Below are 72,089 nucleotides of genomic sequence, written 5' to 3'. Positions count from 1 at the left end.
TGGTTAGAGCTTTGTGCACTTTCCCAGCCCCAGATAGTCCCTGGCCACTACTGCCACGTCGATTCAGCACTGTGATAGCCCCACATCTGCACCTGCCCAGCACCGCAGCATGGGGAGACCCAGCCTGCAGCAATACCCAGCAGAGCCTCACTGCCTCCCCACCTCCTGTTAAGGCACCAAATTAGGACATCGAGGGATGGGGAAAGTTCAGCATGCTCCACAATGACATCCTGCAATCTTTTAAAAAATCTTTCTTCCGTGTGATTGGCTAAAATAATTATCTGAGTTCAACGCCTCTACTATAAAATAAGCAATTTCAGTTTCTTACATGTTTTACTCTTAAAATATATTTAAAATGTTTCTTTAAGAGGTAGCTAATTTCATTCATTCAGAAAATATTTAAATAAAATGTTCAGACATTATTTTCCAGTTCCATTTTGCTGTTTTCAAATTATTTGAAGAATTTGACCTGAATTTTCAAATGTCTCTACATGTCCCAGCATGACATTTCCTGACAAAGATATTATTTGTCTGAAATTTTTTACCCCGTTGCACTGCAAATACCTTGTGTGACTGTAAAACCCTGGCAGAAAATGGATGTTGAAAGAAGAGACCGATTAATTCTTCACATAAGGAATCTCCACCAAGAAATTCTGCTAAGAAAAGTGCAATTGTTAATGCAAAGTCTTTCACTGGGAGAAGTTCATGATAGAATGAAAGTGATAAATCAGTGACTTAAATCAAAACTAGAAGTCCATAAATTCCTTTTTCAGCAGTAGGTTAAACTGTCAGGTTTAACAAAAGCTTACAACGCTCGCCTGCTCTCTGGTTCTGATTCTGCGAGTGCTATTGCTACCAGGTGTCACGCTCGCTGCTGAGACCTGCCACACGGCGGAAACAGCCTGTTCGGGGCTAGCTGGGACCTTGCTTAGCTGGGGCAATGCGTCAAACGTGTTATTCATATGTAGGTTTCCAGTGCTGCCACGCAAGCCCCTTGATAATAATACTAAGCCTGACAAATTTTCCATGATCATGTGTGATAGACTTACTAAAAGGAGACTCATTCTGTGACTACCATTCCCGTGTTGTTTTTTTCTTTTTTTTTTTTTTTTTTTTTTTTCTGAATGATCAGACTAAAAAGTCCCATAATTATAAAATTCTCGGTATTTCATTTGGTTTTGGTTTAAAACCAGCTTGTCAAAATGTTCAGTGCTGAAATATGTTTTTGCTTCTCAAGTGAATTGTTTTATTTCTTCAAACAATCTTTCAGTCCCACTTTTATCACACCAGCTCCTTCTGTGCTGGTTACCAGTCTCTCAGCATACCTTCTACAAATCTTCTTTGGGGGTTTTTATAGTTCAGTCTTCAAGTTAAATCTGGGGCATTACTGTTTCTCGGGATAGAAGTGACTGCAGAAAGCATGCTGACAAACCAGCTGCTCCTTGAAAAAGACAAGAAAGTTCATAGGGGTGGTGGGGGACTTGTGAACTTCATCGAAGTGTGTTTGTGTGAAGTATAGAAGGACCCAAAACTGACTGTTGGTGAAAAGTCAGAGCAGGTCAGAGAGGACTTACAAAGTTTGTAACTCTTCCGAGTCTGTTTTAATGCATCCACAACACCTTGCTGGCAGCTCTTTCACGGGCTGGCACCTCATGTTTTAAGTGAGTTGCCCCTTAAGCTCTGCCTGTTATTCTTACTGCCTGTGGCAACTGCTGAGTGCAGCGCATGTTCTGAAGACTGCCATCAAGGGAAAGCAAGAAAGATAACCCAAATAACATCAGCAGCAGAACTGAAAGCTGGACTGAGTTTTATGGTCTTCTCAGACCCTCAAAAAGGAATGTTAAGTTAATTTTAAGTATTGCAAATGCCTTCTGCGGGGCATCTGCTGTGCAGAAATTTCCTCCTCAAAGTCTGGTTTAGACAGGTTAATAAATCTATGCCTCTCTTCAGCTGCATAGGGTTGGCATTTTATAGCTGGAGAAGGTGAAGAAGAGAAAGTTACATCTAGTACAAAAAGATAATCCTAGGGCAGCACCAAAGAAGTACACAGACTTCTTCACTCCTAGTGCTCTCTGCTAAGTAGCTGAGCGTGATGTTTTAATGAAAAACAAAGGCTCAGAGTGTGGAAAGACTAAGAAATGAGAAGGCAGAGTGGACAGAGAGGAAACAGATTTGTTTGCAGAGGAGGCAGGGGAGATGTAAGGAAATCTGTATGCGTGTACATGATTTGTGGTTGTCACTGAAGCTACAGAGTGGCCTAAATCAGATTCTGCAAACTGTAATTTATATCATGGACAAATACTTTTAAATAGTATTTATTCAAGATATTTTCTGACTTTTTAAATTGTAAGTTGTTGTGTACTCAGCTTGAAATTCTCAACAAATTTATAAAACTGTACAATCAAGTTTATATACTTCTAAGTTGTGATTAATTTGATTTACAGAAGACAAAGTCTAAAAAGAATGGGAACATTCATAACTCAGTGATTTAGTGTAACACATAAAATTACTGGCAAAATAATAAAGTTATGTGTTTAAAAATGTAAGAAATAAGTTCCAGTGATGCCATAAATTCCAGGAAAATATTTTAGCAACTACAGCATAGAAATTTATTATGGCTTGGCTGCAATAATGATTTCTCCTTGGCCAACAAAACACTTCACAGCTTTAAATCTGTGAATGGGTATCAAAGCCATTTTTATCAGAGGGGCATCTTTTAGATCTACATGTTATTCTACAATTAAAATACTAAAATAACAGCTAAAACCAGGTCAAATTGTTATTTTATCATTAAAATGTAATAATTTAAATTCAAAATATAAAGTTTTATAATTTGTATGACACTTGAAAGGTCCTCTTTTCTCCATCCATGAGACGACATTGAGAGCGCCGTGTAAGCAGGGCACTGTTTGGATCTCCATGCAGAGCTGTGGGGATTGGTACAGCTTTGACAGTCACCACCTTGCCTGATAGTTCAGAGGCTCACAATTCAAGGAGCACACTTCTCTGAGCAACAAAGCCATGCACACAAAGTTAGCGCTATCTCTGGTTTCTGTATGCTGGCACAGAGGGCTTACACTGTTACATCCTCTGCTCACGTGGTTCCTTCGGCTGAAAAGAACCTCATTCAAAATGTCTGAGGCCCATGGCTGGGCCTTTACTCATCTTATGATCACTTTTGGCTGAGGAATCTTTATAGCCTTCTAAATGCATACACTTGAGTTCTGCCATTATAAAAGCCTCCTGTCCTCTGTGTTTTGGTGCGTTGTTGGCCTATGAAGTGCTGAGCCTGGGTTACCTCACCAAGGAGCGGTTCCTCCCTGTGCAATCACTGTGGAGCCCAGGGGAGCTGGGGGGATGAATCTCTGAGTCTTCTAGGTCCGTTTCCTACCTGGCCCCCCATCTTGGGCTTTTTATTTGCTGGCAGGTGTGACCTTGGTGCCTGGGTTCTATTAATATGGCCGAGTTTTGACTCTGGTGAACCTTTAATTCATCTGAGCCATGGCCAGAAATCCTAATGTTCAAAGGCAGAGTGCTGCAGCACTGAGATCCTCACACTAATCATTTCTGTAGTGATCCAAAAGAAAGGGGTGGAGGTTTAAGCGACTGCCAGATTAATAAAAACTTGATGTTCCTGCCCTAAGGATTTTACTGTCCAAAGTTCAGCTGTACATTATGACCCAGATTCAAGGACTTTTGAAATCAATTAAAATGCTTCCATTCATGTCACTCTTGCTGAAAAACTTCTGAGCTGTGCAGAGCCATCACTGAGAGTGTGCCAGGGAGAGGCAGAGATGATGTTCACTCCTTCATCCTCCAGGCTGATGACACCTCAATGCACCCGGGTTAGTTAATTTTAAAGGCAGCTCCAGATGCTCTGTAGCTCACCCCCTTCTTGGCTGAAGTCTGGTGTTCTGCATGAATTTGTGAGGCTATTCAGTGCAGATATTTCATATCTGCATGGATCTGTGAGACCCTGCTTCTCTCTGCCTTCTTTGTGGTGACATAGAGGGATATAGACTGCATGCAGCATAGATATCCATTCTGCCATTAAACTGCCCGACCTGTGTTGGAGTTTCTGTTCCACTGGATCAGCACAGAGCTCTGGGCAAATGAAGAATCTGCTCAAGGAGAGGACTAAGTGTCTGAGTTGTGACCCTCCAGATACAGCCAGTTCTGCTTGACATTTTTACCAGAGATCTGGCTTCAGGAGTTGCATGCATCCTTAACAAGATTGTTGATGATACTAAACTGGGAGGTGCTGTTGGCTGCCTCAAGGCATAAAAGGATTTAGGTAGATTGGGCAAGTGTCTATGGCATAAAGTTAAAAAAAGTGGATGCTGGATGCTCTACACCTGGAATGGAGTAATGCTGGACACAGGTACAGAGTAGGAGATGAATGGCTGGAGAGCAGCTTTGCAGAAAGGGATCTGGGAGTGCTGGTCAACAGCAGGATGGCTCAACATGAGCCTGCATCATGTCCTGGCAGCCTGGTGCCTGGCAATGCGATGCACAGGAACAGCAGGGTCAGACTGGGTGTGAGGAAAAGTTTCTTTACCATGAGGGTGGGTGGACAGTGGCACAGGCTTCCTTGCAAGGTGGTTGATGCCCCATGCCTGGTCAAGAGGTGTTTGGATAATGCTCTCACTAATATGCATTATTTTTTTTATTTTTTATTTTATTTTTAGCCCAGTTGAACTATTATAGTTCTGTTCTATTCTATTCTAAATGCTAACAGTACTCTGTCCAACCATGTTATAAGTAGGTATGTCTGCACTGGACATCTCAGGCACAGCAGCCACTTGAAGCTGTGTACAGCTATTGCTAAGGATTATGCAGGTAGCTGCGTCTGTAGTACAGTACACAACCGGCAGGACTTGCAAACTAGAACAGAAAAGCGTACGGGCTGGCTGCCTTCTTGTTTAATGTTGCTTTCTTATAGGATTATTCACATTGGAGAGGACCTCTAGATTTAAAAGATTTATCTTCTTTGTATTGAAAATTCTCATCTGGGACCAGCTTTTATCTGTCCAGCATCTCCTCTCTTCAACAGGGGTTGTGCATATGTGACCAGTGACCAAAGGGGTTTCACTGTGACTGTGTGAGAAAGGAAAGATAAATCAAAGGACTTGTTTTTGGAGGGAGCAGCCTATTCTCTTGTAAGAGGTCTTCTCTTTCATGTAGAGAATCATCCCAGAGTTCTGGCAAAAGAAGTGAGTTTTTTTCTGGGTTATTTGCTGGGAAAATGCCAATAATGCAATTTAAAACCTCACAGAGCCCAAATCTTGATTTTTTTCCTAAATTTCCCAAATGTGCTGTTTTTTGTATTCATATCACTTAATAATTCAGTCCTGATCTTCCAGTCTGTCTTCTTTTTCTGTCCCATTTTGGGGTTTCGAATACACTCCCTTTTCCCCAAACATTCTGTCACATACCAGAGGTGTAATCATATCCACAGTCTTAACTCCAGGTGGCTGGAAGCTGATTCTGCATAAATTAGAGAGAAAAGCTACATTCTTCTCTTCCTTCCCAGAAAATTGCCCTAAATTAAACTTATAGACCATAAATCTAGTCAGAATAAAGCTGTATCCACCTCTAGTTCAGCAGTGCTCCATACTGACCAGTCAAACAACATTTGCTTCCAACCACTGTTGAATCTTATTCCTTTGCCTTCCTCTGTAGTCCACAAAGCTCAGTGGCTGTGCCTAGATGCTGGCATAACCCATACACATGAGAGGAGTGGACAACCCCACACTTACTTTTAACTGTCAAAAAAGAAATGCGGTGGAGTTTGATTATAGAAATAGAACCTAAGAGTAGGTCAGACTTTATTCCCACTTCCAGATGAAAATTAATCTGGGGTCATGTAACACAAATACATGAAGAAAACGAACACATTAAATCCATTTTTTTTTTCCTAACATATGCTTGAAGATGTCTGGAACTATTGCAGTGGAGACAATTGCTGCAGAATCTAGATGGTCATTCTGCACATGGGTAAGGTTGTTGAGGATGGAGGATTCATTGGCATGACAGCTGCTGAACACTTTGATTAGCACTAAATGTTAATCAGCATCATTTGATTAACATCAGTGGCACGTTGAGGTTCTGTCTCCTTACTTTTTCAATGAAAATGTATGGTTAGAGATAAGACCAAACTCACAGAAGCCCAGACTTCTACATATCCAAAGTTTCTAAAACAAAAACAAAAACAAAAAACCCACAACAACAACAACAATAACAAAACTCACAAAATCCCTTATGGACAAAAGCAGGATATTTTATAGATTCAGTTGACAGGAGCTGACGTGTATTTTGTACTTTCAGCTGTTTTTGGCTCTAGATAGAAATGTAGTGAGATCAGATCTCACAGATGACTGCTATCATTAGTCTTGAGACGTTCCTCCAATTTGGTACTGAAAGTTTTCAAAATTGTTAGTTAGAAATTTGCAGCTCTGAATCATGAATTATAGATTAAACCAGTTTCACCATCAGACTTTTAGTCTGAAATCAGTGCCTTCTGAACTCATGTGAAGCAGCTGTAAAAGAGGTCCATACCTCTTTTTCTGTTTCTAGCCAGAAAAACTACCTGCTTTCTGTTCATACTCATATGTTATTCATGTAGCTATGAAGACACATTTTTGTAAGGAAAAATAACACTGGATGAGTATTTCCAATGTATCTGGTTCTGGGATACAGAAACCAAATAAAGTGAAAGGGTTGGCTGTGGCCAAGGCTCTAAATAATCACATAATAATTTTGGGAAAAAAAAAAAAAAAAATGAAATTCCACCATTCCACCTTATCTATGGGTTGATGTGAGAAAACTACAGCAGTCATCATCAATGTAGAATACTGCTGTCATTAAATATACCAGGACATACACCTACCCTCAGATTTTCTTAGTGGAATAGAATAAGAATAAGTGCTTATTATAACTAGAATAAGTGCTTATTCTTTGCTATGAAATCAGCACTGCTAAATGAATCCAGCACAACTTCTTTAAAACTAAGTGACAACTTTCTGGATTTCTATTTTTCTCCATGGCAAGTCCAGATAGTCATTGATTTAATAAGGGTATCTATCATTAGCTAAAAAGAAAAGGTTTGTAGGAGTATTGTCCTGACACTTTATTATTTTCAGAAAATGCATTACAAGCTTGATATCTACTGTCAGGAATGAGATAAACAAAAAATGAGTGCAGTATGCTCTGGCCCTGGGTGAGCTTGCTGCAATACCGGTCAATTATAAGACCTTTTCATGGCTCCTACACTCCTTTCTGAAATGTTAAAGGTCTCACTAATCTTATCAGGTTGTTGATTACCACCTGCTGAGCACAACAAAGAGACAAGGAATGTGTAGTTGCATCGCATTCAATACATATTGGTTTATTTTTACTCTTTCCCCAACTCCAAAACTATTCTGTTTCTTTAAGTGAGGTGAATATTGAAATTGCTTTGCTCAAAATGTATGTCACATGCATCTTCTAACCAGCATTTGTTTCAGCATCAACCCAGGTGATCCAGCACACTGTAATATCGTTGCAACAATGGGATTTTTGGTGCCAGGGATGCGGCTTTCACCCACACTGACTACAATGGCCAGCAAAGGGGAAGTTTCCATGGAGCTTCATCCCTTTCCCTTAGCTCTCAGGCTCGGGAAACAAAGCCATAAAGGGGCTGTTTGTTGCTGGGAAGGATGTGGAAAAGTTTTACCTCTGCAGTGGAGTCAGTAGTAGCACAGAAGATTCCCTCATTAATATAATAAATGAGGTGAGAATTAGGAAGAGAAAAGATGCTGTTTTCCAGTGCTGAAAATTGAACCGTGTGAGACACTCCGGAAGCTCCGAGTATAAATCTTCTTTATACAGACATCAAAGCAGCAGCATTGGAGGAAGCCCCAAGGGTTTTGTGGAGCTGAGTTTTGACTAAAAATGGGTATAACCAACATGGGTCAAAGCTTGCATTCAGTGGATAAGAATTCAAAGTCTGTCAGCTTATTCCTTTCTACTGGGCTGCCAGAATTTGGCAGGAGATATCAAGAAGATAATCTTTATTAGGCAGTTTTTAGAATTTCCTGCTTTGGTTCAGCCTAGAAATGCTTCAAGATCTGTGGTGTTTTGTTTTGTTTTGTTTATATATATACTTTGTTGTTGTTGTTGTTGTTGTTATTTGTACTTGGGCATTCCTCTTACACTAGCTGAAGCCTGAACTAAAACCTTTGTATATGACAAGGCAAGACGAGGCTAGCTGAATTGGATACTGAGATTAGAGAAGAGCTTGATGAGTGGAAATTAAAGGAATTTGTTGCTATTATCAGGGTGGCATCAGCTGAATAAATGGAACTCGAATGGTTTCACAGCCAGCAGCAAAATCTGAGAGAAAAGTGTAACCCAGGCATAAGCTTGTGTATCCATCAGTGATGGAGAAATAACTGTGTGGTCTTCCTTAGTGGCTGAATGTCTCTGAGTATCTCTGCACTTGAATCACTGGAGATTATTTGTTTCAGCTTCATATATGGCTCTTCTTAGGTACCCTTTAAACACCCTCATATCTGCCGCCCAGTGCTCTGTGATGATATTCACCAACATGCTCTGCAGCTCCTGCCAGCTAAAACAACCTTCCCAGATCAGTCCACCTCCCTGATGTTCCATTTCTCTTCAAATGTTGTTTGAAAACATCTCCTTTCCCACCAGCTTGCGCCCCTGAAATTCTCTTTTGCTTTTCCTATGGTTAATATAGATTGCTCTCTACTGCACCCCTTCTGCAACTGGCTTTTGCTCTATTTTGGCTTGGACATGGACGTTGGCTGGGTCTGTGCCGTATGCAGTAAAGCATTGTTGGGCTCATTGTCTGCATCTTATGCGATACAGATTAAAAGTTGGGCTGAAATCACACAAGCTAAAGTACTGCTATAAGGCAGTTTTCCTCCAGGACTGGCCTCCTGTGCCAAGGATTCCAGCCCTGTATCTTGTTAGTGGAGTAACATTGAGCCAAACCCCCAGATCAACAGATAACGAAAATCAACCCAGTCATCTCTTTTATACTTTTCCCATGTGGACAATTCTTGGTGTCCGAGGACCTTCCAGTTGAAAATCAATGTGATTAGAGATTGCTGTGCGATGTGTTTCAGCAGGCATGCCTACATGCATTCACTTTCTCACAGTGCTTCATACAAATGAGGTGTTGATTACTGGCTAACTGACAGATGATCAAAGATCTTCCAGATGCTGCTAGCTAGTGTCACAAGTGACACCTCACTCAGCGAAGTTTTCAAGAAGAAGCTGCCAAACTGGAAATGCCTTTCATGATATGTCTTAAGCTAGGGGAAACAGCTGTTTTGAACTTTGTTTTAAGGGCAAGGTTAGTGAAAGGGACAGTTTTTTTAGAGGTGGTGAATTTGTTGACGCATTAGGGACATTTGGAAAATGCAAACCTGCCTTTTTCTAGAAATGCCTTGCCCACTGACTTTTGTTCAAGGCTGTGAGCTGCCATCATGACAGAAAATCTGGCTGGAGATGTTTTAAAATCACACTCTTACTTATGCCTTTAGGATCCCATAGTCTTTAGGATCCCACCTTTGGATTCCACCAGGAAATGCATACACTGATCCCACTTCCAGCGCCCTTAAACTGAGAGCTACTTACTGCATTGATTTGTCCAGAGAAAGAGTGCTAAAAGGACTTAGCAGAAGAAGCTGTTACCATAAGCAGCACTTTATTTAAATTTAATAAAGGATGTCAGTCAAAAGAACATGTTAGTGCAAAGTTTTACTTCTAACAGATTATAAAAAATGTAGGTTTTAATGATGTTGACATGTCACAGGTCTTCGGACTTGGTCCATTGCTCACTGAAGGCACTGGAAAGACTCTCACTGACTTTAATGGGCTTTAGATCAGTCCTGGAGTGATGAAGGAAGTGTTTTGTGAGGATTAATTCTTCTACTTAAAGAGCCTTCCCCTCAGCAAGAATTCCTTCTGAACACAGAGGTAATGGACCATTTTCTTCATTCTATAGCTTTAAGAAAGATAACTGAAAGATTAATTTGGTAATGCTTGTGGAGTTATTTGAAATTCTAACATATCAATGCAGAACCACAACTTTGCTCTATATTATCTCTCTGTTCCTCACCTATAGATACAATTCACATGTTCTGAAAGCTGCAGATACTCCTTGTTTTAAAATGACCGGTAATTTAATTGACCAAAAGTTTACTAATTTCAAAATGCTTTTTAAAATGACTTTTTTTTTTTTTTTTAATCATTAAAGATTTCCTGTCCTGTTTTTATTATTTCAATGAAATGACAACCAGTGACATAAGAACAAAATAACAGTCCAATCTTTGTGTTTTGTAATGAATAATAAAGTGTTTTAACCTCTTTAGGGACTTAACACCACGTTAATCCTTTAATCCCCAGAAAAACCAATTTTGTTGTCATGAAAAGGGGATATTTAACTTCATCCAATTAATTTTCTACCTTGGAGATACCATGATTATGAAGATTAGATAGAATAGATTCATTAGAATAGCCTTAATGTGTACAAAGTGATAGTTTTTCCAGTAGATAATTGTATCAGAAAATAAATTTTATATCACAATTATGCTTATTTTTCCTCAATTTAAGAAGAGAAATGCCAGTACTTTGAAACTCAGAGAACTCAACCACTTCTGTAACAGTCAGATGTTAGGCAGCTGTTAAATTCAGGCAACCTTCTCCTTTAGTGTTTTTCTTCTCATACTTCAAGTGTCTACTGAGAAAATACCTTGTAGCAGTAAAAGGCTGATAAAATGTGTTCAGCGGATTATACTGTGTGTAGATTGGAAAGTGAATCATCTTTTTAACCATATTTTACAATTAGAGATGGAGAACAGCAGAATGTTTGTTGGTTTCCCTGTCTTTGTTACATGGCTTTCCAAATTTTGGGCTTCTGAAGAGTTTTACCTAAGTAATAGAGCAGATATTCTATGCTGTTTTTCCAAATACATGGTGTATGTAAATCAAGCTAGGTTTTTCTCTTTTCACTTAAACATTCACAAAAAGGTCAGATTTTCAAACATGTTTTGTGGTACATCAAAAGGATAAGGCTTTTTTGAAAAATCCTGCCTTATAGTTTGCTGTCTCTGGAATGAAAAGGCTATGTATACTAGTGAGGAAGGGTGGTTATACGGTTAAGACATCAAAGTGAGATTTGGAAAATACAGATTAAATTCCCCTCTCAGCTGTAGACTTGACGTGCTGTCTTGATCAGGTCACTTGACCTCACACCTTCCACTGAAAATAGGTAGATAATACATCCTTTCTTCAAGCCCATTTTTACTTGCCTTTTCAAACTGAAAGTATTTTGGGGTACAGACTGAGGCCATAGTTCAATGACACAATACATTTTTCTTGGTCTTGTAATACTGGATCAAAACACTTTGTGACTAAATGACACCAAACACCAAGACTGGATAGACTTTCTCTGTTAGGCCAAAGCGGTCACTTCTGATAATTTTGTACCAGTGAGCTTTATGCTAGATGAGATATCATTCCCTATAATACTCAAAGAGTGTGGTTTATCAACCAGCGTAAGCCAAAGGAAGCCTAGGGTCCTGCTGTGTATTCTCTCTTTCTCTGTCTTAGCATTAACAGAGGACAGCTGTGCAGTCAGCTGGATCAGTGGGTTGATCCGATTCAAAAAAAATCTTACGGGGGGGGGGCCCCCCAAAATGTCAGTGTTTTGCTCACAGCCAGATGCATGATCACTGACGCTGTCACAAGTGAGAAGATGGGAATGCAAGGCAAGAAGATGGGGTAGACAAGGTGGGGACACGCTGCAGATGTACAGACCTTCATCATGTTGGTTAAGGGCTCTGTGATGTGCAGTTTATGACCAACACAAACACGCTGGCAAAGTTTCCAGCTGTACTGGCAAACGGAAATACAGTATGGAGATACAAGAACAGCTACACTGAAAGAAGTCTCTAAGCAAGGGGTTAGCTGTATCCCTGAATGAGGGCATTGTAATCAAAGAAGTGATACTGAAGACAATTACCTGCATCTAATTGTTGTCACAGTCACACAGAGTACCATGGTGTTGGTGACTGGTAACTTTCTCATCTCTTTCTGAGCAATGCTGGGCATTTGCACACCGAAGCTCACAGGAGCTGAGCTTGCTCAGGAGCTTTGGAGATGAAACACATCACAAACACATTAAATGCTAGGCAGATTTTTTTACTGATCTTTCCTCTGGTGATAATATTTTGTTTTCATTATGCAGGCAGACAAAACTCTGTAAACAGCATGAATTATTGCAATCTTTTGGTGGATATTTTGCTGCCTGTAGTATTGATTTTGAAATTATGGTGCTTCAGTGTTGCAGTATTTCTTAGTATCTTCTGAAGCACTCTTATTTATCACTAAAACATGGAATTGTTTGGAGTATCACTCCGGGTAGGCAGGAAAACTTGCTTTGATGTCATACAACACAATAGTTTCCTAGGAGCCATTTCATTCTGTCATGTCAACAACCAGCCATTTAAAGCTGCCTAAAAAGACGCTAACACTGTTGAGTGTAATTAAAATTAGAATTAGAATAGAATAGTTTAGTTGAAAGGGGCATACAGAGATCCACGAGTCCAACCTCCTGACCACTTCAGGGCTAACCAAAAGCATATTAGTGAGGGCATTATCCAAACACCTCTTGACCAGGCATGGGGCATCAACCACCTTGCAAGGAAGCCTTAGCTTCTGTGTGGAAGCCCTCAATGAAAATAATGGATGGGTCTCAAATCCAGCAATCCAGAAGCAAAACTCACTTGGCTGATATATTATTAGTAACCCAGTTTTGGTGAGAATACTTTTTTCTGCCTTGTAAGTAACACTCAATGATTTGTTGGTTTTGATCTAAGAAAGAAATGATAACTTTTAGGGAATAAGAAGTCCCCAGAATGATTTTCAGTCTGGCTGAGGCAAACTTCAAGCTGTGGTTTGAGTGCAGTATTGCTACTCAGAAGTTCATTCATCAAAGCACATTAGCACATGTTAAGCACCAAGTTCAATGAAACTTAAGGACATCCCAACCATTCTTCTCTGAACTGTAGTCACAGTAAGGTTTTATTCAATATGAGTAAAGAAGTGAACACCAAATCTTTCATGTTTTACTTTTTCTGCAGAGATCAGTGCTTGATCTGTTGAGATATTTTTTATTGTTGCCTTGGATGACCAATGTCTATTCAACGGCTTTAGGAGGTTTTAAAAGTCTCCAGCTGTCAGCAGTTCAAGAGAAATAGCAAAATAGCTATTGTCTGAATCCTTTTGCTGACCTTGGGTGGAGTCAGTGTGGTTTTGCATGATGGAAGTGGAGAGGAAGATTAAGGAGGAGATAATTTCCTTTTTTAATTCTGAATTCCATCCAGAAAATATTTTGGAAAAAAAAAAAAAAGTTAATATTGAAAAGTCGAGGATTCATCATGTTCTGCTTATATGGTATTAGTAGGATTGTATGCATTACAATGTCTTTAAGTACATGAGCACATACTATACAGGAGAAAATGCTTCTTCCTGAGCTCACTAATCCAAATTACTCAATTAGCAGAGCACTAAGTGCTCCTGTCATCACAAGATTTTGGGGTCTTGTTGCACAGAATTAAAAGATCATTATTTCATTGTAAACCAGATTATCAATTTCCATTGGCAAAGCAAACAAGATTTAGCATCCTTAAGGAACACATACAGTAAGAATACAGTAAGAACTTGTGTTGCAGTAATATGCATTTTCAGTAATCTGAATAGTGATCTGTCCCCAGATATTTCATGTGAGGAAGATTTCACCATTCCTCACCAGAATCCTGCCTTAGTCAGTGTACAAAGCAGACAGTGCCCTTGGAGTGAGTTAGCACTGTGCAATCAACACAGCCCTTGTCTATGCAGATCTTCAGCCCATTTTTTCCATTGCCGGAAGGCATGCAGCAGAAGCGATGGGGCAATAGCAGGAGAAGCTGTGTTCTGCAGTTAAAGAGGCTGGATTCCACCCCTGCTGCTGTCTCACTCTGTCTGCCCTGGAAATTTAGGCAGAGACTTAGTCTCATCACAGCTGGGCCTTAAGGATGAGTTTTTCATTTTCTGGATGCCTGATGCAGGTCATCTGTGGCCATATTTAGAGAGATGCTGAGTTCTTATGGCTGTAACAGAAGTCAACCTGAGGTGTGATTGCAAGGTAAATAGTGTTATAACAATGCCAGATACTCAAAAAAGGAACCCAAGAACAATAAAACCCAAACTGATTGCAGATATCTGGGATTAGTGAGCACTTTTAGATATCTGTGGTGCTGGCTGCTCTATGCCTCTGTTCTGTAAAATGGGAATATCATGGGAATATCAGAATATCAGTTCTGCAGAGTGCTATAAGTGCACTGGGCTACTGGGCTGCATGTTTGTGATACCGCTGGTTATTCTAGAGAGTGCTGCATAGAAACCTAGTGGGAAAAAATATATTTACTGAATAGATAGACAGTATTAGTGTGGTGCTGCTGTATCAAGTAAAGAAGTAAAAAGATTTGTTGAAACAAAATGAAGCCAGATTCTGCATACTGATATTGTTACATTCTGTACACACTCCCAATGTTTTTAGAGCTTAATTTTGTCACTTTGGTGTCCATGTGGTGTTTTTTGGTAGCAGTATCAGTGCATCTGTTTGCATGCAACTGTGCTCTGATAATGCCAAGAGGTTTTTTCCACAAACTCTTGTGTGAGACTATAATCTGAGCTGTGGCAGGGATCAGGAAGCTGTGGTGTAAGCGGAACTGATGAAACCTGCTTCCTATGGACCTTCCCTACAGACCTGTGCACTGCACCTGTACTCACTGACGTGGGATCTATTTGATGGTTTTCTAGCCCTGGTACTCATAGCGTCTCTCACCCACATGGCTTCTCCCATAGCTAGTAGAAAATATGTTCAAGCTGTAGTCTTCTCTTCCATGAGGCCACTAATACAATCTCTCAGCCTTCTCAGCTGCAATATTTCAGGAAATTTGAAGAGACTTGATACCCAGCCCACTGAAAAATTTGGCTGCGATTGCCTAGTAGGCTCTAAAATCATTTGCAAAATGAAAAGGTGAGGGAGGAGGGAACATTCAGACACGACATGATTGCATATGCTTCATTCCCTTAAGAGGAAAAGGAAAAAGCAACATGCAAAAGGCAGCATGCAAGAAACAGAAACTCCCTCTCCACCCTGCCAAGCTGTTCCCCAGAGGACTTGTAGTCTTAAAACAGGAATAGATCTTGCAACCAGTCTTATCCCGGTAACTTCTAGAACAGTGTGACCAAAGGAAAAAAAATAAAAATAAAAAAATCAGCCCCACGCTTCCAGGCTGATGTACTTTATCCAAAAATAAATATTCATAAATTCAAACCATGGGTCAGAAAGCCTGTGTGCATCTGGCAGACTGTCAAAACAGCTTCTCTGTGGGCATGTTGCTATAAGTATTCTCTTTTTAGAACTACTGCTGTGTAATAGCCTTTCCTCATTTTAATCTTCTAAACTTGGCTCAGGAGGCAGATAGGAAGAAAGTATTACAGGAGTGTGTGACCCTTGAAATTTGCCTCTTCCTATCCCCCTCCCCAGAAATTCACACTTATATTCTAGGAGACAGAAGTCTATTGTCCCAATTCATTCAAGTGGTGTATATGTTTCATGCTCTAAAACTGAACACTATGCGCATTCAAAATCATATTTGCATCAAAATAGAGGAAATGTCTTGAGCTTTTATTTAATATCTAATGACGAGTGCCCAAATTTTCTAAGTGAAAACCTGACCCCCAGGACTCCTTTAGTGTGGAATGTATTGTTCATTAAGAAGGTGCTGTGTATGAGGAAACAGAGCAGAAAGAGTACTTTCCATCTATTCATACTTTGAAGAGCTTTAAACAATTTCCAGAAATAGAAACAGCACCTGCTAAGGGCAGAGGTATAATTGTTTGCATGCCCTCTAACGTTGCTTTACTGCACCACTTTTCATCTTGTTCTCAAAAGGATTAACAACTGAACACTAAGGATTAGAGTGGTGCAAGGTTGGAAAAGAAGAGGAGATCAGATCAGGCCAGGCAGAGTAGGGCAAAGTGATTATTTGCAATGCAGTAATTTATAACTCCAATGGCCTCTGAATTCTGTGAGGGTTTTTGCTTGCATGATAAATGGAAGTAGGTTGGAGCAGATCTGCTTGCTTTTGTGCCCTTCTGAGATAACAATGCTGGTCAAGTCTTGCAGCTTTTTGTTTAGAACTAGACCAGGGTGCTGTACAGAAATGCACTGTGGGTAAAAGGAAGTTGGGCTACACCTATGGACTGAAAGGTGCTGGAATCATGGGGTTAGCACCATGTGCTAAGTTTAATTTCTGATGGTGAAGAAGGCACCTGTTGTCCCTGGTGTTCAAATTATACTTCAGAAGCACAGGAATAGAGCAGCAATGCACTCGAGGTTGAAAATTTAGCTTTTAATGACATTATCTTGACTTTGTATATGTCCCTTAGGTCCACAGTCTAGAAAAGTGGAGTATTTCTGGCTTGTAGACCCAATCTTGTCATACCAAAGCTGGGTTTTTGAGTGGTCTGAAGGTGGTTACGGGCTAGAAGAAGAGTACATGGAGCAGAAGCAGGTGGGTAAAGATAGTTCACAGGATCAAATGCTCTTTTGTTGCTTCTCAAGGAAAGCAGAAGAAAAAAATAGAAAAAATATGTTCAAAACTGTCTATATATCACAAAAAAAGGCACAATATTTCATGCCATAGGACAATCAAGCTCTTCAGAAGTTTCAAACTGGACATAAAACTGTTGGCTCTAGAGGGCAGTCATTCAAACTTACAGCAGAAGTGGATGGAATCTGCTGATTTCATCTCTCCCTGCTTATAGGTGGCACAGCTTTTCAACTTGACTGGAGTTATAGAGCTAAAATGTGGGTGAGGTAATACCAAAATACCATGAGTACAGCTTATGGTAATGTTTCTTTTCTGTTTAGGGAAAGATCCAATCTCTAACAGGTTGGGGTTATGGGGTAGAGGTAGCTGGTTCAGTTCTGGCTTATCTTTGGTAAAACCAAAGGGACTAACTGAACAGCTGAAAGTGGTCACTTTGAAAAAACAGAAGGAACGATGTCAGCAGCAGGCAGTGACAGGATGTGCTTCCTGTTGTGGCTAAGGGTAGAACAGACACAGTTGGCTTGTCCAGTGCTGGTCCCTCATCACTGAGGCAGGTGGTATAGGGAAGCTGAGACTTCCCAAACCCACACAATGCCTATTTGGGGAATACTTACAATACTCCCTTTTATTATGATTTTAACTCAGTATCTTCCTATAGAATCATTTATGTGATTCTATAGGAACAAACCATATACATACATGTGGTTTCAAATTTAATGGAAGTATTATAGCTTTAGCAACTAAAAAGGAAAGAAAAAAGTAAAGAATATATCTCTCCTGATGGAGCAACTCCAGATTATGCACTGTATGGTATGACCCAAGGGATGTCCAATGCTTGCTTCATTTTTGTCCTTTGACACAGGTATGCAAGTCAACCAATATACATATATATATTTAAAATTAAGTAAGTTTTTTCAAAGGAATGATATATTTTCTCTACCAGTTTATTTCCTTTGCATGTATATTTTATGGGGAAGAAATAACAAATCTGTTACCCTGTAATTAAATTGGATTACAGAATAATTACAGTCTTGTTTGCTTTCTGCAGATTACATGGTAATTATACTTGGTATTACCATGAAAAACCAAGAATTTCTAACTATGTCATTACATGGTTATTTCTACAATACAATACAACTGTTTAATTATACATGCAGTTTCTTTACTTCAGTGGAAAAATGATTAAAATAATGCCAATACCTCAAAGTTCTGAACAAGTGCCAGCATATTGTATAACATTTATAGTATCAGTAGGCATTTGTTTGTGTATTTGCAAATATATATTTACATGTACAGGAATCCCTTAATTCTTCCAGGTTCTCCTTTGTGCCTAAGATACACAATTCCACTTTTGCAATAGGTGATAATATTCCATGCGTATTGCGTATTTCTGTATGCACAGAAAAACTTGGACCAGAAGCAATGACTTTTTCCTAGTTCAAAAGTCTATTTCAAAATAGCCATGACAAAGATGAAAAAAAAAAAGAAAAAAAAAGGATGAGTGTCTGACAGGTACTTCAGCTGTACAAGCTTAGATTTGACAAGTTTGCTTTACTTGTCAGATTATTTGTTGGCACGAAATCCAGCTGCTGAAGGACTGGGATCTTCTGAGATTCTTTACTGAATTATCCCCTGCTGTTAAATAAGCTTCTTTAGCGGGCTCTTGTTTGAAACAGTAAGATCGTCAAGGTCACATGTTCATTGTAATGAGAGGATAGAATCAACTGGATCCAACAAAAATCAGTGTCTATCTTCTCTAGCAACACAGAATAGCCATATTACTTGTTGCAGCCATGTATTGTAAAGTCTGTTCTTTTGATGCTTGGGTCTATCATTGAGTCCTGCTTTGCAACAGACCTGACTGATGGCTGAGGAAAGAACTTGAATGAAACCACGGAAGAAGAGAGCAAGTAAGAAGATTTTTTTTTTTTTTTTCTCCAATGTAATGACCTTTACTTTATAGTAGAAGTACAACTTCTACACTTCCTCCAACCATACTTGTTACAATCTCAATCACAGATCCTTCTAAAATTAGTAAATTAATTACTGAATGAGTCATGAACTGTGGACCCATGGGAACCACAGCAAGAGGCATTTGTGATGGAAGGTCTTCCTCTGCAAAACGAGCAAAAAACAACATCAAACCACATCAAAGCAAATAAAAACAAACAACAACAACTTTTGCACATCTTTCCAAGATAGGCAAAATACACTGTGGTTGCTGTTGTACAAGTCTCTCTCCCATACTGCATGAGGAAAGCATGAGGAAAGCTCCTTTTCTCAGAAAAGCTATACATCCACCAGCGTGAGGTACACCTAGCTAATACAACTGTAATAAATAACACAAAATTTATTAGCCTCAGAGATACTAGCACCTTAATCATCTAGGTGATGATAAAGTGTCACATGCTATCTACCTGAAAAGCTGCAGAGGCTTGTTTAATGCCTATTAACAGGGAATTAAATAAAGAGGAAAAAAAAGAGTGAAATAAAAAAACAGAAGAATTGCTTAAATTAGTCGTTAAATCTCCAAAAGAATTAGCTAGGGTAGGGCTAAGTCAGAACTTATGCTGTTTTTATTTCCCAGATAATCAAACATTTGAATTTGAGAAGGAATAGTAATATTTTTTATTTTCTGTAGGTTTCTCTTTTATATATTTTTTGCTTTAATTAACAATGAAGCATTGCTTACAGACTGTTGTCCTATTGTGCAAGTTGCTGTACAAAGAGAGAAGTATGAGACATTTCTGATCTCTCATGTGAAAACAGATATTGGATGAATACAGACATCTGGAAGAGACAGAATCTGACATTTAGGCTGTGGCAAGGAAAGTGTAGGTAAAATAGGGCAAGCTGGGAAGATCCTTGAAAGTAAATACTTCTGTTAGATACAGTTGTGACAGATGAATTAAAGGATGGCCAATACCATGGGGGTCAGAGAGGCTTTTAGGATGATATCAGGATCACTGCTGTTCTCCATCTTTATCCATTCTGGATCTGGTCATGCGAATCATTTGTGCCTTTTAAATCAAAGGAAATCAATGGGAGTTCGGTCTCCGGAGGTCTTGCAAGGCTGTGCCCTGAGAAGAGGTATATTTTATACTCCTTCCAAATTAGTTTGAATTTGTTTTGTCTGGCGGTAGATAGCAATAGCTGCCAATGCAATCAGAGTTACTTGCTGCTGAAGATATAGCATGAAAACTCTGTCATTGGACAAGACATTTTGCATCTTGTTCCTGTTGCAAAAAGCTGCTTGCAATGCTAGTGAATTCAGCAAAGCCATTTCCCCAGGTTTAATTGCAAAGTCTCTCGGTGTGAGTACAGAGCAAGCCAGCTTGATAACCTTATTCACAACCTTGAAACCCAAAGGGAGAGTTCAATGTTACCAAAGGGTACCTGGATCCTGAAGCTGTATATTCAGGTGCTTATATTAAAATGCAGTTCTACCATTAGCTTTCTATATATGGTTGATCTGGGATTCATACATGGGTAGTGAAACTCATAAAGGAAAAACACATCATAAATGAAGGTTGCTTATTAGTCATCACACAGGGAAGATGAAGTGAATGATTAAATTCTGCTACATCACATATATTTCATGAGTTGCTGTGGCAGAGGTTTCAGCACAGTGTGATCTGTGAAAGCTTCTGTGCTCAGATCAAAGGCTGTTTTTGTGTTAGGATCATTATGTGCTGTAGCATTTTGTTAACTGCAGTATTGACAGACAAAACATTTTTCAGGTAAGTACAACTGGTAAATACAGCACAGCTTTAAGTCTGGGAAAATACACTCATTAAGCTATCTCAATAGGGGAAAAAGAGCCATTATTTGCTATCATTATGCACTGTTTGCTAATTATGCTCATCAGGTGATAACAATTAATAAGTTAATTTAGTTTTTTATTGTTCTGCCTGAAATCCTTAGAGAATCTTAGGGAAGTAATTCTTCTTCCTTTTGTTCCTTCCCTCTCTCTACCTTCAGTTATGAAGCTGATAGTAAGCGCCAGTTGCTTTTAATGGATACGGTGTTGATTTGTGCCTTAAATTTGCAAACGTTCATATCATGTTATAGTAATTGTGTCCTATAAATTACTGTAACTGTCCTTCCCTGGTGTGAGACTCTTCCACTGAAGATCTCCAGGAACCCCGTAGGCCCCAGGCTGAAATTCCCCAAGAACACTCAGCCCAAAGAGTGTCCAGTTGAGCCTTGGCCTCTGGTGAAGCCTCTTGAAAACAGAGGTGCTGCAGGTTTCCTTCTGCCTGAGCTGCTTCTTCTGCTTAATGCCCATAGATTAACTCAGCTTCACAAACATCCAGTATTAAGGATCTCCCATTATGCGAAGGAAAAATTGACACAGGTGGTTTGATCCTCAGGCCAGTGGGAGCTGCAGTCTTGCTCCAGCAAAGCAGGTGGCTGAAAGCTGTATGTTATCCATATTGGGGCTGGCCTGGATCAAAGCCGGAGGTGTTCATGGTCACCTGGCAATCAGAAAAGCCTCCATGCAACCACATTCTAGCTATCCACCCTGTAAAAGAAAGTTCTGTGTACAATCCATCTTTCTATAGGAAAGAATTACAGATGGTTTTGCTACTGTTTTCCTGTTGTTATGGTGTATTCATGTTAGATAGGGCCTGAAGGCCCAAGCTACCAGCTCCCAGGTGTTTCTTTCAGAAGGCAGGGGCAAACTGCTTGGACACTGATTATTTTGGGTTGGTTCCAACAACATGGAGGGCTTTTTAGTATTATGCTGTTCTCAGCTTTCCTATTTCTTCATCCATAAAATTGTTTTCTGGCTTCAGGTGAAATGTTGTATATAATGGCAGCTGTTGTCAACTGCTTCTGAAGATGTTATGAGATGTAGGCCACTATAACCTAGTTGCCATTGGTTTTATCTATAGATAAGGTGCCTTCAAATAAACCTACCTCTTTTTGTTTGAATTTCCCTGTGAATTAAACAGAGAGAAAAATTACATAAGTTTGTCTCTCAGAAGGGGAGATATGAGAGTTCATTACTTTGCTGGAGTTGCTTTGAGAACCTCTAAGGGAAAAAGGTCAAGTCAAAATTGTCATGAAATCCAAAGTTAGAAGGCCATATCCTCAGCTAGGTAGCTAGGTTTAAATCAGTGTTGCTCCATCATGCAGCAGGACTATATCAGTAGTTTGTCGGAGTGTTCTACCCACTTTTTAGATAAACTTGTTTTAAATACCGTGGTTTGATTAATGAAATTCCAATCGAAAATGAAACACATTTATTTATAGAACATGGCCTATGCACTACCAAGGAACATATTACAGTAGTAGTAAAACTTAAAGAAAGCTACAAAAGTGTTTTCAGATCTTCTCATATTTTGATTCAATCAACAGTAGAAGTACAAATTTTATTTTATTTTATTTTATTTTTAATGGATGTGTAATAGAAAAAGAATATACACTTGAATGAGTAGTAAATTCTGATGAGCTTTTTGTTTCTGCTATTTAAAGTATTTATAGTACCATTTGCATTTAGCCGGATGATTCTGGAAATTTTCTTTGTGTATTGAAATGCCAATTCTAAATCACAAATGCACATTGGAGTAATACACAGTGTCTTTTTCTTAATGATTTTTCATTTTGCGGTTGAGTCAAGTATCTATATGGGTTAAAATCTTAAATTCCCAGAACTGATAGACAATTCTAAAGGCTTAACAGACTTCATGCATCGCTTGCTATTGAAACTGTATATCTAGAGGAAAACTAATATATTGACCTTAGAAGGCCATTTACTGTTATTTGAGATAAACCCATTGCTTATAAGTGTATAGAGTGCCTATTTTTGACAGTTAAAAGGCAAACATGAATCCTGTGAACATTTGACATTTTTTTGGAAAGCCCAATTTCAGATCCCAGAATAGCCCACATGTTTATTCTAGAACTAAGTATTAGATCCAATGGGAGCTCTACAAAAATACCTGTTGTACCTGAGGTTATATTTATTCCCTGTAGGATACTGCTACCTAACCATTTCAGAAATTTTATTTTATTTTGATGTGTGTATAGTACAACTTTTGAAAGGAATAATAGAAGTTCTTCATGTTTCCTGCAGATATAAACAACTATTTACACAAGACTGAATTGTAAATTCACTTACGTCCTTTAAGAGTCATTGTTCCTTTCATCTAAAATGATTGGATGCTTCCTGGGGCAATTTGGGGAAAGGAACAGGAGGACAGTGGTGTGTTTTTAAATCTTTAAGAGACTTACCTGGTATATACTACAGTCTTTTGGTGGTGAGATATTTAAACTCCATGTAACAGTTGCACATCACAAGGAAAATTTTGAAAGCATTGAAATCCAACAGCTCCAATAGCTACCCATACAAATTACCAAACATAATCTCTGACTTGGGAATCTTAAATGTGTTATGACTATTTGATCAAATATTATTGGATTAGCTTTAATCATCAAAATAAATTAATAGTTAGTGATCCTTGCTAGATCATAACTGGGAGTAATAGAATAAAAATAGATGGATGGAAATACTGGCAAGTGCTTTCTAAGTGTGAGCTTTAATAAATAAGGAAATAGCACCCCTAGGGAAATTTTGGAAGCTGCCTTCTTTGATATTTAACAGTGTACTAGACAACACATTAATAAATTTGATATCCTGCACACAATCCAAATGCCCCCTCCTTCCTCTAGCTTGTCTGGGTGTATGAAAAGACCTTAGATTTCTGAAAAAAATAAACTTAATTAGAAAAATATTTCATTTCAGACAGACAAGATTTGGTTATTACTTGTATTCAAAGAGCTGTATTTGAGATTATTCATCCACAGCAAGTAAAAATAACAAGTAGAAGATAGAGGAGGAAGAAACCTCGTTTCCCCAGGTCTGTATGTGATGGCCTACAGAAGAGATGCCCAGTACCACTTTGAGCATCTGTCTGTGAGCTGGGGGAAAATTTTTCAAGGTAAAAACTGTCCTTCGAGAAGTTCCTCTGAAAATATGGCTCATTGTCTAAGGCTGATGCTGAAAGAACCAAGTAACATTCCAGTAGCAGGGTTAAATAAATATCCTGTCATTGGCTGATAGTGAGCCTGATATGTGGGAATCTGGAAAGCCTAGAAGATACCGACATTGCCCTGGTTTAACTTTTACAGCTCTGAAAGGGAATAAGAGAGAAAAATCATTAGTGAGATAGCCAAGGACAAGAGGTAATTGCTAATGACTGCTTATTTTATGGAATTATGATGCTCTTCTGCCATGAAGTATGTGCAAGACAACAGCAGAGGTTGGCCAGATTTTGAAGCCAAACTTCAGAGAAGCATTTAAGCCCTCTCTTGTGTTTAAGCAAACACATATGTGATTGGCTGAAAGAGCTGTTTTTCATGACTGGAAAAAAAAGTCCTTACATAATGTCTAAGATAGAAGACACCAGAGCATGCTTTCTGGCTCATTTACAGACACAAAGGAAAACATTTAACTCATGCGGGACACCTCGTTCACCCATATTCTGTCATAGACTGTCTATGAGCCCCATTAATTCTTCATCCATAAATCTTCCCATCATGAAATGTCTATTTGCATCAGTTCAGCAGCACAGTGAGTGGCTTTCTTCATCACCATCCACAGGAAATTTTCATTAATTTATGTACACTGATTTCCCACTGAAGTGGAACATAATCTTATTAATTTCTGAAGGGAGTTATGTTTAGTTTCTATGCGGACAATACAGCATATGCAACCAATTTTTCTGTTAAGAGAGATCCATGAAAGAAAAAAAAAAAAAAAGAGAGAAAAGAATGACTTTCAGGGAAATGCTAAAAAACAAGGAATTGTTTTTTGTTTTGTTTGTTGTTTTGTTTGTTTGTTTGTTTCTTGGTTGGTTTGATATATTTTCACATAAATGGCTTTTATGTCTGTTGATATTTATAATTATCCTCTTAGTGATGAGGAAAACTTTCAAGAATTAAAAACACTGATGCTGTAATATATACCCTTGGAGGGAACATTCTCAACTACCTCAATAAGACTTGGGTGGTGGAAGGCAGCTAAAATATTGGTCCTTATTTATTTTCTAATATCTATGGCCAAAACACGCAAGCAGTCAAACCTGCTGTGGGACATCTTAATGGAAGGAACAAACCATGCACATAGAGGTAAAAGCAGAAAAGGTTCAGAGTTGATGAGTCGGTTGTGGCCAGAAGTCACACCTTCCCATCTTCATTTCCAAGCCCAGTTTGCCTAGAGTGAGATGGTTCCACTGATTGCTTATGCTGACTGGAACTTCAGTGAGAGGAGTCTAGCTTTTCATATGGAGAACTGAAAGAGAGATCATTTGGTATATTTGGTAATGAGCCATGGTACAGCCAACTGCTGAAGTGGTGAAGGATGGGGTTGTTTTGCCCTTCCCAAAACAGTGTAAAGATTTGTGCTTCTGAGGCCTGTGTGTATTTGATTTGAGTACCTACTGAGAAGGTAAATAACACTATAAGGTTATTTTTCACATTACTTTTTTTTTTTTTTTTTTTTTTTTTTTTTTTTGTGAGACTTCTAGTTATTTAGTATAAGCAACAAAAAATATTTCCTGGAGTCCTTTAGATGTTAAATATGTATTACCTTAAATCTCAATTGCCTTTCAATGTGCACATTTACAAAACACAGAAAAGATTGGAACTGACAAAAAAACAAAACTAACAAAAAAAAAACACCACCACCCAATAAATAAATAAATAAATAAATAAATAAATAAAAAGTTTGTCCCTGTGTTTGATCCAATGTGTCAAGCAGCATAAATACCTCTCCAATTGACACATCAGCTATGTATGATGGCATGCGGACTGGGGAGGTCAGCTGTAGATATCAGTGCTGAAACATTTTTTAAAATGACTTTTGACAGAGGATGTAAATGTAGACTGCTTGGCAAATTGTTGGTATAAATTTCTTGCAAATGTAATTCTATTTTGTGTTTGGGAATTATCTGTAAGCAGACTGAATTTTATACATTTACCCATTCGTCAGCACTAGGATATGAACTCCTTTCACCAGTCTATTTCAGAAACAGTCCTTGCATATGCAGAGTTCATTAACTGTTAATTCTCAGTATGCAGTCAGCCATGGAGGCCATGTGATGGTGTAGATGATGTTTATCCTCTCTTATTGGAGCATTAAGAGCACTAAGATTTTGCCAAGCCACAGTGGAGAAATTCAAAGATATTTCAAGAAGACACAGAAAAACATTTACCTTTAGCCTTTTGCAAAAAAAATATGACTTTCAGCATTGGGGTGGGCAAATACAACTTCTATGAGTGCTCTTTTAAGAAAACTAAAAGGAATAATCTTAAAGAGCATAACCAAATAAAGTTAAGAGGTTTTATTAGTTCCTTGTGAATAGAGTTAGCTGTATTTTTCTACCTCTATTGTACTTAACTTTTCATACTTTTTATTCCATAGTTCCAACAAATTTATGTAAACTTGTGGTTTAGTAATTTTATGTTTCTTCAGAAGAATGAAAAAAACTTAGATATAGATTTTTAGTTTATTTTTGACTTAATCATAAAATATAAAGCATTATAAACCTCAAAAATATTGTAATAATGCATTTTAACTTCCAAAGGAAAATATAAATTTGGTCCAAAGTTTATCCGTTCTCCTTTTCCCATTTCTGTAAAGTTTATTTGCAGTTTGTATTGTAGTGAAAACAAAACAAAATAAAACAAGCATATTTAGGAGGCCTGATCTGTGATGGATATCTGTAGGTCAGAGAAGAGGGTGGAATCTTGGCCTCTTTGGACCCTGACAAACTCCCATTGACTTTATGGATCAGGCTTTTGTTTCAGGCTGGTTATATCAACGCTGATATAACTACTCATCATATGCAACAATAAATAAGCACAAAAGCCTTTGTGAGACTGGGAACTAAACTAGTAACCTAAATTTAGGATCAAGTATTAGAATGTTGGCTGAGATTTTTGAGATTCCATTTAATGTAGAAAACTTCAGTGAGCTAGGCCTGATTTCTCATTTGCATTTAAATCAGGAACTTAAGTTTGCGTTTCATTATCAAACAAAAGTATCTGTGATTTAGCCATACAAATTTCTTTCTAAACCCAATTTCTTTTAAAAGAATCACAACACTCAAGGTGCACTAATAGAATGCAACAATTAGATTTTCTAAAATAAGAAGCTGGTTTTGATTTGGTAGGAGTGCAAACCTGTCTCAAGCTACTAACTTTTAATTTACTGGTATTCTTAGCAGTCAAAAATGATTGAAGAAGGCTTGGTTAGAAAAAAATGAAAAAATAATTTGTTTTATCCTAAAATATCTCTGAAAGTATTTAGCTTTTCATAGAAAAGACACATAATCTTTAAAGAGAGGGGTTTACTATTGAAAAAATTAATAATACATTTTATGATATAATTTACAATTCTGCTGTTTTATTTACCCTATGGAATTTCAAAACCCTAGAGAACTCAGTGAAAGCTAGACAGAGCTTGTGTTGCTGTGTGTGTGCATACATAAGGGAGAAAAATATGAAAAGGGGAGAGAGAGCCCAAGCAGAGAAGTAGAAAACATTCTGATGGATCTAATTTAATTTTATGTTGTGTTTTTATATTGAAGTTCATTTACAAGCACTGACATTTTGCCGTGAAAAGCCATGAATGTGGGATCTGCCACAAATGAGATGAATATTTTTAACTAACTTTAGCTGTTGGATTATAATTTGTTAAAACAAACAATAGCTTACCGCATTACAGTTGAATGCAAAGATATTACTGTACTCAGCTAAAATCAAATAATCTTTTAGTTTCTATTCTCTCTAAACTAAGCTAAACAGTAGTGTCATAAAATGACAAATTACAGGATGAACGTAAGAGCAGTGCCTTCAAAAATACAATAGTTATACAAGCCATCTATTGTTAATGAAGAATATAATGCAATTTGTCTGTCTGTAATACAATTATGCAAATCAAAGATGGAACTATCCTGAAATCTCTCTACATTCCAAGTGATTAAAATGAGATAATTTATCAAAAAGAATATTACTGATCATGTTTATGTGTTGCACATTAATCCTATTACAATAATGTATCTTTCTACTAATGTAATGGATTTGTGCAATCTAACAGAAAATGACTTTTATACTACCCACAATTACAAAAATATTCAAAGCATATCCATCGCTGCATAATAGCATATGCCTAAGACCGTACAATAAACCTATTAAAACAAACAAAGCTTATGAATGTAACCTTCATACCAATAAAGACAAGGCTAAATTCAATTTTATTGCCCTCATTATTTCAACAACTTTATATATAATAAAAATTGTGAGGAAATTACCTTAACCCTCTTTATAAAGAAAGAAAATCTTATAAAAATGTAATGCAAAAAAATGAGAATCATTTAAATGGACATGAGGCATGGAGAACATACAATAAAATCTTCTAAACCAACATGTGAGTTGCAATCCATGCACTTCCAGTCCAAAAGGTCTCTCTAAATCTAGGCAATCTGACAGATATAATCTTAATATATGACAAGTCAATCCGTAAAGTAACAGCATCTTCAGAAAGAGTATCTATTGTATGCAGTGAGGCATGTGGAAATGTCATGAGGTACATGAGGACTTTTTTCCATGTGCATGGAAATATAATAGAAGGCTTACAAATTCCTCAGACAAAGCTGTTGTCAGAAAAGTCATCAAAAACTACAAAACGCAAAGGATAAGACAGCATATTCAGCTTTAAAACTAACGTTGTACATTATACTACAGGCACCAGGGTAATGATCACATGCTCAGGGAATCATAATATAACTTATTTTTTTGCATCCAAAGCTGCAGAAATGGATTATTGTATAATATTTATTCCTCTCATTTTATACTAATACTAATTTCATTTCAAGAGTTCAGCCCATCTTTATTGACCTAGGCTTGCTGAGCTCTTTTTTCATCCCAAGAATGCTTCATTAGCTTTCTCAGTGTGCAGTTGCAACGTCCTGTGCATTTTTCCTTCTGGCAGGTGGGCTTTGCTGAGATGTGGCTTAGACACTGAGTAAGTTGCCTGCAGGACTGATGCAGCTGCATACCCCTCCACCTAACCCTTGTGTTGACCCTCCCTGACATGTAAATCATAACCGGTTCACAGCTATTTATTCCTTTCTTTGACAAAATTCCTCTTATTCATCTTCTTAAACCACTAGATTCTCCCTATCATCACAAAAATATTTATTAAAAGGATATAAGAAAAAGAAAGAAGAGATGATTCTCACATGCGATGAGCCTGTATTTAGTGTATTTAGCCTGAGTAGCCTCAGATGTTTCTGCTAACAATTCATATGCGTGCAGTGTTCAGTAGTTCATGGGATAGCTGGCTGCAGTTGCTTGAAACTTAATTTTGCCCACCCTAATCCTACACTGCTTTCTTCAGGCTGGTCACTTATGTTTTTGTTGTTCTTGTTGTTTGTTTGTTTGTTTGTTTGTTTGTTTTCAGAGCTGCCCAGTGCCTTCCTTCATTGATACTGTCCCAGATGGGCAGCACATCCCTGCCAGGCTTATTGTCATACCCAAACTGGCACTTTTTTCCTTTCTGCCATTGCTGCCTTCCTTCAGCCTTGGGGCAGAAAGGATTGCAGCCAGGAAGCATCTGCCTACAACTCAGCTGTTGCTGAGAGCTGCTGTTAACATCAAGTAATCTTCACCAGGATACAAAAAATGGATTTTATGCTGCATTTTACTAACTGAGTGATAAAAACAGACCACTCTATACTGGAAAACTTGACCTAATGTACAAGATCTGATGCTTTTGTGAATACAAGAGTGTATTAACTGCTCTACAAATCTATAAATCTGCTGCTTCTGTTGCAGCTACAGTATCATGTTCAAAAAGATTTGAATTCCCAAACTTTCCCTCTGTTCTGTACTGTGAATGGGATAACATGATCTCAGGGGTAGAAATCCTCATTTTCAAACTTGCTGGCACAGGTCTCAGCTTTCAGTTTCTGACAACCCTCATTTTTACATGGGATTTGTAATATACATGTTTCTTTATCGTGTGTCTAGGAGGCTTAAGATATTTTTGGACAACTGCCTGTTCGTCAAGGCTGTCTAGTGCAAACTTAGCAAACTTTCTGTGCTTTGCAGCAGAGAATCATAGTAAGGAGAGGCCTGGTTTTGGCTAAACTTGGCAGGTGCAGGACCTTCCTTCTCATGCAGTTTAATATTTGCCCATATAAAGTTACTTGAAAACAAATTGATATACTGCAGCAGCTTGTTTGGATTCATCCCTGTCTTTGCATCTGTCTGTTTTTCAAACACAAATATACTCTAACACCACTGATAGGTGGCAAATGCACATGCTTCTGCTCCTGATATCAGTAAGGGCAAAGCTGTCCTTTCTCAGGTAAGAACTGATCTAGAAAAAATTGTATTTGGCACCCAGAGAACTTAACTTTTTAATGTTCTGTTTGAGTATTAATTTAGCCAGCTCTGTGTGATATGTGCAGATATAAATTTCAAGTACCTTCAAGCACATAGCCCAAAGCCACCTCAGCAGCTTCAGAGAAACTACAGCTCCATAAAACCCAGGTGAAGCTTGAGATAACAGCTGGCCCTAAGGATCTCATGTGCTCTGGTGCACCCCATTGATTCTGTCTTTTAGTGTTCACCAGGGACCTCCTGACAGTGCCAGTCCCTCTGGACAGCTGCGTAGCAAAGGCTTTCCATGCATTTCTCCTTTCTTTTTGAATAATTGAAGCTTGACAAGGTTTTGGACTGAGCTCTTCATCAGACAGAATATCCAGTGTGTTTTAGGCAGGCTGATCTGCACGGAACTCCCTCTACCCTCACTGAGCTGGTCGTGGCCCTGCTCAGCCCTACAGAATATAGCCTCTGGGGTGCTCCATTGACCATGAGGGATACTGCTCAGTAAGATCCCTTAGAAACAGATTGAAAAATATTAAAATAGTAAAAAATGTAAAGTGTGTGTCCCCTGGGATATTCACATCCCAGCCTAAGCAAGTCAGATAGGTCCTGAGAAGATGAAGGGGGAAAAAGTCAGCAAAGGTAGCTTATGAACTTATTGCTAACTTCTCTGCATTTTTAATCATCTTGAGCACCAGCCTTTATCTCTTTCTGTGGCTCATTTCCAATAAAATGAAGGTTAATGCTGCCTTACTTCACACAATTGTTGTGAATCTAACCTCAGCCCTAGTGAGATGCTCAGATAGCACGGTAAAGGGAGATATCTAGGTACCTGACTCTGGCAAACAACCGAATTTCCCTGATGTGGCTAGTGGCTAGGGACTGGTAGCCCAGCTGGTTGTGACAAACACACAGAGCTTTTGTGCTCTTTGTTTACTACACATGGGTCTGTCCGTGGGCTGTGCTAGTGTGCGAACATGCATTGTGGAGAAAAGCAGCCCCAATTTTCCATACCATCTAAGGAACTCAATTGGCAGAACTGTGTGACAAATCAGGCAGATTAAAGTCAAGCTGGTCAAATTCTGCCATGCTGACATTTGTACAAAAAGAACTGTGGCATTGCTGGGTCTAAAAAAAGGCAGAATTTGGATTGTAGTCACAACAGTCAGGGATGCAAGAAGGAAGAACTCTCCAGTGTTAAAGGCAAGTGAAGACTCATTTTTGAGCAGAATGAGGCTGGCTGGCTGCTGGGGCTTTTCTGCTCTGCTGAGGTTGTAATTACAGCCTCTCAAAGCCTGCGTGACATTGCTAATTTGAGACAAAATGGGAGACTGATATCTGTAAGAACACTCAGGGCTGGGATTTTGTTCATAGATTCTGTATATCAGCACATCAAACCTTTGAATATTAAAGTCATTTAGTAACTTTATATAAACAATTATAGAAATCATCCAAAAACAAGAGATGGGAAGATGTAAATATCAGCTATTAAGAAAAATTTAAAGAGGTTAGTCAGTTTTTAAGATACCTGAAAGTCAAATTGACCATCAAACTGTAGCATGGAATTATGAAATATGAATTACTTAACACTTTTCAGAACACAATTCTATTTACAAAATATCTCCTACCTAAAGAAGAACCTTTGTATATTAAACAGTGCCTTCCACTTCAGATATAGATTTCATAATTTGATAGATCCCGTTTTATTTCGTACAGCTTTGTATCATGAAATGACCCAGTTCTTTGCCTTACAGGTTTGGTATTGACTGATTCCTCTGACTTCTGGGGAGCTGTATGTGATATGAATCTGCATAAAGGAGAGGCAAACGTACTATAAATGCCCATTGCAAATAGTCATATACTGATGATTTGTGTCAGCTTAATTGTGTGGAAAACGTCTTGTTCCTTGGCACAGAATAAGTGTCAAAATACATGGTTATCCTTTCCACATTGACCCAGAAGGCAGTCTTTCACTCTGTAGTGACACATCCTAGGAAGACCTCTCTAAATCTGTCCATCAGTCTTGGCTGGCTCTCCAGGTGCTCTGCTCTTTTGAGGTATTTGGGATCATAAAATAGATTTAGTCCTGCAGCCTGCTGAACATCTTCTGTGAAGTGTCCTTTAATGCCAGGGTCTTGGGATGCTCATTTGGCTGAATTAGCTAATGGTACATGCTACCAAACATTCTTATGGGAATGAAGAGCCTTAGCCCTTAGCTATGTCCTTCCTCCTCCCTGGAGATTAATGCCAGATCTTTCTCAGCATCAGTGGGAGATGAGTGTGCCTAGCACCTTGCTACACCAGGTCTTGACTTCAGTTCATTGTCATGTGGAGCTTTGACAAGAGCTTTAGAGAGAGTAGCAGAGGTTTCTTTCACCCTGCATGTGATAATGCCCCACAGCAGGAACCACAGGAGAGAGTTAAGTACTCATAAATGACGTTATGAAAGGATCTCGGGTTTGGGGGCTTCTGAAATCACCTCCTGCTATGGCTAAGCACTCCCTTGTTGACATGCCTACCATCCGTTGACATTGCCTGTATGCAGTCTGGGTCTGTGGCTAGAAATGAAGATGTTGGTGCTTATCTATCTCTATCTAATTTACAGAAAGCTTGTTGTCAAACTCTCCATGCCCAAGAAACAGTGTTGCAGGGATTTGGTGTCCAAATAGGGTGGAGGCGGGGAGAGACGACAGGAGAATTAAAACCAATTTTATCTGATACGGGTCCAAATCAAACAGATCTTCTTTATTTATTTTCATTTGAGACTCTCTCAGCAGCAATGTGTAAGCATTAAATATACAGGACATAGCAAGCAGAGGAGAAAACGTAAAAGAGTTAAATGATAGCAAGGATCAGTATTTTAGTGTATTCCTTCTACAATCTACTAGATACAAATAGAAAAGGCTAGGCACAACATAAATATTTCCTATTATGGATAAACTAAAGTCACAATGGAATCTGTCATGCTTGTGATATGAGAGATGGACAATATTCCTGAGCTGTTGCCATGCTGGCACTTGAATGCAGTTTGTATTTTGTTTAATATAGCCAAATCAGAAACCCTTTTCCCCTCCCCTCTCTCTTTTTTTTTTTTTTTTTTTTTTTGTGTGTTTTTTTTTTTTTGTTTTTTTTTTTTTTTTTTTTTTTTTTTTTTTTTTTTGGCCCAGCATGTGTAATTCTTCTTCATGGAAGCTCGAAATGGCTGTGGAGCAGCTCAATATTCCATTTATTTTATTTATAAAAGAAATTCAAAGCCTGAAAAGATGAAGTAATTGACTTACTGGGATGACAGTTAAACCCACTAAATTTAATCTTATCCTCTCAAGTACAACATATCGCGCTTACAAATTATCACCCTGCACCAGACAGGCCTGCTCTCTTCACCTAATCCAAATGGAAATGAAGGCCTCTGTTATTGTATTATCTGACTTTACTATCAGCATTAATCCGGCTTAACTCACTTAATGATGCCACTTGTGGCACTATGAAGGCAGCAAAGAAGTCTATAAACTACTTCCATTAAAATGCAAATCTGGCCCACAGAGAAAATAAGTGACACAAAAGTAGGAGAATTCGGCCATACACTGTATTAGCCTCTTGCCGCACAGAACTGATACAAGTATAATAACTGATGCTGTGATTATTATTCTAGCTGTGGATTTCCAATGAAAGGAAGCCAGTCTACCACAGAACGTCACAAAAGTGCTTCAACAAGCCAGGGTATTTAATTTCTGAAGAGATTTATATTTTTTGTTGTCAGGAAATGAACAAATACTTATCAATGTAAAAACTGCTATCTTAAATCTTCCTGCCAGGTTTTTCATACTGATATTATTTGCACCCTATAACACAGGAAATGAAAATCTTCTGTGCCTTTCACATCTCCACTGTATCTTAAAATCCTTTAGTAACAGCCTTGCTTCTTTTTTTAACCCCCTTCTGTAAACATAAAGGAAAACTTTTATGGATTAAGTATAGAGAATTACTAATGCCAAAATCTCAGCCCCAAATTCCTTCTGAACATTCTGTTCACTGTTAATTTAATTATTTTTTTAAAGGGAACCGTAACATCTGTTTTCTAGAGAAGCCTGGTTTAATTCTAGTGTAAAGCTACTCACTTTTATCTCTGCTCTTGTCCTCTCTTGCACACATGCATGCACGCTTGTGTATCTGCCTGGCCACCCCTTTGTATGAAAAAACATTAATGCAAAAGCCTTCATTAGTATGAAAGAAATCCCAGTAAAAACACTGGGATTCCATCTTCTTCCAATTTCTCTTGAGCTCAATAGCTTCCTCTGCCTCAGTAACCCTAAGACTTTATTTCTGGCTTTGGCACTGAGACAACATGCATATCTACAGGGAGACATAGTCACGGAGCCCCTACTGTTTAAATAAACATTTCTCTGTAGGCTTCGATAGTGAAATGTAAATGCAAGTATTTGGTCCAGCATGTGTTATGTACAGGGTGACAGACATGTGATGCCCCTTCACTTTTCCTTGGAAATCTTATTACTGATAATATTACAAATTAGAGATGGGGCCAAGCGATGCAATTGGGATTCGTGTTTCAGTCTCGCGCATGGGAATTTGATTTAGTTCAGTATGCTGAGAGGAGTAGCAATGAGATTCAGGTTTGCATCGAAGTTTGGATGCTGAATCCCCTCCAAGGCTGAAGAATGTTTTGATCTGGAGCCCTGGCGTGATCACTGACAAAGACCTATTCTTTCTCATCCTCACTCACACGCTTACCCCACCCTGAGCATGACTTGTTATTGAGATGGCTCTTCAGCAGCACACAATTTTGCTCTGATGTTGCATTACTGAAATACTTCTAAATTGTCTTTTCTCTCACCTTAGGCCCACACGAGCATGATCTAATTTCTGCAGAAGCTGGATCTGCTGTAGCGCTTCCATCTGGGAGCTCATTGCTGACCTTAGTGCCACGGGTGTTTCAGCAGTGGGCTGCTCAGTGCTAATGAAAACATCCAGTTTCAGCCTAAAGCAGCTTTCTGTGCTCTTACAGCAAGGAGAGTTTTTGCTTAAAAGAGGCTGATGGCTCTGCAGAATTTGGCAGTTTGTGGTCATTAATGGGCACTGAGGATTTTTGCTGTTTTCAGGGTGAAGCTGGCCCCCAGCCACAGCATATCTGGAATCATATTTTGGCCTAACAGACATGCAATGCTACATACATATCGCTCATTGGATGGGCTTTGGGCTATTCCTAGAGTGCAGAGCATGGAAGGGTGCCAGAAGAGAGCCCAGAAGCTGCTGGCAGGCCCGCTGCCTTCCACCCCTCCACAGCCACACATTCTGTCCTCAGTGGCTACGGATTTGCATTCCCTGCACCAAATCCCGAGCTGTGTCAGACAGTATCAGTGAATGATTTACAGAGCTTTACTCAGGGCTTGTTAGAAGGAAATTAATTGCCTGATTTATGGGAGAGATGCCTCAACTCCTGCACACCATTGGTCTGAGGCCTTTACCTTCTGAGATGTGAAATGCCCTGTGTACAAGCCAGATGTCAGCTAGATATTTTTTCTTATCATTACACAAGGAAACTTTATTGGATTAACTCAAAATACCATTTCAAACCTGAATGTATTTAAAAAATTAAAATTGAGATTATTTCTATTTAGCTAAGAATTGGTTTAACAAACAAAACCAAACCGAAACAAATGAACAAAAGCTTCCAAAGCACACGGATTTGCAGTGATGCAGAGTATAGCAATGTGTGAAACTTAAACTGCCAGGTATTTCCAGCAAGAATCTGTTTTATCTGTGCCTTTAGCCTGTGCTTTCAGGAATGAAAATTTATGCAGCTACAGAATATTTTTCAAAAGCAATTTTCTTGTCTTTATTTATTTTAACACTATAAGTGACACAGGGCTAGATTTTCACTTCAGGCATCATCCATGTGTCTGCAACATCTTCATGGACACATACTGTCGTTATATACATTAAACGTTTCCAGAGAAAGGTAGGGGGCTGGACTGGATGACATCCAGAGTTCCCTTCTAGCCAAGTTACTTTGCAATTCTGCAAGTTCCAGCGAACCAAAGAAAATACGTAGATATCTAATAAAATATTGTCTTGTATAATGCATGATACTAAATATTCAACATTCAGTCTCCTAGGAAAACTTTCTGTATACATCAAATAAGTAGCATGCTACAATATTCTTCAGACACAGCAGTGTGATATGCAGTAAATCTTATTAAGTTATTGTACTCATAGGAGGCATGAATTTTAGGTGTATATACAAACAAATACCCATGCAGAGCAAATCATGCAATTTGTACTTGCAATTATCAATCAGGTTTGCATCTGATTTATGCTAAATACACATGAAAAATGATCAAGCATATAACTTGCTATTTTTCTTTTATTGGCATTGATACAAGCATGGTGGCCTAGAGATAACTTTTTTATAAACTTGCCTATATATATGTGGGGAAAAATGCTCACACTCATTGAAACAAAAACATCAAACTTCAACTATCAGGTGATAATAAATCATTTAAATATGCTAAGCAATGAGATTATTAGAGATTATCAAATTCACACCTGTGGAACAATTAGGGCATAGTGGGAACCGAGAAAGGGGGGAAAGAGTAATGTACTATAAAAGCAACCTCTTTGGTGAGGTTAATTTTCTTATGTATCTGTTAGCATTATGAATCTTGCTCTCAAAGTTTGTCTTTTGCCTGTATTTTCATGCTGTTTTTAATAATCAGGAATGGAAAAGTCATGATGAAGGTAATATTTTAAAGTGGTCTCTGGATGTTTCTACTCTTCAGCTGCTTGTGGAGGTCATTCTGTTATTTTGTACTTGGTTTCATCTGGAGTGAGTGTGATTTGGGGTTTTGTATTTTTTAAAACTTAATTTTATTGTGTTGGCTAGAGTCATCATTTTGGGGGATTCATAAGGATCCTCACATGCTTGCTCTCAAGGGTATTTGTTACTGAGGTGTGGAGGAGTTCTCCATTTGTTCCTCTAGTGCTGGCTCACTCAGCTGGGTGTTGGCAGGCCCAGGGTGGTCATCTTGTGGGGAGGGAATGTGATTCAAAGGCAGTGGCTGGGGTCATGGTCTAAGAGTCTTCTGTCACTGTCTTCCTCCCCAAGTTATATTTGCTTAATGATTTTAAGAATACACTCCAATAGGGGATGTTATTTTACAACAAGATACATATAGTCTTGATCTGGAAGTATGTAGTACTGAACTAGTACTAGAGCATGACGTTTTGCTGAAGGAACTTTCTTATGAGGAGAGGCACCCCCTCTGTTGGTGAGGTAGGAGCTTTGGAAGAAGCTAGGTGGCTTTCTACCTAGGATGGTCAGAGCGGCCTGTGTTGTTGTGCTGGGATGTCTGTCTCTTGTGGGTCCCTGCAGTGCGATCCCAAAGCACTAGGCATGGGTACAGGAATAGGTTGGCTTGCTGAAGGATGACTGAAGTGGTCTGCTGAAACCCACTGGTAAATGGAAGGACTGCTTTCAGCTGTGGTTTAAGTGTGATAGATGTATTTGTTTATTAAAGTGTGGCTTAATCCTTGACCTGATAAAATAACATAAATAGTAAAAATTTAATTTATTTTGGAAGACTAGATTGGGCTGGACTATGAAGATATTTTTGCCACGTGGGAAGCAGGGAACTGGAGGAAAGGAAAAGGTAAAGCTTACTGCTAGAAATGTGAGCTAGTTCAGCTCCTGCAGTTTTGACTCATTTAAAATCTGTCTAAATTTCACTCTTAAGATCTGTACCTGGTAGAGCTGCTCAGAATGTTTTTAATGAGAAGGAGAGGGAAACTTAAGCAAAAAGAAACCTTGCCTAAGCTTTCTTTGTCTATGTCATTATGGTTTTATAGCTTACATTTTTATACCCTCAATTTAAGATGATATTCAGCTATTCTTGTGAGTGTGTTTATATATATAGCTTAGTTTTTTATTACCATTATTTTTTAGTGTTCAATATTATACAAAATATTTCTTAGATACAATGTTAGATTTTACTGGTCTTTCAGAGTTTCTGTTTAACAATGTTGGAATTTTCTTTAAAGGATGGGAATTCCTATTTTATCCCAAATCTATTGCTGACTGTACTGAGCAAGCCCAGCAGAAATCTAATTCAGTGCAGTCAGTAAAATATAACTCTCTCCAGAAGCAATGGGCTGGTTGGTGCTGGTGTCTTCAAATCTCCCTACCAGCATCGCTTGGAAGCATCAAGGGAACTTTTTTTTGTGCTCATAAAGAAATTTTGGCTCTAGCTATGTGTACTTATGTCTTTCCTTCTGTTACTATTCCCTTTTGGCAGATAACTTTTAGGTAGAGAACTGTCCTCTTTGTGAAAGTTGTTCATTCATTTTTCAGAGGCTACTGGACAAGAGTCAGTGGGTAACAACTCACTGACCTGGAGACCTACCCGTGTTCAGATAAATGAGCTGGATGTGAAAGGCTAAAAATCCCATTACCAGACCTTGAGACATCCTGTCCTTAAGCAAGTTTGCAATATTTCTAGGGAAGAAATAAATACAAGTTGTGGACTAAGGAATGAATCGGATAAACAAACAGTGAGCCACTTTACTGCAGTAAAATTTTTTGTGCTTTTCCTCTGCTGCACTGCTAAGGCTGTGAGTTGATAACATTAAGAGATGCAGTGCCATTGTGTCCTAGAGTTAAATAAAAAATAGAGTGAGGCCTTAACATTATTTTACTAGCTTGGTATTCTTGATGTGATGCTTATCCTAAGGGTTAAAATTATTTTAAAATTCTTCATATAGTAGAAGGCAGGAGGTCATGTTTAGATGTCCCAGACAAAATGTACTTGAGAGATGATCCCACCTCTAGCAAGTTGGTTCTTTTTACCATTTCTAAAATTGGACAAACTATTTTTGAAACCCAGATCCAGCAGGTGATCCAACAGGTATTTGGGTATCTGTCTTAAGGTAATATCTACACATTTGGGGATTCTGGACTCTGGGCTACATGTCACTTCTGACAATTCACATGGAGACTCTTGTTCAAGTTTTACCCATAGCCCCATTTTAAAGGGTATTAAAGAGTGACGTAATACAGTGTAACCTCCTCTAAGCTGCTAGAAAAATCAGTTTTCAAACTCTATTTATAAAAATATGGTTGGTGTCTGGAGTAACCTGTATTTCTGTACTCTCCTAAGCTCCAATGCATTGTGTACAAAATGCTGAATTCACATGAGCCTGCTGGAATTCAAGCCCCCTGCAAACTCCTCTTTCCCTGAGCTATTAGGACCTTTCTGAGAAGGATCTCAAGCTGTTTTCACCTGTCTGAGGCTGCTCAGGTGATATTTCAGCAGAAGTGGATGGGAGAGAGAAAATCTGCCACAGCAAGTGCTGAGGGTGCCTTTTCAATTAAGCCATGTGAACAGGTGAAGCCTGGCCATGACTTCAGCCTTGGAGCATCTTGCACAGAAGGAGTCAATGCAATTGAGGTATCAAAACCACTTAAGCCCATTTGGAAGCACAGATGGACAAAACCCTGCAATTTTATATACAACAACAAAAAGCCAGTTTTCAATTGAAAATGTGTTTTCTGTAGTTCTCCTGGTAATAGCAGAAAAAAATATCACTTTATCTAACTCACAGGTTATTATCTTTTATAAGAATTAATGTGTTTTTTAAGAAAAGGAGGAAAAAAGACAAATGTTTCTTTTGGCAATGGCAATAATGATGTATTTTCAGGTTTTTTTGGTTAGCTGAAGTCACTTGCATGCACCATGAACTGAATAATTTAATAGCAAATAAATTCTACTGATGAACCTAAAATATTTTTAACTGAAGAAAAAAATACCTTACTCTTTTAAACATTTAACTTCCTCATTGTATTCCTAAATATGTGTTAAGAAGTCATTTTTTAACCCAATTTTTGCATCTTGTGGAGCAGGTCTCTTAAAGGTATTAAGGTATCTTCTGAGGTATTCCCCTAATATGATCACACTGATTTCAATAGGATTTAGATCTCTAGTCACTTCTTAACTCCTACTGGGCACTTATACACCTTTAAGCACCTAACTACATCTAAAAATCTGGCCCATGATAATAGTAGAAAATAGTCCTTTCTATCATGTAGAGTTTTCTGCTAGCAAACCGGAAAAGTAATTAGCATATAGATGCATCCCTCAGATGCTAGACTGGGTTAAACTGGATTTCTCTACCTTTTAATAACCATTGGAAAACAACAAGGAATTAATTGGTTTGGAAACGTGAACTGATGGAAAAAAAGTCGAGCTACAGAAAAGTTATTAACTATGCAACACTGAGAGTCCTTAAAACCATCAGTTAATGAAACAAAGAAAAATACATTGAGTGGGAATTGATTTAGAAGTGAACAAGACAGATGAAAAAGGAATTGCAATATAATATGATGAAGAAAAGATTTCTGTCTTGGAGACTCAGCTAGTCATTGCTGTAGCTGTAATGGAGTGAGAATAGTGGTCCAGGGAGCTGTTCTGAGATAAGAGGCTGTTTCCTGCAATGCTGTGATGCTCTTTTGTACTCCCTGCTCAGGGTGGCATTGCCAGGTTTTACTCAGCCCAGCTGTGACTGTGCCCTGGCATGTGAAGGTGAGGATGCTCCCACCTGGCTCCTCCTCTGATCATGTGAGAGACCTCCAGCCCCTCGCTGGGCACTTGTCCTAGTAGAGGAACAAGAAATAGCTTTGAAATCTGTGGGTAAAAAATTCTGTGTAAGATGAGGATTTTTATTATTATTTTTTATTATCCTCAAGGGCAGCATTTGGAATAGCTCCTAGGAAATGTTGCCTATTCACAGTTTATGTGAGATATCTTTAATCATATTCTAGCCAGAGAAAGAAAAGACTGTGAGAGGCACTATAAAACCTCTTCCTTGCTTTCATCTTTTCTTTTCCACTAAGTCTCACTTGAGAGTGAGAGGAATCGGCAGCCAGATTGATTCTAGACTGACTAGGTTTGTTCTAACACAAGGGGATCGTTGTAAAAGACACATTTCTACTGCAAATACCCCCCAGGTTAATTTCTTGGATTTGAACAGAGCTCTGCTTTTGCAGTGTAAAGTAAATATTTTTATACTTTGTGTGCAGGGGAAAATAATCTTTGTTTTGGCTTAATTGTGAACATAATATGGAATTGAAAAAGAGGCAGGGAAGAGATTTTGGTGGATGTACAATATTTTAAGTGCTGGAGCTTTGCATTGAACTTACAAGTGAATAGAGATGAAAACAATACTGAATAAAGCAAAATGCTTTGGTAATTGTGCTTTGTTTTTCAGAGTTTGCAAGGCTCTTGTGAAACCATGTAGAATCCAAACTGATGGTATGTCATTCCACAAAGCACAGCATGGGATCTTCTAAGGAGATAAGGTAACTTATATCAGCCCTTAAAAAATACTTACTCGTTTCAGTACTGCAAACAGATCCCTACAAGTGAAATTAATTTTAATAATATATAGGTGAGGGTTTTCTTGGAAATACACACTGCAGGTGGCACATGTGTGCAGGTTCCTTAGGGGAGGAAATGAGATGGTGACACTTGCAAAGCGATGTAAGAGTGAGTTGTACTGTGTGTGCACAAGGAGAAGGACAGGCTCACACCATACTGCCTACCCCCATGACTATGTTGAGTTGAATGTGGACCCCAGACAGGCAGGCTTCTGGTCTGATCAGAAATCCCACAGGAGTCAAATGGATGTTCTGTCAGAATATGTGTGCTAGGGGCACATTTATGAGCTTTGTTGTGTCACAATGCTCGTGTGTTTTGTATCACCAAGTCCAGAAAAACATAGTCACAGAGGACCAAACTCAGTGCCCATCCATGTGTGTGAAATGAAGTTCTCCTACTGCAAGGAACCAGAGCTCAGCTGAAGAGAACAGAATGGCACTGGTCTGAAAGTCTAAAGTCTTTTCTCAGACCTGCATGTAAGAAGAATGAAGCTTCCTGATCTTTACCTTCACTTCAACTAACATCTAAAACAAACGAACAAAAAGAACCGCCGCAAAAACTGAGTGATCTTCTTTGTATTCTTCTTTTCACTTCTGCTGCCTGGAGGAGATGAGACCAGCCTGCTGCTGGTACATTGGGAGAGGGATCCATCTTGCCTTTTGCTGCAATCTCCCTAAAGCATCTCCACACCTGTACTATTCTGCAGCAGAAATATGGTTCACTGAGGTCTTTTGCATCATTCAGAAATGGGATCAGACTTTACTGTCCAGCAGAGAATTGAGCCTCGAGTGGAATGGCAATTACCTTAATTTGTAAGTTATGGCTTTCTGCTGTCATCTACACTACTGAGTAACTCAGTGCAGAAGGAGATGATGTTGGTGCTGAGGATGAAAGCTTCACACTGTGAGCATTTTGGAGGTACTCTTATCCCTTGGGCAGATGCCCAAGTGCATGAGTTGACCTCTGGAGTACATCTTCCACATCAGCTTCATCCAAAAATCAGCATGTTTGTGCCCTCTGGGTTTGCTCTGTGTTGTGAACTGAGGTGTGATAAATGAGTAGGGTTAGGAAACTTCATTCTGAAGTTCCCAGACCCAACTAAAATACTAATATAAACTCTCCCGTGGCCTTTTACAGTATGGAAGCAATGTAACAATTGCAAGCTACTACCTTCAGGGTGATCAAAGTCTCCGTATTTCAAGGTGGTGCCTGATGCATTCAAGCATAAGAGCACAATTTCCTATATTTCTGTGAGCTAAGAGAACCAGGAGGTGAAATCAAATGAGTCTGAAAAGTATTTGCCAGTAAGGCCATCTGTTAATTTATTCTATACTCATTTTCCAAAAGGGAAAGAAATACCTTTCTCAAATCCTTGATGAAACATGAGAGCTTGCTTGTTCTTAACCTGTAGGAAGAAAGAGCCAAAGGTGTTATTTCAGAAGCACTGACTGAGAAGCTTTGTAGTGCAAAGTCTTTCATTGTGCCTACCTAGACTTGAAAAATTTTTTCAATGCGAGCTGAATACCATTGACTTTCATTTACTTTAGGGAGAGGTATTTTAGCTTTTATTTCTGAAATTTGAAAAGTCAGTGGTTAATTTTAAGGATGTTAAATCTGCTAAAATGACTGCTTGCATAACACCTGCCCTTCTGGAAGCTAGTAAGATAAACAGCATTGCTTGTGGACTAATGAAAATATGGTTGGGGTGATAAACAGAGCTATAGGTAGATCTATTAGGAAGAAAACGTAATTGGATTCCTGGGTATCTTAATGGTTGGGGCACTTCCCTTTCTGCCCCACAGCAAAAAGGCCCCAATCCAGTGGAGCACTTAGCCGTGAGCAGTGCCTCAGAGATCAATGGGGCTACTTATGGTGTGTAAAACCAGGCACGTGGTTAAGTGCTTTATTGGGTCAGAGCCAGACCGAATAACACATACATAATGCTGCATTCAGATTCACTATATTCAATTCTCAGATCTGTATTGATCTGAATTTTGAAGCCTTCACTGAATTAACTTTAAAGTAAATTTTCTTTTTTTTATAAACACAAAATGAATTTGATGTAGTTGTCCCTTTCACTCGGAGATCTGAAAATACTTTAAAAAATATGAATGTATTGATCTTTCACTATGGGGAGAGTGAGTAGTAGCAACCCATAAAACAGATGAGGAATCTGAAAGTAGAAGAGTGAAGAAAAAAAAAATCCACAACAACTGAATGGAATTGGAAAACAAATTTGTCTTGATTGTATTCCCATCTGCTTTGGGTTTGGTTTCATTAGCTTTCTTGAAAGGGAGCTTCTGTCAGGAAAGTATATGAAAGCATTTTTTTTTTTAGTAGATATTCAAGTTTTTTTTTTTATCCTAGATTCTCGTTCATGGGCTTATGTATGCCTGTTCTTTTTTACATACTATGAAAATAGTATGGATTTGTACAGGATAGGTACTTTTTTGGTCACAGTTGTTATCAAAGGAAGTTTTTAAGAAGAGGCAGAAAACCACTGAAATACTGCTCGCATGTTAACTTGTGGAACTCATTGTCCATGGATAACATTTCAATAATGTGGCAAATACTGTTAGAATTGCTTGTTATGTGAGCAAAAACAGCTGCAGCAACTTTAAATAGGATGACAGTATGTAGGAAGAAGAGCAATAATGCTATAACCATTAAGCATTGGGCATAGGAAGAAGATTCTCTCATAAGCAAGTTATTGCATAATTCTCTGTTATGGGAGTTTCACACCTTCCTCTGAAACATCTGGTGCTAAAAATGCAATAAAATACTAAATGAATTTCTGACCTGATGTGGCATGACAATCAATAAAGTTCTCTTATTAGCTAACTCTATTTTTAAGAACTTGTCAGAGTAACAGCACACAGCTTTGCAGAATGCCAACTTGTGATCAAACATTCAATTTCTTTAAAAACTGAATCTTTCATTTCTTATTGTATGCTTTCTCAGGTCTGGGCAGATTATCCCAGCATCTTGCACCATCTGCCACTAGAGAAAATGTGGGTTCTTGTGGATTGTTTAAAACCTTATGTTTGCTGTATAGAAAAAAAACTGTAGTGGTACAAAGCAGCTGAGATGCAACCAAAACTGCTTTAGGCAGAGTAGCCAATCCATGGTACATCTGCAGGGACTTCACCCATGCTCCTTCCTTCCACGCACTGCTCTTCTCTGCTACCCCACAGTCTCGCAGTCCCTTCTAGCATTGGTTATTAAAATATAATCATTCCTTAACTTTTGATATTCCAGTGTTCTCACTCTGGGAATGCAGTGTGCATCAGGTTACAAAGTCAAACTACTACACGTATATCAGGCACATGTCCAGTGTCTGCTAGGTGATGTCTGAATTTTTGGCACAGGGTTGATTGTATGGTGTGGAAGCTTTGCAGCTCCTTAAACAACTTTGGGCGCTTACCCTATGGAAACATGGGACCTTGCTGGTGTAGCTGGGCCCAAGAGAGGTTGATGCTGCTGGAGAAAAGGCTGAGGCATCCTGAAATGACCTTGCAGGTCTTGTGGACAGCTCAGGATGGGTATTTAAGGGCACTTCTGTAAACACTATATCACAGTGAGGTCTCATTGCAGTTAAATGCAAGCCATGTGCTTTTTTTTTTTTTTTTCAGTGAGGGAAAATTTATTCCAATTGTGAGTACTTGAAAATACCTAACTCTGAAATGATGCCCCTGGTGAGAAACCCTGAGGAGTGCAGCACTGTGAATGATTCCCACACTCCTTCAAAATGAAGCCGTGCTGTAAAGCAATGCATTTTGATAGCATAGCTTACATTTCTCAGAGCAGCCTGAATGATTTTTCCCAAAGAGTGCAGCAAAGTGTTGATATGATAGCTCTGTGGTTTTGAAATACAAACATTTTTAAGGTACATCAAGAGTGTTGAATCAAATGTGAATGTATGTATATGATTAAAGGAAATTGACCTATGCATCAGTAGGATTTATTTTGAGCTGGGCAGCACAGAAAGCTCCATGCAGTTTTTAATAGTTATATTTTCATGCAAATGAACTGTAGCCAGTCTGAAGATATTCCAGGAATCCCAAATTTTATGTACCACCTCTGAAGTCTAACTCATATAGAACATTATTTAATTTGTCATTAATTAGTAAATTGCTTTGTGAAAGCCAGCAAATGATCTTGGGTGAATTGACGAGCACAAAGATTATTCTTCTGGAAATGAATTGAAATTCTTACTGCTGAGTAATTTCCATGAAAATAGAACAGCCTTTGTAGCTTTTATTTTAAAATAAGAATAAATGATGCCAAAAGGCTGCAAATAAAGGGAATGAAAAATTCTAGATAAAAGACATAGGCAAGAAAATCTCAACTTGTATGTCTGTCCCAGCAAGCTACAAAGTTCTTGCAAGTAACTACGTGAAACTTGAATTGATTTAGGACAACTTAGAAGATATGACTAGGTGTAAACTGCTTCTCATTGCATCTCCTGGAAGTCAGCATAGAATTTGTTGTTTGAAATCTTTTCCTCTTTGAAAGTCAATGACTGGGAAGGGGGGTGGGGAGACTTGGCAGAATGCCACTAACTTTTTTTTCATTATTTGATGTGTTATATATACACCATATAAATCTGCATTTGTTTGGTTTGCCAGCCTGTATGTCAATGCAGGAATAATTATTTTATTGTTATAAATAATATATGTGCATTCAGAAACATTACAAGTATTTATCTCTCTCCAATCCTCACTTTTGCATACTTTCCCCTCCCTACATTCACCCCCTACCTTCACATCTGCCACAGTCAAAATAAAAGTCCCCCCCTAGCTTGTGCTCTCATTGTTTTTCCTGTGATTGATTGAATGGCATGCTAGGTTCAGTGAACTTGGTCTTGGCTAGCGCTCCACCCAGAAACAACCTTCTTTTCTATATGAATTATCATATGAAAGCTGCTAATGTCGTTTTACTGCAGCTCTGCTTCATGTTTCAGAATTGTAAGTGGCATCATGCAGTCCACACTTGCCCATTTTCATGGAATAACCCTTCTCCCCCTTCTCCATTCCTTCTCCTCTTTTGCCCTACTTTTCAGTGGAAAAATTCTCCTCTTTCATTTTCTAAAGTGATACTTTCCCTTCAGTAAACATTTGATGCTTCAGATATGAAAATAACTTTCAGTCTGAGATTCTGACACTGTTAGAAATATTATTGGATCGTGTGGATCTTATCCTCTGAGAATGAAATTGGTTATTGCAGGCTGACTTAGAGCAGTGGAAGAAGCTGGTCCCTCAGAATTGCAGCGTGATGGCAGTCTCATCAAGCAGAGTTTCAAACAACATTTTAAACTTCTGCAGAGCATAACAGCAAAGGAAAGACTAACGTCATGTAAAATTTAAATATTGTTGACTGTTGTCAGCAGTTAATGGTCTGCCCTCAAACCCAGTTATGTGCAAATGTAAAAGACTTATATATTAAATATGTACAAACACATATGAAAATGTTGTTTCTTAAAGATGTTAGTATCAACAAAAATGAATTCGTTCTTAACAATAGTTTTGAGAGTTGAGAGAGATTCTTTGTTGTCATTTTGTATTTAATACCCACATGGCATGGGTACAAAGCTCATTCTGTGCCACTACTAAATGCAATTTGCATGCATATTAATGAGTAACCACTTCCCTGTTGTTGAAACAATAGCTTTGCAAGAACAGGTATAATTTAAGTTAGGAGGAGTGTTTGCTCACACAGTCAGGTATGAGTAATTTTCTTGGGTTTAGTCAGAAAAGATGATGTATATCAAAACTTTAAGGGTTCTAGGATTCTTTTTTTTTATATTAATTCAAAAGAAATCTTTACAAGAAACTGTAAATGTTAATGGTTGGTATTGTTCAACTCGATAGCAGGAAATGCAACGTGACTTCTTTTACTGGGTGCGTGGGAGAGAAGACACTTCATTTTCTAAAAGAAATATTGTTTTTTTCATTATTTTTATGTTTGTTGTTCCCACAAAAATGGACCCAAGTGTTTTGAAAGGATTATAAATATGGTTACATTTTGGCACTGTGAGCTGGTTGCAGACGCTGTGTGTATGTGTCTCTGTACTCGTGTGTGGAATTTGGCCAATTTCAACTCTGAGTTGGTCACAAGCAGCCAAATGGCTTTCAGTTTTCTTTTGTTGTAGCTGCATTCTCTACAGGGTAGAACCTTTCAGGCTCTACTTCAAGGTACTGCTCCTCTGAGAGGATAAATTATTAAAATGCAGTGTCTGCTTGTGAAAACTTGAACTTCACAAAGTTACACTCATTTGGTCTCCAAGAAATAACAGTTCCATCCTTTCAGGTCTCAGCTAAGCCAAGACACATGCTAATTTTCTTTAAACTTTGTAGTTCTGATGACCTTAAGGAAATGTGTTTAAGAGAAAACTGAAATCTGCTGCACCGTGAAGGAGTCAAGGTGTCTGGTGTGATTAATCTCGAAAGGTCATCTTCACTAGCAATTTGGAGTGGAGTGATTAGGTGTGAGGGCACAGGCTAGTATTTGGGCTTATGCATCATCGCAGTTTATTTTAACGTTATGAGACAGACAGAATAGGCAAACCATCCATCGTTTATCACAGTATTGCAACTTTTATTACTTGGCCGCATAAACATCTGAGATGTGATGTGCTTAGTCGTGAGAGGGATGGACCAAGCTGTCCATTCTTGGTGATATCAGGCAGAGCTGAGGTTACAAAGCCAGTTTCCTAACACAGCAAGCAAAATTGTTGAACTACACTGAGATCCTGATGGACCCTGAAGGTCAGTGCTAACTGCAACTTTATGTAAGCAGCTCCATCTCATGTTTTCCAAATCTTTAATAATGTGCTCTTTGCCAGGGTATCTGAGCGTTCATCTTTCTGTTACGTTCTGGCTTGTTGCAATTACGAGAGAAAATGTATACTATTACTTGGAATGAAATACATATACACATACAAAATGAATGTATGGAGTGAAATATGTGTAAGTGTATATAGCACATACTGAAACAAGCTAAAAGGAATGTTTTGAGACATTTGACAGTGTTAATATTGATTACTGAATAGATTAAGAGACAGCCACAAGAGATTTTGTCAGCAGATCAAACTTTACCTGTGTGACAGTGTTAATACTATGAGACATGAGCATTTATCAAAAAAACAGTTTCAGCTGCTTGGCAAAAAGCATTGCATCCCTGAAGTGTTTTGTCATACAGCTTCTTCCACCTAACAAATCATGGTGTTATGCAGTTAAAGTTGCTCATGGCAAGGAAAAGAATGTTTCCAGCGGGAGGCTGTATCAGTAAGGTTCTTGATTAAGGAATTCTTTGAAGATATTTTTCTTTTTAGTGTGTGTAATTAGGATTATATTGATAGCAAGGTGGTGACAAGAATGTTAGAACCAGCTGTGTTGGATCGGTGGTCCATCTGGCAGATCTGGTCTCATGCTGTAAGTGACTGTATTAGATTTTACTTGGGAATATAACACCTCAATTTGGAAGATTTCTTCCAGTACATATTCTTCCAACTGTAAGTGTTCAGTAACTTCTGCAGGAGAGGTATGAATTTGAGACCTGAATTAAATCATTGCAAAACAAAACCAGTCCCCATAAGACTGGTAAGACTTATGTATGCTGAATAACTATTCCATGCCCATCTGAAGATAGGATTCAGATGCATGTCAGTGAACATCTTTGGGTTTGATTAATGTGAGGATTAGTTGATGGTTTTGCCCTAACCTTCTCTCTCAGTCCACAGTTCTGCTTTGTAGACTGTAATGTGTGTTAATAATGAAGAAATTCTTTAATTTCTAGAGATCTTGTTGAAATGAATGGAGATTCCAGTGCAATAAAACAAAATTCAACATCTGCAAAATAATTAGTGTATGACCCTTCATAGGGAAACACTTTGGAAGCAGTGCATTTGCATTCTGGCCCAGATCCAGAAGTCTCCTTCCACACAGAAAGAGTACAAGAAACTTTACCCTTACAGTTAGCTCCTGATTTAAGGGTGGGAGGAAAACACTTACTCCTAGAACGTGCTGTTCATACCACATAAAAAGAGAGACAGCATCTCAGAAAAGGCGTGGAGCGCGCATTGAAAAGAATCAAAAAGACACACATAATTTGGATAGATAGCTGGCTGATGGTCACAACAGCACTGCCAAAGCTTCAGATCTATATCATATATGTGATGATTGTTTGTTGCTTTTGCCAAAATACAGCTTGTAATTCTTATCCAGCCTCAGCTGAAGAGTTAGGAGCTGAAAGCCAGACTGTGACTGACTTTGGCACCACTGGTTTTTACTGAATTGCAGACCAGTTGCTCAGAACTCCTTTTCTAATATAAGGTCAGACACTTCAGCTACTTTGAGACAGAGAAAGGTCTGCGCTCTGAGCACCCAAATACTTTAACAAATCTGAAATAATTAATGGTTCTAAAGCTCCAAGAATGCCTTTTAAAATAACATATAATGTTATATTCACCAAAGTTTTCATATGATCTAGATCTGCACACTTTATTTGAACAAGTAATTAAGATATAGGTAACCCACAATACAATTTATCTTGGTATATGTACTACTGTTTGGTAATGGTGTCTTACTGATAAACTTGATTATTTGGGAGATTCTCAAGACAGGTAATATTTGGGGAATATTATGAGAGGTTCCTGTCTCCCTGGTATTATTCCCCAGAAGCTGGAGACACAGACCTGGATTTCAAATGATCAAAACTGTTAGGATTTTGAAATACTTTTGTTCTAATAAAAAGGTCAGCATTTTCTTGCTTATTCTAACATTTTCAAAAAAAATATTATCTTTTAAAACTTCTTTTTGGTAAAATTTCTGTATTTCATCTTTTTGCACCAAATTGGATTCCAGAAGATTTTGGAATATTTTTATTCTCTACAAGATGGATGTCCTATTTTTGAACAATCCTAGTCCATACATTTTACTTTACAGTTTAACTGATCTGTATCCTTCAGAAGAGCTCTTCACTGAAAATTAATGCTGGGTCGATCATCTATATAATAAACGCCAACAGCTGTCAAAAGCAGAGTGAAGCAAAAGTGGGGAAAAAAGACAGTAATTGTCTTATAAGAGTGCCTCATGGTAATTCAAGAAACATTCTGCAAATTCCACCTCAGTGGGGTATGAAATAAAACCCACATTATGATGGACTGGGAAAACCTAGGGTGGCCCAAAGCTACTTTGCTTAGGATGATTTCTTCCTTTTTGTTTTTATTTTCTGATAGCTTCCCTAACTCTAAAAAGAGTAGAAAAAAGTTGGAGACAGGAAAATGTATGACCATGGTAAAGAAACAAGGAAGGGAAGAAATTCTCTTGCAGTATCAGATAATCTCGAAATATAATAATATATCTTGTAAACTTGTGAGATCTATAGCAGTCTTATAACTGATCAATATTCCACCCAGGTTTACAAGAAAAAAAAGACCACTCTAGTTCATAAATCAACATTTCTTAAGGTACCTGTATGTTTTTCTCCCCTGAAGGTTGGTAATTTTAAAAGGAAGCTGTAAAGATCAACAAATTCAACGAAACTGAGGCATGCCAGAAAAGGAGTTTTTGCAGGGGCATATATATATAAAGACATAATATATGCACAATATACTATATAACCATAATTGGGTTGTGAATTACATTATATAACAAATGTCTATAAAGGCAGCAAAGATTTTTTGTCCCATTTTTTTTTTTTTTTTTTTTTTGACAGTTTCATTGACAGTTTTATTTTTATACGGATGCAAACGTGCTGAATCTTAGAGAGCAGGTTTGCTTTTCTGTTTTGAAATGGCCACCATGAAACATTTTCTCACTTTAGAATGAGGTCTAAATATTAAAGGGACGTAGGATTCCAGAAGTAGTAACAGACTAGATATATGTATTTCTGACTTTTTAGGAACATAGGGGAAATAGTAATTAAAAATATGGAAGCACTCTAATGTCTGCTAAAAATAGATTTTCCTTGACTTTCTGAGGTATTACAAATCACTGGAACAAGTCAAAGGTTTGCTATAACTCTTTGGGAGAAATAATGACCACTCATTGTTAAACGCATAGGTAGATGCATTCCCCAACATTTTTTCTGTTTTTCCAATGGGACTGCAAAGAGAATTAGAAGGGTGCGTGGCATTACTGGGGCCATATAAAACACAGCTCTGTAACCCTGCTCTACTGAAGTACCTGTAGGTGCAGCAGTCTCAAGTGTACCTTTGTGAGTTCTCTCTCTCCTTCCAGAAAACTGGAAGTTGTGGCCCACGTTTCCACCTGTTATGGCCCACCCCACTACCAGGTGTGCCTCTTTGGGATTCAGAGTTTGGTGGGAAATACCCCACACTCAGTCTGGAGGTAAAGGTGAGACTGCAGCCTCTGTCTGCCTGGTTATCGTGTAGTGCTCCTTGCTGACTCTTCTAGTTTGTGGGAGCTGCAGTTGTGTCTGATTTCACAGCAGGACAGAAATTCCTGCCTGGGGTTCTCTAGGCTCACCGTCCCACTCAGCTAGGGATCAAAAAGCAGCAGGAGCTCGATTTGCCATCATTCAGCAAGGCAGAGCTCTGTGTAAACTCATATCTGTCAATCACCAATTCCTTTTCTAATCCACTTGCTCGTATTGCTGCCTCAGTTTGGCTTTGCATTTTTGTTCTCTTCATTGCATAGAAAAGTTATCAGTTGGAAAGACACCAGTCATGGGCATCTGGGTGTTGTGTGCTCAGAGGGGGTTTAAGAAAAACTCTGAAGAGTAAAGTGGGCTTGTAAGATTGGGCTCCATACAATTGTGTGTAAATTCTAGATCTGGAGCTCTAAAGCTTTTGAGTCTCTGTATTTGTCTTTTCTGTATTTATTTAGACATCTAAGTAACACCTGAGCTAAATATCTCTGGATTCCTGAGCAGCTCTCTCCCTGAGTTGTTCTCTGTGTTGCACCTTAAGTTTGAAGAGAAAATTGTGTTTTCACGAGAGAAGAAAATATACCTGACAGTTTTGAATACTGAAAGATAGCTGCTGCTGAGCAGTGCAACTGAGGTAGCTTTGTAAACTTGCTTTGCAGTATTGACAGCCAGTCAGTCTAGTTGCTTAATCCAAATACTTTTACAGTTTGAATATGTTGCCAGAAAAAGGAAATCAGCTCTTGAGATGCATTATCTTCTTTCAAGAGTGTCCTGGGGGCACTTACTCATTATCCTGGAATAAAACAAATGAAAGATTTCTTTTTTTAAAAAAATATTATTCAATCCATTTAGAATCCCTGGAGCTGAGTATTTTACATTTTTGTGGCTTGATAAAATAAAACCAGCAATTAGTTTACATGTATTTATCGTTAATGGTTCTTTCCTTCTTTTTGCAGCTCGTTTTGAATACTATAATCCTGACAGATTAACTTTCCTACTGCAAAAATTATTATTTCTTGGAACTATGAATGAAATAAGAGTACATGTGTTCACTATGACTGATGGAAGGAAATCTCACACTGCTAGACAGCACTTTAAGCTGATACCATCACATATATATATATATATATTTTTTAAAAAACAACTGTTTACTCATATTCATGTGTATATTTGCTTGCATGTCTTTATATACACCATTTAACCACCAACTCATTTTGAATCTGACCCATTAAAAATGCGTCTGAGTGGCCACATTGTCTATGAAGGTCTGTGAAAACATGTAGTATGATAGGACAACTGCACTGGTAAGAAGAACTGATGAAGGGGGACTGTAGCGCAGTGAAGAACCCAAATGAGACAGACTTTAAAAAAACTCATCCAGGGAGAATAATTACCATTGGAGCTCATCACAAACCAGGAGACTAAAAGTCTTTAATCTTTGCTTTATCCAAAGCATATGGAGCTCCTTGTTTTAGAGTATACAAGGTGCTAGTTAAAAATCTGGTTATGGGAGATGATGCTGATTTGCATTTTCTCCATTTGAAAGTTCTCCCTAGCCCTGATCCCGGACTATCAGATGATTTCTTGTACCATGAGTGACTGTCTGTGTAGCTTGATATGACACAGAGAAACACTGAATGACACAAAGAAGAATAAATGAAAAGCTTTTTTTCCCTCCCAGGAGGACAATCTGTACTCTAATTTGGATCTAGTATAGAAGTCACCATGAAGGAAAACAGTATTAGAATTTTTACTTGCCATTTTATAATGACAGAATTTTGTTACCACTTTGGTATTTCTCTGTGCTTTGTAAGTGTGGGATGGTGTTCAGCCAAGGAATCACAAAGTATAAAGTTAATGTCTTTTTGAAGTCTCTTTTTCACAGGCTAGGTATAGCATGCCTGCTATACAGAGATCACACAGGCTTATTTCTGGCACAGTCCAAGAAAGTTGTAGCTCAAGGTGAATCTGCAGGTGTGCAGGCTGACTGCTTCCATCTTCATATTGTGATTCCACAACTCATGACATGAGATATGAAGTAGTTTAAAAATATTACTAAAAATTAAGGACTTAGGTGAAAACCCAGCTGCTTGACCCACTTTAACAGAAGTGTATATATCTACAGGAATTTGGTGTTCCTTTCAAAAATGGTAGCAATTTTCCCTTTAAAATTATCACTTTATCAAAGATCCAACCTGTTTTGATTGAAATTATTGGTAAACAAATACAATTAATTTGTGATTGTTACAGACTTTTTTGGGGGGGAGTTTTCTTCTATTTTCAGAGACTGAAAGGCTAGAAAATGGTGTTATGGTAGTCTAGTCTGCCCTTTTAGGTAACACGAGTGATAGGACCTGAGACGCTTCTTGTTCTGTGGGCTGCATTTTTACATAGAGTGCTTTTTTTATTTTATCTTTTTTTTTTTTTTTTTTTTTTTTTTTTTTTTTTTATCTGTCCAATAAAGGAACAGAAGAATACCTATATCTTTCTGTGTAGGTGCCAGAGAGTTGCTTGCATTATCTGTGCGGGTTACATGAGCAGATAGATGGCATTCTCCTTTTTAAGTCTTGTGTGCAGTGGCAGTAGGTTTGCAATTGTAGCATTTTCCTCCAGGACTTGTTCGCCATTTGCTTTGTGTCAGATTTCAGGAGGAAAAAAGGAAAGAGCTATGTTTGTGGGGAGTAAGAATCCTTGCCCTCCCTCCCATGGCAAAACTGCAGCTGTTGCAGTGCCAGGGTATAAACACTACTTGAGCTAATAGTTCTGGGTTGTTCTGAACAATGGAATTTACATTTTTTTTTTTCTTGTACATAGTGGTACATAGATTTCTCATTGAATATTCATGAATTTTTCATTTTGCAGTTGCTATCCTTATAAATTTACTATTTGCCATTTTGTTTGCACTAGCAAGTTTGACCATAAGATATCCAAAACCTTTGTAGCTTGTTTTAGAGAGGATTATTTCAGGCCTAAATATAATATTTGGGATCTGCAGCGAGAGATATGGCTTTCAAGAGACACCCCAACACTGACTTGGCATTCGTGTCCTACCTGCTGGATGCCAGTGGGATCCTGTCCATTGATTTCACAGGCTTTGGATCCCACCCAGAGCACTCTCAAAGACGGGTGGGAAGTGGGATTGTGGGCTGGATTAGGAAATCACAAACAGTTCTGAAAGAGGTTTTCTTTTTAGTCAAAATTTATTTTTTGTCTATATTTTCTGAACAGCTCAAAAAACTGCTCTGCAAATAAGAGAGTTTATATCATCCTGTGGAGTAACTTGTATCCTAAATTGTTTTAAACATTCATCACAAATCTGACAAATTATTACAAAATTATAGAGGAGTTTTCTTTGTCAGTTTACTTTGTATTATGCTAATTTCCTTTAAAATCCAGGATACTCAAAGACCTGTAGAACACTGTGATGTTTATTATCTGTTGCTGTCTTATCCTATATTGATGGAGTTTTTCGGCAGTTTTTAATGTTTTTTTTTTGTTTGTTTGTTTTGTTTTGTTTTGTTTTTCTTCCTCGTTAAGCAGAATCAAAACCTTTACTTTGCCTATTTTCTTTTTTGTTTTGTTTCCAAATAGTAGTGAAAGAACTTTATCTCTTCCCTTCTCATTCAGTGTGTAGTGTGTATGCTCAGACTGTTGTGTTCTTGGCTAAAAATTCCTAACAGACTTAAACACTGGTACTTTTTCCCCATTTTGACCATTCATCTTTTTAATCTGCTGCTGCTTATTTTCCCTGATAGCACAGTCCTTTTCTCTAACAAAGCACATATTCATATGCATCCTACTTTCTCTGCTGATCACCTTGGGTGCTTCCCAACACTTTCTTCTGCTGTCGTTTCCTTGCTGACATAACCGGGAAGAATTCACTCAGCCAGGTCCCTTGTGGCTCTGTGGGCCGCTTGCAGCTCTACAAGGTGGACTTCCTCGGTACCAGAAAGATTAAAATCAGCATCTGCTACTTAAAGCATCGTGGATTCCTGTTGTAGGTTTTACCCTGGTGAGTACTCCAAGTCAAACAATATCGCGGTTGTGAATTGTTGTCTCGCTTGCAGCCTTATTTCTCATTCTTGGCTTGTGTCCTAGAATGGGATCCAGAGCAGTTACTGACTACAGTGATACAAAAGAAAACACACCACAAAAGAAAACAGTTGCACAATCCACTTGCAAGCACACTGCTCCTGTTGTATGCTTCTGCTGAGCTGGCCCCAAAATACAGGTAATTTAAATTCCCCAGAATGAAAATTAAAAAAACAAACAAGCAAACAAAAGCTTGACCTGCTTATAATCTCTTCCTCTTTGGAGAAAGAGGAAACAGAAAAGAAAAACCTTTTAGGTATTCAATTTAAGTGCCCTTGAGGCTAAGAAACTTGACTTTTAAGTGCTTCTCAGTACTTAAAAATCCTCATAGCCCTTGATGTCTGCTGAAGCTGCTGTTAGTACAGCTCTACCCAGCACTAATCCTGCCTTCTTACCTCCTCTCAAGAGGACACTGAACCTCTGTCACAAGGAGAGTACTGCCTGCAAGCAAGGTCACCTTCTCCAAAATTTGTGCCTGGAATGACCTTAAGGATTTGGTTGTAAACAGCATTTCTGGTACTCCCTACTGAACCTCAGTAACTGCAGCAGCAGTCTTGCCAGGAGCCTTTTGCTAGGACTACTGATGGATGTCCTAAACTAGAGGCAGAAATGATGCACTGAACTTCCAAATAAAAGAAACTTGAGTGTCCTAGAAATCTGTTGTCTGGATGGTGACCACATGTGAGCACAGAAAGGTTCATCAGGTCCCCAGAGAAGGGGCTCTGTCCCCCTCTGTCCTACCACTGCAGGAGGAAGACAAGAAGAGAAAGTACAGCCCCGCTGAAGACAAGTGGAGTGTTGTTTAGAAATGGTCTTCAGAAGATGGCAAGGGAAATAACAATGTTAACTAGTTATCAACAGAGAAGAAAAGAAGAAATGTATATATATAACGCTATTTTAAGTAACTATAAAAACAGCTAGAAATGAAATTAAGAACAACGTGCAGAGAAGATGGAAACAGAAGTTGCACAGAAATTTTTTTTTTTTTTAAAGATAATTGAAAGCTGTAAGAAATTACATTTCAAGATGAAAGCAGGCTTAGACAGGAGAGAAATTACAGCAAAAATAAAAGATACAATAAGGAAAAGAATTCTAAGGAAAAATACAGACACTGAAAAGTACCAAAGAGAAAAGGCAGGCAAGAAAATGGCAGAAAGAGTAATGAGAAGGAAATAAAGGAGACGAGATAGAGATTGAATGATTGACTATTCTAACACTCAACTGAACTTTGATGCCATCTTTTTTTTTTTTTTTTGTCTTAAACATAAGTACACTGACCTTCACTTTTACAGAAATCTCTGGGCATATATTGGCAGATGCTGTTTAATACTGGCAAATTCTGTGCATGAGGATTCTCTGAATAGGGAGGAGCTGGCATCTCACGTTCAACCTACTCCGATTTTGCTACTCAAAATGGGATAGATGATTCAAATTTTAATCAGAATGTAAAAGAATGGTTACGGTCATTTCAAGCTTTCTGCCTGACCTCCAGAAGTCCTGTGCCAAAGAGAGTCCGAGAAAGAACAGGCAATATTAGAAACAGATACCTTTAGAAACAGATACTAGAATTCAGGAATTATGCTGTGTTTTCGCTGTGCAGGTGATCGCTTCTCTGCAGTCATCTACAGCCTCATCACTGAAGGATGAGTGGAAGTGTGTTTTCTCTGTTTGCAGCCTGTCCCATGCCTGTTGAGGACACTGTGAGGATCAAAGCATTTTCCTGGGATCAGCAGCGGTTCCCTGCTCTGCTGTAAGCTCCCCACATAACTGCGGGCAAGTCCCTCTGCCTCCCTGGGGCCAGATCCCAGGCAGCACACTTGGTTGTGTGCTAAAGCCACTGGGCTAAGGGCAGTCAAGTGCATGTGGCCTCATCCTGCTAAAACCCAGCTCCCAGCAGAGCTCGAAGGTGTTCAGGCAAGTGAAAAGGCAGTGGCAAAGCTTAGTGTCCAGGTACTGAAGCATCAGGAGTGAGGATTTGGGACTGGAAGGGCCCACTCTGCTTCACGGCTGTGCTTCACGGCCCGTTGCAATGTCCTTTGCTGTGCACTGCCTGTCCCTGGCTTAGCATCTTGCTCTTGTTCCAGCAAAGATGCCATTTAGCACAGCACAGGGCCCAGTGTTTTGTTGTGTCCCTCCTTGGCACCATCAGCAGCAACACTTCGCTTCCCTCTTATCTGGCCTCTTTGCTTCACCTTTTCTCTATCACCTAATTATTATACCACAGATATATTACCTTGGGATCAAAACAGTCCCTCTCCACACATATGTAAATTCTAAATTACCTCATCACTAATCTAGGAAACAGGCAGCTTTCCATACTAGCGGGCAATCTGTTCCTCTAAAGCTTAGCAGTTTGGAGCAGAGCCTGTCTCCCTTAGAGAGACAACACTTACAGGGCCCTCTCCTCGGGGACCCTGTGCCTTGCTGGCTGCCTGGTCCCGGTCCTCTCAACCCCAGAGCACTAGGGTATCGGTGCTCACACACTTCCACGGGTGACCACCCACAGCATCACTGCCCCTTACACAGCTGTGATGGGGAAACTCTAAAATCACTGCTGAAGTTGCACCTGGTTATTTTCTGTCACGTCTGTTCTCATCCGGGAAGTTTTAATGCAACTAAATCAGTGCAATGTCACTGCGTGGTAATTACAGTTCATCCTATTTGCGGACTTTTATTACAGCAGCTGTCAATTAAACGGGTTGCTCACATGCATTTTCATGTGCAGCATGCTTATACATTAGGGCATCTAACTGGAGAACATGAGAAGCATGTGTTCTGTGGCAAATTGAAATGCAAGGGAATAAATTAGCATCTTCCTTTAAAATAGCTTGCTTTATTAACGTGTGTTTTGTACAAAACTGAATGGAGTAATTCAGGCATTCATGTAAAATGTACACAATTAAATTATCTTTGATATTCCTTGATGGTGATTGGGAAACTAGCATTGTTTTCAATGTATTTCACAACTGGTTGCTTTGAAAAACTGGTATATAATGTTTACCATTAACTGAGAAAATGATCTGGTGCCTGAATACAGAATTACTGAACAGGCATTTATTGTCTTCTTGCTGTCTTCCCTATGGTTTAAAAAAGGCATGAACGAAACAGGCTGAGTAATGGCCTGTTAAGGTGCTATTTTAATTTTCAGCCACTAGTGAGTGCTCTTGAATAGTTTTTCAAGGCAGAGTCCTTGAGCCCCCATGAACTGCAAAGCCTGAACCTCTGGTTTGAATTTGTTGGAAAAATGACAAAGAACGCAATTTATACAGGAGGAAATGCAGTGCCACTGGTGCGGAGGTGACTTCCCCAAACAGGCGAGGGGCTTGACTTAATTTATTAGTAAGCAGGATTCAAAACAAAATGACAGTGCTGACAATCTCTGCAGCTTGCAGTCATTTTTTATTTCTGTCCATTGGTAATCCTGGTTTAAAATATCCGCAGCTTTGTCAGGAGCTTCTATTTCAGCCCACTTGTACCTGCTGTTACTTGTTTTGTCATGTGTGTGCGCGCATGTCAGCTTGCAGATTTAGACACTTAGCTAGGCTAAATAAACAGCAAATGCTGGGTATTAGTCTGGGCTGAAGTCTGAGCCTTGTGCAAACAAACGTACTTATAGCTGGCTGAAAAGGTAATGATTTATTTAGGACTTGAAGAAACAAGTTGTCAATTCTCACCATGTGCAACTGAGGTTATGGATCCTCACCTTCACCAAGTGAATATATATATGTATATATTTATATTTTATGTTGACTGAAGCTTGATACTGCCTTAATAATAAAATGAAGGTTTTGTATTTACATGCTTGGACAGAGTCTGAGCTATTAATTAATTGAAGAGAGACAACAGAAACCTCCAGCAGCGTGCAATAATATTTGCACACCCAGCAATGCCAGTTCAGAAGATGCATGAAGCACCACTGGACACATTAAACTGTTCCTTCTCTTACAGGACTCGGCCTGTTAAGACCGAGTGGTTAGGATTTCCAAGCTACTTACAAAGTTCTGCTTAAGGGAAACAAGCTCTCTTGCTTTTGACTCTTAGTTAGTCATCACCAGTTAACTCCAGCACTCATTTTCCCCCACCCCCTCACCCTGCACAATTCATACTCATTGTAATTAATTTTATAGCCTTTTTAGCAAAGGGAGACCTCTACATTTTATGCTACATTGCACAAGCAATTGAAAGTTGCAGATGAAAAAAAGCCAAGCACCAAATGTTTAGCAGGTTTTTATTCTATTTTAAATGAGCAACCTATTTAAATCAATTATCAGCTTAAAATGAGCAGCCTGATCTAATTAGTGTTAGCCCCTGGTGGGTTAATGAATGAAAGGGAGGTGCTGGGCAGATGTGCTTTCCCCTAGGATATTCTTCTGCTGACCACATTGACACAGAATCCTTCTAGGTGGGAGGATCTTATCATACAAAATTGCTCAAAACAAGAATTCTAAGATGCAGAATTATTAATTCTATTAGGAGAACAACGCTCTATATGATGTTGGGGTCTTTGCTTTAGTTATGTGCGTATTTTTGCCAGAGTCTTTAAAGTAAGATTTGTTAATGTGAAATAAGCCATAACAAATCTAAAATAATTTTATTCTAGAATTAACACACGAATCCATTTCTGCAAGGCACAAGATTTAAACATATATATTGAAAATGCTGACTAAAATGTTCAAGAAACTTGGTCAATCATCCATAGACCAGCTCATACCCATCATTTATCCCAGATCTTAGGTCCCCAGTTACTTAAACATAATGTCCTCTGTGCTTTATTATGTAGCCAATTAGTTAGTTTAATATAGTACATGCAAGCAGAAAATATGATAAGTATCATTAATTGTGGTAAAGGGAGAAAATCATTGTTAACAAATGGGCTTATTTTCTTATTCCTTTGATGCGTTTGCTGACTGCTCCACTGTGAGTGCACAAGTGTTTGCATTTTTGGAAGATGACATTTCTTGAACCAAATGCTAAGTTGCTGGTAAATATTGCAATTTGTTACTGTGCAAGACTTCCAGGTTTGTTATTCTGGATGTGACTTTTAAAGCAGGCCCTGCTGCTTTCCCCTCTTTCCGTGTGTCTCTCCAGCCCAGGTGGATCCATACAGACCAGTAGTCACACTCCAGTGCTCATCTGATCCCCCTCAACTGGGGTCTGGATCCTCTTCCATGGAAGCTGACTGCTGGCTTTCCTGTCACTTTTACAGGTGGTTTTTCAGATTTTTTTTTTTACTTGGGTTTTTCAGATTCCCATCAGTCTGTTCAGAAAGACATTTATATAGACATGACAGACTATAAAATTTATAAACATTCTCAAACGGCAAGAAAAATATATTGACTTGTTGACACTTGTGTGTTATTCCTGGATCCTCATCCTCTATCAGGTGAATAACCAAGGCTTCCTGAATTTCTCTGTTTAGCTGGGACAAATACACAGATGTTGCTGAATTATAACACTGCAGAGCAAACACGGAAGTGTTTGATGGTAGGGACACTGCTTTAAATGTAGAAAACTCCCTTGGTACTGTTTTGAAACATTTTGAAAGTTTTGAAATAGTCGACAGAGTGCATCAAGTAAAATTATCTGATGGTTGTAGGGTGCAGAGGCTTTGGTAAAAATAACTGGTTGGGTTGAGAACTTTTAATTGCTTTGCCCAGTGGCATGCATACATGTCTGTTAGAAAAGGTGAAAAAGATTTTTAAATGATGGGTGTGAAGAAGGCCTTTTAAAATCTCTAAATAAGTGGATCAGCAGATATATATATATTAAAAAAAAAAAAAAAGAAAAAAAAACAGCTACTGACCCACTTGATCTTCCCAGACTTTCTATTTCTTTTTTACTTTCGTATTGCAGGCAATTCTCTGAAATTTAAAGTCTTATGGCTTTGTAATTATAAGGTGAACATTTTCACTAGTGCAGAAGAGCTGGTAAGCAAAAAACACACAAAACTACACAATATTTATCTGAATCTTTTAATGTGGAAGTTTAAAAAAAAAATCTAAGTCCCATTGGCATGCTTTGAAAAGACTAAATAAACCACAGACTGTCATTTGGAAAATGTATAAAAAGTATGGTTTCATTTTTATTTTATTTTTTTAAAGTCAAATGTTAGCTTCAAGTTTTTTGAGGAGACTATCTACTGCCTTTTGGGGAGAGAAACCAAGAAAAATAACTTCTAAGTATTTTTTTCTCCTTTTGAAAGTGAAATTAGAACCCAATAGATAATCATAGTTTCACCATTAGTTATTACAATGATTTATTCAATTAACCTCATGAATATAAGCCCTATCATTAAATAAGCTAAATTTGAGTGCAACAATTACAACTTTTGCTAAATGGAAGCAGCGTAAGTATTAAGTGTTTAAATATACCAATATTGGAGCATGATAATTTTTAAACATAATTACATCTTTTATTATATTTTGATTAGATTAAAATTAATGCATTATTAAGCCATGATATGTTCTACCATCTAGACTTCTGTATAGACAAAGATAGGACTTCCCCCCCACACACACCCTTTTCTCAGGTCTAAATTAATTAAATTCCCTTTAATTATAATTTACTAAAAAGCTCCACTTTTGCCACTATTATGTCTTTTGAACTTTGAAATTCAAAAAAAAAAAAAAAAAAAAAAAAACCTTAAAATGGTCTTTTGCGGGAGAACTGAACTGTCAGCGAATTCAGGCAAAATTAATTATTTCAGCTTGATAAACCTTTTCATCTATTTGACTCCTTATACAGAAAAGCCAATTAATAATGTCAAACATGCTTTGCCTCCAGGGACCAGCGGGTTGTAATGAGTGTGTTTACTGCGGAGTGGCTATAGCAGAAAGAGCCGCGTGTAGCGGCGCTCTAATCGCGCCACACCTGTCAAGCTGAGTCTCATTATCTGTGTACCAAGGGCAAACCTCATTTTGTCAGGAGTGGTTTTCGAAGAACTAACAACTGCCTGGGGAAGCATACAGGACTGTCGGCCAGTAGACGAGTCACTTAATTACCAATCAGAGCGGCAGAAGTGAATTCCTAATGTTCTTTAGTACCGACCCAGCTAATCACCGGGATGTGTGTCTCACCTTATCTGGGTACCTGGACCAACCATTCATTTCAGCATGGAGCTAATTCACCACTTTTTCTCTACGCTCTAATAGGCTGGGATGGATAATGTTGCTTGGTACACAGCTATTCATCAAACACACGTCATCCTGCCAGCGTAACCGATCTGATTGCCTCATCCCCTTCTGATTATTAGCTGGTAACAGGGTAGCTCTTGGTGAGGGGATGGCTGGTGGGCAGAGACACCCATCTGGGGTCACCCAGAAATGTGTGAAATGTGCAGGAACACTTGCACACCCAGCTCCATAAGACGAACGAAGGGCTGACCTTGGAGTGGATTATATTTTGGAAGCCATGTATACACATTACCTAAGCACGCAGAACTTCCCCCCGGGATAAATAGTATTATCCTTACTTTACATATTGGGAATGGAGACAAACTTCTGGCCTGTGACAAAGAGATTTGTCTCTCCATGGAGTGGTGGAGGCGTGTGTTGTCCTTGGGGGAGTTCCTGAAGGACTCTGTGCTCTTGTCATGCCGTCCCTAACTCCAGAGATGCAGTTTCTCTGCTCTATCTGGACCCTGACAGCATCTTTTCAGCACTGCAGTTTAACCTGCTTATGGCTAAAACAAGCAGGAATTAGGAAAGGCAAAAAGCCTGTTTTTTATTTCCCAGGAACTGAGTATGTTAGGCTCTCCCTGAGAACCCTCACAGGGATATCAGTTTAAATGCAAAACATCCTGGGGTGCAAGCAGGAGGCACGTCCCTTTCCAGGAGAACCTTCTTATGGACTTCACTGGATTTCTCAAATAACCAAGGGTTATTAACTACCGGACCACTCTGCATTTCTTTATTGCCATGTATTTTTTAGCAATACTGCTCTCTGCACAGTACTTGCTGCTGTTTTTAGAAAGCTGGATTTCTTCTTACTCTACTTGCGGATGACAAATGATATGCAAAAATTGCAATGTAGGAAGGCTTTTGCTTAGCATATGCTAAACAAACTCTGGTGAGAGACTATTCTGAAATTCTGGAATGTTAACAGATATAGGAAATCCAAAGTGACTGCCCGCCAAGAGAGATTTTGCTCTTTAATTACTGCTGAATAGCTGCAGAAGTCAAAAGGTCAGTTTATTGGCTGGGTAGAAAGAGCAAAAAGCTCCACGAGCACTGAGAAATAAAACAAGAGGAAGAACCTCCCTCCTCTTGGAGAACCTATTCCTTGGTAGAGTTACCAAGCACAGGTACCACAAAGAACAGGGGTATTTATGAGCTGGTTCTGTCAGATGACACTCCAACTTCTTCATGAGTGGTGGTTGGGGAAGGACATTTGACAGTAAAATCCCACGGACTATTACGTGGACTCTCAGTATGGGATCATGACATCGGTGATGCTTGGTGTTCTGGGCTTTTTTTGTTTGTTTGTTTCATTTTCTATTGTAAGACTGAATTATGTTCTGAAACTACGGCTGCATTCACCTGCCACCAGTGTTAATTACTCTGCCCGTACACTCATATTCTTTGCAATTAAGCAAGGCAAACTCTAACTCTATATGAATTAATGCAAGATTACAAAAATAAGGGGAAGTTGAGATGGGGGAAGAGGAAACGTGTTGCTGCCTGCCCAGGAGAGCTGTACAGCCACATGACTTCTCTTGGCATTTGGCCCAGGGAACACCAGATGGATGCTGAGCAGAGAAGATAATACGGAATGGTGGATCCAAGGGTGACAGATCAGTGTTAAAATAATCCCATATTCCCCTGCATTTCCTTTCTTAGGGTGCAATCTAGCAAAGCAGTTAAACATGCTGAAATCAAACTTACTGCTTCCATGACTGTGCACAGAGGAGGGTCAATAAGGTTTTGTATTCTACCTCTATTTAAGGTAACCTTTGCTAAATCACTGATAGGGGTTTGCACAGCCAAAATCAGTGTAAAGCAGCAGAAGAAATAAAAGCAATGAACTGGGAAAAAGAAGACCTGGGATAGCCAGTAAAACAGAAATGAGACTTGCAGCAGAGGAAAAAAAGAGTTGTTTTGTACTGATTGTTCATCAGTCTTATCATTCAAACTGTGATGTTACTTCAGCTTTATTAGGTTTGTTTTCTTCTCCTGACTTTCAATACAGATGAAAGTCTAGACTCTCCCGATGACTCTACTCTCAGGCCAAGTACAGTCTAACCTCTCCTGCTAATGCAGTAAGTGGCATTCATCTTCCCTTATGCAGGCAAGGGTGAAGAAGAGGTCAGCAGCCCTAATAATTGCAACTTCGGCCTTCTTGTTGGTGTGGTCATATGATCTTTTGTTTTCCATTTTAAGACTGACAAGTCTTAAAAAACCTGGCAATACTCAAGTTTTGCAAAACTGATCATTTTAGCTGGTAGTAAAACTTTTAGTATTGATAGTATTTAAAATTTTCAATGGGGGGAAATCTTATCAAATCTATCATTTCTAATTTAGCCGACCTACATCTAGAACTCTAAATGTTTTGAACCGAAATAATGAAATGGAAGTAATTTGATTCAGTCAAATACCTGTGTGAGCCATAGTAGTATTTTGATGCAGATGGGGCTTGGATGCCTCATGCTCCTGTGCTCTTTATGGGGCATTACTATAAATATAAGTTGGGGATTTATTTATTTATTTATTTGGCCTAAAACATGGTAGTAACTGAGGGGTCTCTAGAGAAAATGGCTTATTGAAGATAGGTGGGAGGGACACCAAGCTGTAACATTGCGGAGGCACACAACATTGTTGAGACTCAAGCAAATGGCAGTGGAAGAACAAGAAAAGAGGTAAGATTTGACCAAACTGTCTTAAATTTCAAACACTTGGACTTGTTCTTCTCATCTTCTGAAAGCTTGAGGGAAGCAGTTCTTGAGGTTTAACAGAAATAAGTGGCTGATCATTCATTCTCTCCATGACAGACAAGCCTCAAGTCATACACAATATCCTAAAAGCAGCTTCATCCATGTGTAAGAAAAGGAACTGTTGCCTTTGTCATGCAGCCCAGAATGGTGTTTGGTTTTCCTTTTGGTTGCTGCATTTTCCCTTAACCACACACTTAATCTGATGTGCATTATCACTCCCTGATCTCATTGCCTCCTTCCTTGAACTTGCATGTTGCTCAAACTGACTTAGAGGGGAAAATGCCATTAAATGAGTCAGTAATTCATTTCCAGCAATAACTTTCTGTATTTGTCCAAGTTTTCTGAATGTCTTAATGAGAGCTTAAGCAGTACTGTCTTTGTGTTATCTATTGAGAGTTCCCCGGACTGTTTTGTTGCTGTTGCTGTTTGTTTGTTTGTTTGTTTGTTTCAAAACAGATCATTCAAATATGGAATTCAAGTCAAGGACTGCACTGCTCTGAGTGCTGGCTTGGTGGTATATGGCAAGCACAGTCAGGGACGACCAGACTTCCCACCATTGTCACTATGCGTGTGCACAGTAAATCAGAAACCTCTTGGGAATCCCAGTCTTTGCAGGTGCTTTTTTTGTAATCAGTTGGCATGATCCTTCTCCAAAACACTGGTTTTACTGTGCCTAGACTGCCTAACTGTGGCTGATCTATGCCATATGTTCAAAGTATGGATGCTGGAAGGTAGGTAGCTCTGCTGTAATGTGGCTGCTTCTGAATGGACTTTCAAATATGGAGAAAAATAGTGTTTTTAAAAAATGCTATGGTATGTAATGATAAATATAGGCAGAATTGTAAGAGAGAGAATGTATAAGTATTCTTTATAAGTATTCTATAAGTATTGCCAAGCTTGCTGTCTTGCATAATTCTCTCATTTTATACTTAATGATTGCCAGGCCTGCTTGATGACATGAAAAGTAATTTTGAAGAGGAGACTTTTCAATTCAAATATATATATATTTTTTTCATCCCAGAACAGAATATCAAAGCATCCACAGCATCTTATTCTTTCAAATATGTAGCAATGACTTTTTTAATTTTGGAGATGTCACTATAAAATTCAGGTTTGCTAGAGTTTCATGATAATAATAATAACAATAACAACAATAACAATAATAACAACAACAATAATAACAACAACAATAACTACTTAAGTCCTTATGAACTGGTGGCATTAAGGAGAGCTGCTAATTTGTAGGCACTCTAAAGAGAGCTGCAACCTTGGAACAATCCCACTTATAAAATGCAGGAAAGTAGACCTCAGATGTATAAATAAACACTGACCTGTTTGGACTCCTGTTGCTTGAAAAACCAACCGATTAAAATACATATAGAGAAAAGGGAAGTTGGCTCCTGGGCGCAAAAGTGCACATGCCAAATTCCACCCCAAAGCGAATTTTCATTATAAAGTTGTTTGTTAAATGATACCAAACCTAGAGGTTTATCTAATGGAAACAATACTGGACTTGGATAAATTCAGGAGTGGGTGCCATCTTAGCATAAAGCCAGGTTTTTACTATAGCTCTTTATTTGAAGAGCATAAATCATTCCTGTTAAGGACCTTGTGTCTTCTTGTCCCAGAGGAAAGTGTAGGATGCTCTGTGAAAAATGGCTTTCTTGCTCCTGCGGCAGTATGGTTAACACATCTTGCTGGTGTTCCAGAGATGTGATCTCCAGCCTTGAGACAGCCCCTGGCGTGGGGCCAGTGCTCCTTGTAAATGGGTCTCTGTCCAGTGTCAGGAATCAGCAGCAGACAGACATACAGGCAAGACAATGCTCTCTTGTGTGCCACCAGCTACAGAAGCTACTGTGCTTTAACCACCCTTTGGGTCTGCTAACTCTCCATCAACCACAGTTATGCTCTCCATTAAAGAACAAAAGTTCATGAAGTCTTTCAATGGCATAGGGTTTCCAGAAGCACAAAGAATACCCACAAGGCATTTCCAGAGATCCTTAAGTGTGGTTATGGCTCCAGATGGCTCCTTTCGCGGAAACCAAATCCTGCTGAAATCAGTGTGCTTTTTATGTAGAACAGTTGAAATGACCTTTTGGTCTCTTTCTTTCTGTCCTGAAAGCATCCAGTTGTCCAGTGAGCCACCTCATGCTCAGTTTAATCCAACAAGCTTTTAGAAGGGTCACCTAGTAATCTTGTGGTACAAACCATACATGGCCTACAAGGCAAAGAGTTAAATCACTGTTTTTTTAGCTTAAAAAAAAAAAAAAAAAAAAAAAAAAAAAAGTACTTAAACCAATTAGCTCAAATCCTACTTTTCCTCTTTTGCAAAGGAATCAATAGCCTGACTATGAAAGAGTCGTTTTTAAAAAACAATTATTATTATTATTATTATTTACAGAAACAGAAATGACTTTGATTCAGGTGCATTTCCCTTGCCTCTCTTAGTCGCAGAGGTCCAAGCACATCAAAGCCTAGCTAGATGTATCTGTCTAGTGGAAAGGGAAAGAAAGCCCCAAATCCAGGTTGGAGCAAGGATGAACTGTGGGCTGTGAGCAAGACTAGATGATTGTGAACAATAAAGATTGTTTCTGTTTACTACGTGTTCCATCATAAAGCTTTATGGAAAACATTCCAGGACAAGGGTAGGTGAACAAGATATTCCTAACATGAGCGGTGATGGTTCAAAAGTTCAGCTTTAATATGAACATTGCAGTTTTTTTTTTTGTTTGTTTGTTTTTTTTTCACATACACAAAGAGCAAACAGATACTTCTTTCTTATTGCACATAAAATGTGCTCAGCAGCCTGTGTGCGTGGGTTCTTGAAGTCTGTCCTGACTTCTGCTGAGAAGACAAACAGCTGCTGATCTCTAAACACAGGAAAGGTGGTGAAATATAAACGTAGTGTCTCCTCCACAAGGGTAAGAAGGAAGGAGGGAGGGTGAAGCTCAGAGTCCAAACAGAAAAAAACCTTCCTGTGGTGCAGAGTGGCCACACTCAAGCTGCCTCTGTTGACTTTAAAGGGCCACACCAAGAAAGTGGCAGAAGAAACCCATCCATATGTCTCTGCGGTTAATGCAAATGTGGGGCAGAACCAGGTTTAAAAGACATGTGAGCACTTAACAATGGAATTTGATTCTCTGTCTTAGAGGCTCTATGATCACATATCTATAATTCTAAGAGCTGACTTGCCTCCATTAACTTGGCCCCTAACACTAGCGTGTGCAATGTTATCAAAAGACAGTGCTTCTGGTGTTGCATAGTGATATTATATCTAGTCTATCCAAAGAGACATTTTCCATTTACTTCAGATGTCTTTCAAGGACAGACTGGAGATGTAGTATAAATATAAATTTTCAAGATGACTAGCAAACTTTTTCATACTTCCTCTAATCCAGCCTACCCTGAGGCTCAGAGAAGCTGCAGTTTTGGGGGAGTATCAAATATGTGTGGGCTTTCTCTTTTTTCTCTCTCTTGGTGACTTGAAGGCTTCAGGATGGCAGCAGGAGTCAAAAGCCTCTCATGGAAATGTAAGACTTTGGTGCAGTCCAACAGCAGCCACCTGTTCCAGTGTAAATTTCTCTCTTGTGTGTGCTGAAGTCTTTCGTGGAACTGGGTATGAACAAGATGAGAATAGAGCAAAAATGTGTTTTGTTTTGTTTTGTTTTTAATGATCCTTAGGGAGTGCAGGTAAAAATCTGGTTTCAAATTATAAGAAAATGTTAACACGCTTAAAACAATTCTTCCAAGATGAGTAAACCCACAAAATATACAGAATGCCTTATATTGCCCAGAAATATGAGAGGAGGAGAGCACTTAATGAATGACCGGGAATTGCACTTTTAAGTATCTTTTGCATGTTTCCTATTATGCAAGAAACATATGCGAACTAGACTGAAATTTCTTATGAATCTATTCCATAAAATCTAATCCTGGTAATCATTTATCAAGAGGCATTTTTTATGGAACAACATTGCAGACCTGGATGAACTGTCCTTCTAGTGCTTCATGCTCTGTGCTTTCATGTTAACAAAGGAAAGGATTATGTTACAAAATAAACAAGTCTCCTAATGAATATAAACTATTCTCAACTGTGCTGATAACAAATAGGCCGAGGTTAAAGAGCTAAATAAAGCATGTTGCACTGAGATGTGGTAATGACAATTGTGACTTATCATGATCCGTTAAACAGATCTGTTCTTTTCTCTTTGGGGAATTTGGCAAAAAGATCAGTTTTGCACTCTCAGAGCTGTACCACTTCTAGAGTCACTCCTGTTCTTGCTGGCATGATAAATTAGCTTATGTAGGCAAGAGATCATTTCTGGCATTCATTAAATCAGTATTACAGGTCCACTCCTTCTGCTTGTTGCTCTGGGGTATGCCACCCACTTTTCCTGCTAAAAAAGCCTCCAGAACAGGGCTTAATAGCTTTTTTGAAGAGTAATAGGAAAGAGACATGCAAGAACAAAACATTGTACTGTTAGAGTGTCTTCACATTTGTAGTTATTTTATATATATTTTTGGAGGGTTAGTCTTGAAGGACAAAGCCTTGTGTGTGTCTGCGTACAGTATCTTTCAGGATGCTTTAAAAGTTTTTTGTTTTGTTTTGTTTTGTTTTTTAAGGCAAAAAGAAATGAGTAGTTAGTCCCAATGAGGGCAATTCTGTTCAGGAACCACTCAAAGCACATACATGACAAGTCCCTTATCCTGCATCCTGAAGGCATTTCCTATTGACTTCACTGGGACATTGAGCCAGAAAAAGACTGCCCAGGGAGACCAGCCACTCCTTACAGGTCTGGGACTTGCATCACTCACTGAAAGTCCTGGAGGAGTGTCATCACAAGTGGTGTGTTTTTCTCCAGTTAGTCTCTGAACTGTGAATGTGGTTTCCTGAAGCAGCTAAAAGCATGGTGAATATTTGTTAGAGGAGGAGTTGGGGCACTCAAGGATGATGCAAATAGGGATTTTGCTGGTCTGTGGCACCATGCAGTGCTTTGGGCTTGGAAGACAAATTACTTTCTCAGATCCACCATAGAGTCACTCTCTGCAGTAGGCAGAGATGGGTATAGCCACAGGGACATCACCATGGGGAGAGGACATGGCATGCAAGCCCAAGCTGACCTAAGGTACCCCTAATCTCCCTCCAGAGATAAGCATGAGCCTGACTGCATGTAATTTGTGGGTGCTTCAAATCCTTATCTCTGACTGGATATGATAATTTTCCTTCTTTCCTACTCTCTCACTGTCATGTCTATTTAGACTGGAAATTCCTTAGGACAGTTGTGTCCCTTGAGGTGTGTGTAACTAGCACAGTTATCCCGGAGATTTAGCAATAGTGTTTAAGTGCTTGGAAAAAAATAGATGATAATAAATTTCTCTCTTCCTACCAATATGTCATCCATTCAGGGTGTGAGATAATCAAGCCTTAATTCTAAACAGCCCTGTTCTGAATATTTTATATTTTTGTCCCTGAATATTTTGTATTCACTGCCTTTACTCTGTTTTACATGATGTTCTTCATTGTGGTCAGGAAACACAAAACCAATTAGATTGTTGCAAGATGACCCTTTCCTTTTGCTTTTGTCATGAACTGACAGCATGCATGTTTACATCACTTTTTGTTTTACAAATGTTCCAGAAATCATCAGAGAAAAGATGCTTTGAAAAGGATATCATTATGATGATGATATGATTATGAAAATTTTGGCTTTGGGAATTGCAGTTAGCAAGTTACAGGACAAAGGGAAAATAATTTTGAAATTACATGAAATTTGAGAGAAAATAAATTTTAGCTCTATTAGAGATCTGTATCGTCCTGCGGTGGATTCCATTCAATGAACTTTTAGAAGGAGGAAGAAAAGTCATATTAACCCATTTCAGTTTTTGGATATAGTATATCATTTTAGATTAATACATTTAACATTTCAAGGTGCCATTCTGGAATACAATGATATATGGTATTCATCATTTTCAACTTCTTTTGTTGTAAATTAAGAACAGTACCCCCCAAAAGCTCTCAAATCAAATTTTCCATTTGAAATAATAAAAGTAAAGTGTGTCATTCTGACTGACCATATTTTATGTCACCTTTTCTGATTCTCCCAGCTCTTGTACTCCTGTCATGGTTATCAAAAGAAATGACACCAAAATAAA

The 72,089-nt window shown here is 38.6% G+C and overlaps 2 long non-coding RNA genes across 3 annotated transcripts; both read left to right on the top strand.

Moving 5' to 3' along the window:
* Nucleotides 1–36,755: 36,755 nt before the first annotated feature.
* LOC118170304 lies at nucleotides 36,756–41,440 on the top strand. 2 transcript variants are annotated; one of them, XR_004752637.1, is made up of 3 exons: nucleotides 36,756–37,044; nucleotides 37,681–37,744; nucleotides 41,355–41,440. It is a non-coding gene; the product is annotated as an uncharacterized LOC118170304 (long non-coding RNA). The 2 variants fall into 2 exon arrangements; XR_004752638.1 differs by lacking the exon at nucleotides 36,756–37,044 and adding an exon at nucleotides 37,057–37,550 and having other exon boundaries at nucleotides 37,676–37,744.
* A 1,685-nt stretch (nucleotides 41,441–43,125) lies between these two features.
* LOC118170305 lies at nucleotides 43,126–60,943 on the top strand. The gene is made up of 3 exons (XR_004752639.1): nucleotides 43,126–43,872; nucleotides 47,222–47,228; nucleotides 60,931–60,943. It is a non-coding gene; the product is annotated as an uncharacterized LOC118170305 (long non-coding RNA).
* The last annotated feature ends 11,146 nt before the right edge of the window (nucleotides 60,944–72,089 follow it).

The sequence above is a fragment of the Oxyura jamaicensis genome, chromosome 7 (assembly GCF_011077185.1).
Source record: "Oxyura jamaicensis isolate SHBP4307 breed ruddy duck chromosome 7, BPBGC_Ojam_1.0, whole genome shotgun sequence".
Taxonomy (NCBI): domain Eukaryota; kingdom Metazoa; phylum Chordata; class Aves; order Anseriformes; family Anatidae; genus Oxyura; species Oxyura jamaicensis.
Note: the sequence above shows the minus strand (reverse complement) of the source record. Positions and strands in the feature narration are given on the sequence as shown.